Raw genomic sequence first — 72089 nt, 5'->3', positions numbered from 1 at the left:
ATACAATTTTAACGTAATTTTGGGTGTGCCCCCACTCCCCAAATTCCCTTTCCTCATCTGTCCCCAATTTTCCCCGACGGTCTCTCTTTCTTAATCCATTATTTACTTCCTTTGTCCCCACTTCCCAATTTTCCTTTCCTCCATCATTTATTGCTCCTCTGGTTTCCCATTTTCCCCCCAACAAAGCCACAAATCTATCCGCACCGAACTTTGCTCATAAGCACATCCCATCTGCCATCCCACACTGAATTGGATATTCTAAGTTAGATATTCTTGCACTTGACACTGAATTGGATACTTATATTAATGACTTGAAATTAGCTAAGGAATTTCTCGATTTAAGAAAAATCTCTTATCTAGCTCAAAGGTTGGTGGAGACTAAGAGAGATATTGTGTATCCATTGGTTTATATGCTCTTAAAGTTGGTTTTGATTTTGCATGTTGCTACAGTTACAGTAGAAAGGGCTTTTTTAGCTATAAATATAGTGAAGAATCGGTTACGAAATAAAATGGGAGACACTTGGATGAATGATTGTTTAGTTATTTATATTAAGAAAAATATACTTTGTGAAGTTCAAAATGAGAAAGTCGTAAACCGTTATTAAAATATAAAAACTCGTCGTGAACAATTGTAAATAGTTTAGTTTGTTTTTGAAATAAAATTATTATTATATTAATAACTTTGAGTTTGTCTTTTTATGTTTTTCATAAAATATATGTATCATTTGTACTTGGTGAAATTTTTTTTTTTTTTTTTTGCTTAAAAAACTAGAAAAAGAGCAGATAAAAAATTTTAGTGTTATTTTTGCCCCCACTGAGATATTTTTCTGGCTACGCCACTGCTTTTAGACTAATCACTTAATATTAGTTCCTAGTTATTATTTTCCATCATTTTGTTGCCAAATTTCCCATTTCACCACAATAAAGAAAGCTATCTTCCTCTTTCCTTTTCTTTTTCATCTTCGGCTAAACATTACTGTGATCTTCGGCTAAACATTACTGTGATGCACGTGAATACGATTTCCATGCCTATAATAAACATAATGCAGAGCCAACCAAACCATCAATATCATGCCTTTTTGCAGACACTGTCTTTCATGGCATTCTACAACAAAAAAAAAAAAAGTTTCACACTTTCATGGCTGTGGAACCAAAGAGGAATACGACCAAAACCACAGAAGATTTAACAACTAGAGATGGGCAGGGGCCGCGCGAACGCAGGCCCCCACTGCCACAAATTATGACGTTGGCTCTCCCACTTGGGGAGACCATAGGCACGCACCCCTCCCAAGTGCAATGGAGGTCACCAACCTAAGCCATGAGCCTTCTTGATCGCCCCTCGACCCCGTCCAGGTAAGTATGTTTTACGTTGTCAAACCATAGCATTTTATAAGAGTACTCGAGCCGCCTTGCCTATTTTTTCTTCGATGTGGGAACTTGGGAACGAGCATGTTTGATTATAGCCCCGTTGTCTTTGCCTATTGGGATTCGGTTTTATGGTGTTTCCTATCAAATTGCGAGATCTTCCTCTATATTAAAAAAAGACTCCAACCCGCAATAAAAAAACAAATGAATAAATAAATAATATTCCAATTTGATATGGTGGATTTTTTTATCTTTTTTTATTTTTGTTAGCCATTTTTAATAAGTAAATACAGTATTTCATTTTTTTTGTCGCCGGCAATTCTTTTTGTAGTTGCCCCGATAATGCGATTATTATTCCTAGCTGAGTTGGATGAATTTGCTTGGACATTGTAGAAATTAAATTTTTGGAGTTGTAATAGGTTCGTAGAATTGAGAGGAAACAATCTTATTGACAGACAAAGTATAAGCACCACATTAAAAATTGTTAAAACTTCTAAAATTTTATTGCAAACAATCCAATTATTTTCAAGCAACATTATATCAGTCATGTTAGTAGCAAAAAATGCAAATAATAATTCACTATATTTGTAAGATTGGTTGCGTAATTCAAATGTTGAATTCCAATAGGTAGGAACATCTCTTGATAATCTTTTGCGATTTTTTCCATTAGCCCTACAAAGAGTGCTCCATTCTTTTATTACTTGAGGGTGTGCCCACAAATAAGAAATTGCTTTTCAAATAGGTTTAATATGATTTTCAAGTGCTTTTAAACCATCTTGTACAGCTAAATTTAAAATATGACATGTGCATCTAATATGAGAAAATTTACACCTAATCTGGGTCGACAAAGATCTCATAACTCTCTAATAGAAGCGGAATTTGCAGATGCATTATCAAAGCCAATTGAAAAAAAAATTATTTTACATAGACCATGTTCTTCCAATATAATACTAATCATTTTAAAAATATGTAAAGCAGTGTGATAGTCATCAAAAATACAAAAAAGGTATCATTCTTTTTTGCATATTTCACTCATTATCAATCCAATGACAAGTTATGGCCATAAAAGAATGTGTTTGCCAAATGATCACTTCAAATATTGGAACATATGCATCTAAATATGCAAATAATTAAATTACTTATTTTTTTCCTCCATTACTAATATTTTTAAGCGTTCATCTAAGAATGGTTCTAAGAACAGATTTAAATTGAGGATTTAAAGCATTTTGACAATATTTCTTAAAACCCAACTTTTCACCAAAACTAAAGGATAAATGTTTAATAGCTACCATTTTTGCCATCTCATTCCTATTTCTTTCCTGACTATATCGAAATAAAGAAGGTTAGAAGTAGCAAACCTGGTAATTTGTGATTGTTTTTTGTCAATGCCATATTCTTGAGGATGACACTTTTCATATGCTTGTGATACTTTCCATAGCCATCTCCCATTTTGTATTGGTAACATTTTTTTTATAATAATTGTATTTTGCTTTAGTTTCATCAACTTTGACGAAGTGCTTCGTGAAGATCTGAGACTTACCACTTTCTCCACCAGTTTCAATTGTTTGCTCCTTGAAAATGGTCTCCATGTGTTAATTTTCTTGAGTTGGAATATCAACATCATCAATGTGAATATTTCATTTGGGCTAACATTGCAACAAATATTTTTGCCCTTGTTTGAAGATGAGCCACCACTAACAAAACTTGCCATTTGATAGCAAATAAGTAAAAATGAAAAAGCTTGCAAGTAATAGTCCAGTACATATAATTATAGACATTAATGAATTAAAAAACTAGCATAATATAGACAAATTGAAAGTGAGCAAATAAGAGCAAAAGTGGAGAAATTAGAAAGTAGATCAAAAGATTGAGAGTCTTAGATATGGAAGAGAGAAGATAAAATTTTGGTGTGAGAGAAAATGAAATTTGGAGAACTATTTATAGACAAAAAAAACTTGAAAAAAATAGTTTGCAACAGCTATATTAAAATAGTCGTTGTTAAAGCACGGTTTTATCTGAAACGGATAAAGTCGGCATCAAGTAGCTGCAAGCTAGCAACAGCTACTTCATGTCTCGAAGTCCAAGTGTCCATCCAACGGTCCAAGTCGAACTCTGTCTCTTATCTCTTTTTTTTTTTTAACGATTCTAACCAGGATTGAAACCGGAGGTTTGGATTCTGGTTCTATTTTTAGAGAATCAGAAGCAGAACCTTAAGGTTCCACTATAGTTCTGGTTCCGATTTTTGTCAGTTCCAATGTGGTTCGGTTCGATCTAGTTTTCGGTTCAAAATGGAATCGTGGCCATGTCTACTTAGAACCATCTTGAACTTGTTTGTTATATCTGATATGACTTATGAGATATGCCAATACAATTGTCAATTGGGCTTTTTGAGTTAGATTTTGACAAATCCAAACTTAATTCATTCAAAAACAATGACTAAAGTAATAGATTTTTGGCTTTAGACTTATCTTGTGAGGCACATATTCAGCTCACAAAAGCATTAGGGTTTCAGACCTATTTCAACCTTGGTTGAATCTCACAATTATCCCAATAATTTTATCTACACACAAATATAGATATCACATTGCATAATATTATCACATTATATCTTATTACTTTGATATATATAAATTACAAGGGAAAAGAGTCCCACTGGCCCTCCAACTCTTTTCCAGGTAAAGTTTTAGCCCTCCAACAATTAACGGTAAAAGTTTGGCCCTCAATCTAATAAAATAGCATATTTGTGGTTCTTCTGTCAAATCTAGCAATTAAAATTGACGGAAAGCATCATCTCGTGAGACGAGCGACCAAATATCAAGGGCATTATAGTCTCTAAAGCAGAACACAAATTGCTACTTACTCGGGAACTCCTGGGATGGCATATATCTTGCCCAATCTCTCCTCGACAATCATCCAATCCAAGGAAAAATCACTCCATCCCTCCTCCTCCTCTCCTCCACCTCCTCATCTGCGTCTACCCCAACCACCTCCGTGGTCGATTGAGAACCCCCTTGACCCTTTGGAGATGGCCGGCGCAGGAGACGAGAAGTACCAGCGTTAGCATTAGGGGACGTGGAAACTTATACTTGGCCAGTAGGATTTCAGAAGCAAAGCCGGAGGCCACGCGTCCTAAATAGGACCATATGCTTACTAGTGACACGAAAGTGGCAATGCTCTTCTTGGGATAGCCCAAGGATTTGCCAATTTGGCCCAAATTATCAATTGCCGTTAACGTCCCGCCCACCACAAATGTTGCCACGAACAGAATTAGCATATCGACGCTGCACACTACTTGCAGGATTGTGTGATCTTCTCCCCTTTTCGATGGCCTGAACACCTTGCCGAAGCAAGAAACGTGCGTCTCTTCTTGATTCGGTGGAGCGGCGAGAGGCGTCTCTGCTTTCGCTGCCTGTGGTGCAAACTCACTCGCCGGTGGTGGATCATATCAGTGGTGAAAATGTTGGAGGAAAAATGAGTGAAAATTGTTGGAGCGAAAATTAGTGGTGAAAATGCTTTTACTCTGTCCCAGGAAAGAGACTATAATGCCCTTGATATTTGGTCGCGCGTCTCACGAGATGATACTTTCTGTCAATTTTAACTGCTGGATTTGACAGAAGAACCACAAATATGCTATTTTATTAAATCGAGGGCCAAACTTTTATAGTTTATTGTTGGAGGGCTAAAACTTTACCTAAAAAAGAGTTAGAGGGCCATTGGGACTCTTTTCCCAAATTACAAACTATAATAACATGATTATTAATTATATACTTTATTATATATAATTATTCAGACTGAGCATTCATTGGGGCTAAATTTAATGAAATCCAAACTCATATTTAAATTGGGCCTCATATATATGCCCAATCTCTTCCTAGCCCATTAAACATATAAGGTCAACCAAAATTTTTAAACTGATCTCCAGCCAGCCTGCCCCGTTTACAATTCTACATGTCCATCTATTCATAGCACTATATGATTAGTTAATGGTAATCGACTCTTCAAGGACCTCAAGACCTACTAATTATAGGGAGATTCTAAAATCCATTTTGGATATCGTATCTTCAAGCTAAATCCACCTGTTAGATGGTGCAATAAGTATTCTTGACTATTAGACACCAACAAGTTTAAAAATGGTAAATCTAAACCAATATCATCATTGAGGGATGGTATCTTACCAAAGAATTTTTCTCTGAATACAACATAATGATGATGATGATGATGATGATAATAATAATAATAATAATAATAATAATAGTAATAGCAATTAATAATAGTAACAATAATAATCAACATAACAATAACAATAATAATGATGATGATGATGATCACAACAATAGTGATAATAAATTGATAAAGTAAGCTTCCAAGAAGCTCAACAAATGAGTTGAGAAATATGGCACTACACAAATTGCCTCAGTTTTTATAGTAGTTAAATTTTTTGCCTAAGATTGGGTCATATAATCTAATTTTTTAGCTATCTTTTTAGTACAAAAATAGTGAGATTTAAGAAATGGGAATGGGAACAAGAAAATTGAATTCCAAGACGTCTAATTTATCGGTCCTATAATGCAATTAACTCCTTAACAGTTAAACCATAGTATATAACACACTTGTTTTTAGAGGAGTAAATTCCAATCCGCAGCCTGAAACTTAATGCTTTATAAGGGATTATAAGTCAATTTTGTGTAATCCGTCTACAATTGAATCAAAGTATGACGTAGTAAAGAATTTACAGTGTTGTCCCAAGCCGAGTTTGGTCTGTCCTTTTAATCACTTTTAGACTAATTACTTAATATTATTTTTGTAGATACCAAATTTTTGTTTCTTTTATTTTAAAAAATGGGATGCGACAGCTTCCTAGTTATTATTTTCCATCATTTTGTTGCCAAATTTCCCATTCACCATAATAAAGAAAGCTATTTTCCTCTTTTTTCTTTTTTCATCTTCAGCTGAACATTACTGTGATGCACGTGAATATGATTTCCATGCCTATAAACATAATGCAGATCAAACTTGACCATCAATATTAAACCTTTATGCAGATATACGGTCTTTCATGGCATTCTACAAGAAAAAATATAGTTTCAGACTTTCATGCATGGCTGCGGAACCAAAGAGGACTAAGACCAAAGCCAGAGAAGATTAAGGAACTATATTAAACCTTTTACGGTCTTTAATGGCATTCTACAATATAAAGAATAGTTTCAGATTTTTATGGCTATGGAACCAAAGAGGAAAAAGACCAAAACCAGAAAAGATTTGGGAACTAGAGATGGGCAGGGGCCGCGCGAACGCAGGCCCCCGCTGCCACAAATTATGACGTTGGCTCTCCCACTTGGGGAGACCATATGCAGGCACCCCTCCCAAGTGCAATGGAGGTCACCAACCTAAGCCATGAGCCTTCTTGATCGCCCATCGACCCCGTCCAGGTAAGTATGTTTTCCGTTGTCAAAGCATAGCATATTATAAGAGTACTCAGCCGCCTTACCTCTTAGTTTCTTCGATGTGGGAAACAAGCATGTTTCATTATAGCTCTATTGCCTTTACCGATTGGGATTCAGTTTATGGTATTTCCTATTCAACTTGCGACATTCTCATCTATAGTAAAAAAGACTCCAACCTGCAACAAATGAATAAATAAATAGTATTGCAATTGTATATATATATTTTTTTTTGTCAAACGTATTGCAATTGTATATGGTGGACCATTTTTATTTATTTTTTTTGGCTATTTTTTAGCCATTTTTTAATGAAATAAAATACAATATTCTTATTTTTTGTTGCGAGCGGTCCTTTTTGTATTTGCCCTGATAATGCGATTATTATTGCTAGTTGAGTTGGATGAATTTGCTTGGACATTGTCAAACTAAATTTTTGGAGTTCTGATGGGATCGTAGAATTGAGAGAAGTTATCTTTGGCAGAGAGATTAAACAAGTCACAATGATGTAAATATTTCAAACAATATAAAACCTAAGACTCTATTAGATTCTCTAAGAAAAATATTCCAACAAGCGTTTTATATGTAGCCTACTAGACTTGTGAATAAATTAAACTATGCACTAAGTAGTAATTAATGTACATTTCCTAAAATAAGAAAAATATTAAGCATTTTGACGAGCGCCTCATTCCACAATCAAGTTTTATATTTATAAAATTCTAAATACTCCACACGTGATTTCTACAAGTATACAAGTCAAGATTAAGTATAGGGTTTTAGGGTCGAACTTACAAGGAAGAATGTCAATTATCGATAGTTTTCGAATTCCTTTCTTATTTAGACTATCACAAGTGCAAGAAATTAAATTTACACTATAAACAAGAAATAAAAGTGATAAAAATAACAATAAAAAACTCATTGAGGTATAGAATTCCTAACTACTCTTTCAAATGAAATTACCGGTTAATTGAATGTTATTATCTTTCAAACGGAATTACGTTTTCACTTCTGCGACTTTATTACCACTTTAACTGATGTTTTCTTTATGATGGAGGCTGAATTAACTCTTTTTCAAAACATGAAAGTTGTAGACCCTTGAGTTATCTTTCCAATACTTAAGAATCATCCAATTTGGAGCTCTATGGATCGAGAAATGATCAAAATACCCTTGACTGGTCAATCCCCTATTTCAGCTTTCAATAACAGAAATGACCAACTATGTTTCAACTTTTTGACAAGGAAAACTCATGAAATGGATTTTGATGCCTCATAATAAATGTAGAGCTATATGTTAGTTTCAAAATGACTCAAGAATCACCTCAATCCAATGCTTGTAGCTCAAGATATAGCCAAAATACCAACAAATGTCAAAACTATCAAACTTCTCCTCTTTTATTCTTGATTGCATTTCCTCTTTTGAGTATTTGGCACTTCATATTTTCTTTAAATCACTTCAAATCATCAAAAATCATCCAATTATATTTTCCATTCACACCATTTGATGATTGAATCATTAAACCTACAAAAATATGAAGTTTTCAATATTTTAATCCATAGAAATGCAATTTTTGACACTTAAACCACATAACTTCACTAGAAACCTAGTTCATTAGTTATAAAAGTGAATAAAACATACCAAAACTAGATAATAAAACACATTTAAATCACTCAAAATATGCACTTATCACATTTGATCCCAACAAAACTATTACAAATTAAATAGATAACCTAGGCTTGGTTTCCTTGTTCTAACAAAAAATGATGAGCTATAATGATAATTTGAAGAAGTAATTTGCAACAAATTCATCATTGTGCACTTTGTGGATTTAAGGCACGTTTTTCTTAAGCTTTAATCGGCAACAAAATTATCAACTAAAAGGGGAAAAAATTCTTAAAAATCAGGTAGAAAAAATCTCTCGGAACTTCATTGATTAAACAATTTTAATAGAGACTAGAATTTTTCTTTTGCCTTAGTATGGTTTTTTTTATTTATTACGAATTTATACAAATATAAATAATTTAAAATACAAAATTAACAGCAATCCTACATGCTCATCTATATTTATTTTAAAAAATATTAATGTATTCTAAATATTCAATTATTTATTAATTTTTAAAAATTTGTTTACAGACTTTTACTATAATATGATACTATACATCAAATAATGTACCCCATATCAAAAACTTGGTAGCTATTATTTTTTTACAAATATTCTTTTAAATAATTTAAATTTTTATAATAATCATAAATCTAGAACTGTATATTCATATTTACTTAAGTAGTAAAAATCCAGCAACATGATCAACTTTCTAAGAAAAAAATCTATCAGAACTTCATTGATTAAACAATTTTAATAGAGATTTGCCTTCCTAGGAACATGATCAACTTTCTACTATTCTCCAACCTCTAACCCACAAGTAACTTTGTGCAATTAAATCTGAAGTTTATTCTCTTAAGTTGATTGACTGAAGTATCGGTCACATGCAAGGACTACTAGACCTTCCAAGAATCAACCGCTTTTTAACACTAGGAAAAATTAAACAAACAGAGACGCAAAGATAAAAGATACTTTTCCACCAAAAATAAAATGGAAAAGAAAGAAAACGATCAACCACTTTTTTATCGTTTTACAAACACTATGTTGTTTTGTACGTAATAGGGACCAAAGGAATGGTTACTTTCCAATTATTGACGTAATTGGTGGTCTAAATTGGACTAGCAAAATTAAGAATTAAATCATGGAAGTGTCTTATTATGCATCACAATTAGGGCTGTCAACAAATCAAAACAAAGTTTGATCATAATAAGGGATAATTTCAGAAACCTCCCTTGAGGTTTCTAACTATTTCAGGAAGCTCCCCACTATTTTAAAAAATTACACTTATCTCCCCTATGATTAGCATTTCAGTAACAATATAGACCCAATATGCTAAATTTGTCCTAAAAAATCCTAAAATACCCCTTTGTTACTTAGAAGGAGAAAAAACTCACTAATAAATTTCTTACATGTTGCAACTATTGTAAATTACCTAACCACCAGTCTAATAAACTCAATAAACCACTTCAACTTAATCCCCATATTCTCACAATTTTGACAACCTACTAATTCCTTTCCCTCCCCCCCCCCCTTCAAAACTTTCCATGCAAATCAACTATGACAATTAAAGTTTGCATTCAACATAATCTCTAGTCTCATTTTTTTTTGCCTATATTCAATGTTTGAATTGACCAATGTCACTATCCAAATTCAATTTAAATGGATGCAACCATGTTGGTTTTAAAATAATCCAATCCACCAAGAATACTAACACGGAGCAACCAAAAGTAACACTAGAGACCATATCCCATGTCTCTAATTGCAATTTTTATATCCCAAAATTCTTTTTTTACACAATTGGCATAATAACGTAACCTTCCTCAATCCATGTTCTCTTTTTAGCTATTATTTTTATTTTCTTGTCTGTATCACTGCCATCCTTTTCACCTTCATTTAGTTTGACAACAAATTTGATTTGGTAACTTGTCATTTGACAATTTCAATTCAATAATACTTACAGAAAAAGGAAAACAAAAAAAGGGAGAGAGGATCTATTTCCATAATAATGAGGATTTGCGATGTATTAAATGGTTATGTAGATGGCAATTTACTGAAAAATAGTGGATTATAAGGTGTAGAAGAACGAAGATAGGAAAGAAAATCGGAGAGAGAGAATAAAAGTTTATTTTATGTGATAACCGTTGCTTTAGAATGAAAGACTAGTTATAGTTGTAGGGATTTTTTTTTGTAGAAATTATTTATAAGTGAAAGATATTAGAGACGTTTTACTACATGAAGGTAGGTTAGTGTAATTACTCAAATCTGACGATAGGTGAGTGAAATTATTAGAAATCTCAGGAGAGGTTTCTGAAATTATCCCTTATAATAAATAGATTGAAAAGTTTGATTTTTTGTAACAGAATAAATATGCGAAAGCTCAACATATTTGAGTCCGGCTCAAACTTGAGTTCAAACATAGGCGTGTACGTTAAAGGGTATGGGGTCAATAAAAATTTTAGGTCGTAAAATTTTTAAACAAGCTCAAACAAGCTTTGAACAAAACATGAAATACTCGGCCATTTTCTACCTACACAAACTGGGACAAAGTTGAACTTTTATAATATATCCTAAAATCTGACTGACTTTGCTCGTGCTGAGTTACAAAGACATGGATGGATCAACAAATTATCTGCCAATTTCCTTTGTGATGAGACATGGATCAACCCTATTTGGCAATTTCATTTAACCAAAAATATATCGCTGCCTCTCAGAAACAATTCAAAACAGCATAAATTGATCTTATACACAAATATTTACCATCAGAAACAATTCTACATGTGCTGCTGATATACTAAAGCTTTGTTCGATAGAGGATTGGGCAGGGCTCCGTGAACGCAGGCCTCCGCTGCAGCAAATTACAACGTTGGCTCTCCCACATGGGGAGGCCATAGGGAGGCACCCCTCCAAAGTGCAATGGATGATACCTACCTAAGCCATGAACCTTCTTGATCGCCCATCAACACCGTGCAGGTAATTATGTTTCTAGTTGCCAGAAGCTGAGTATCTATATGCCTTTGTGTGTCCCTCTTTCTCTTAACGCTAGCTTCTGATGCAGGACAAAAGAAGCCAGTCAGTAACCCGTCATTAGTCATCACCATTTCTGTCCATTTGTTATACGTTTAGAATAGAAAGTAGAATCCGAATAGGAAGTATAACCAAAAATGTTAGAGATAGACAAAAGGAATATACTTAACTTCAAACTCCTGTATAAGTGGAATTTTAGCTTCGTTTTTTTAGTTCTCGAATATACTAGAAACTTTGAAAAATGATATTAACTAATTATGTGGAATGGGAAAAACTTCTCTTGAATTGTGAATTTAGTTCAGACTCTTGACAATTTTTTTTTCTTCCTTTCTTATTAGGGGCTTTTGTTTAGGTCATTATCTTGTGCTTTTTCTGTCGTTTGCCTCTCATTTCACAATTTCATACATGTGCTGGAGAGGATGATTGATCTTTCCTTATTTATAAATGCATCTTTTACTAAAAACAAGAAAAAGGGTACACAACACACTAAAAAAATAATAAAAAAAAAGGCAAACTCGAGCATTGTCCTTTTTCCCTTTCTTCTTTTTTATATGATCACAAGTAATAACATTGGAGGGATCTATACTTATGGATTACAAACATAAAATGTAACAACTACTAACCACAAATAATCGAATGAAGACTAAACCAATGACTTCTATCATTTTACCGTTTTGAGTAACGACCCTGTTTGGCAATTAAGTTTTTTGTCAAGTTTGTCTGTTACAAATTTTTAAAAAATTTTAACTACAGTAACCTCAAAAAACCTCTTAAAGTTTTTAAATTATACACTTTAAAATATTCAAAAATTTACACACTTCAAAAATTTTTTTAAAAACTTCTACAATAAGTTATAGTAAAGTTTTAGACAAACATCCAAAAAATTCACTTGCCAAGCGGGACCATTTTCTGCAGAATAGATAGGGACTTAATGGATTTCTAGTTTCCAATAAATCGCATAATTATCCAAATTGGACAAGCAAATAATGAATTGAATATTCAGGGTTTTGATATAAATTTGGAAAAAAGCTCAAATGAAACAATTAGCCCGACTCACCCCCGCTCATTTACAAGCAGCTCTAATTGCAATCAGTATGTGCTGCGATTCAGTAAGTGTTGTATAAAATTGCTTGTGTATGTACAAAGCCCTAATGGCAAAGCATGTGTACAGAGGTTCAATGAATGTATATAAAACTTGCTTGTGTGCGTACAAAGCTTAAAAACAATTACCAGATAACCGTTGCAACTAGATGCTCGCAGACAGTGAAGGTTTTGTAAAAACGTATTTGGCGAATGAGTTGTTTAAAAAGCGAATTTAGTGGATGTGTGTTTAAGAAATAAATGCCTAGACAAATTAATTTAAAGCGTGTAATGTAAGTGTGTTTTTTATGGAAATATTGCTTCACTAAATGCACTTTTTACACTTCAGGAAGAGTACTGAAAATTACCATCCTTTGAGAATATTTTTAAAAAAGTCCCACTTTTTGGGAATTTATTCAAAAAATTGGAGGCTGTGTCTTTTAGATTACACAAACAATTTTAGGAATTTACTCGAAGATCACAACATGTGTCCTTTAGTTTACATTAGTTACTGCTTTTTCTTGTAAGGATATGATTTATGATTAAGTGTATATAGAGACGGAAATGAGTCGAGCAAAATCCAACACCCGAGGGTATTTGACCTAGTGGTTAACCCAAGTCGCTATTCGACCCAATGGTTAATCTGATTGTACAACTAATTGATTATCCATTAGGATTTGATCTTGATGAGAAGTTACCAACGGATAACCCGATAGAGTTTGTTAAAAGGATCCAAAAAATCCTATACCAGATCTCCATTACCTCATATATATATATATATATATATATATATATATATATATACACACACATATATTAGTGTAAGTGGGATATCTCGAACTTGAAATTTGTATATAAATGTTGCAATTTTATAATCCGATAACACGTTTCGTAATTTTATAACCCAATTAGATACAACTCTAACCTAACACAAAAGAAGACAATTATAATTAAAAACAGAAGAATATTAATTTAACCCTTAATTAAATGTTTGATTTTTTTCATTCAAGTTTGATGGCTTTACCTAAATTTAAAACTCAATATAATTTGTTAATTTAACATGCTGCATGCATTGGTTTTAGTTTTATAAAGGTTAATTTTCATTTTTCAAACTATTGAATTTAGTGGGTAGAGGATACTAGATGGGTAATCCAACCAACAAGTGAGAGGGTTTGGTAATAGGAATTAAAACTCGGTTTGATAATATACTTAGATGTGCAAGTTAGGGTTTGGAAAGAAAGATTTTCGAAAGTACATGACCCACTGCCATCCCTACAGTATACCTTCAATGACAAAATAATAAATTATTCCCATAAAAACACACGCTTGATACGGTTGAAAATTGTGAGGATTGTGTAAGGGCTATGTGCACACAGGCCCTTGTGAGCAAAATTATGACTGCCACTCCCGCTTGAGGAGACCATGGACTGGCGCTGCTTTGAGGTCACCAACCTAAGCCATCCTCATAATTGCCCATTGACTCCATTCAGATACGTATATTTTGCCCATACAGAGCTTTTTATAAGCACTTTGAACGGCCTTAAACCTGTTTGTTAGTTGTGGTGTGACTTATGAGATATGCCGGTAGAGTTGTCAATTGGGTTTTTTGAATTAGATTTTTTAGATTTTGACAAGTTCAAACTTAACTCATCCGAAAAAAAAAAAAAGGCTAAAGTAATACTTCCTCCGTCCCACTTTGATAGTCCTGTTTCTTTTGTCACACAGTTTAAGAAAAAGTAGTTAACTTTGTTGGAAAAGTAAATTTAGATTGCTATTTTCCTAAAATACCCTCACATTAAATAGAGTACAACTTTATGGGAACTTGAATTGATGGTAAAAAAAGAATCAACTCTCATTAAATGGGGTAGGTTTATAGCAACAACAACTTGTATTGAATAAGGGTATTTTAGGAAAATGAAAATACAACTACATTCTTCAATTGGAAAGTGGACTGCAATTTGGGACAGACAAAAAAGGAAAACAGGACTATCAAAGTGGAACGGAGGGAGTAGATTTCAGGCTTTGGACTTACCTTTTGGGGCACATCCTCAACTCACAAAAGTATTGGGGTTTTCGACCTATTAGCTCACAATTATCACACAATTTTGTCTACACACCGATAAAAATATCACATTATATAATGTGATACAATTATCACATTATATCTTATTACCTTGACACATATATATATTATAAACTAAACTTATATGATTATTAATTATATACTTTATTATATATAATTGTTTGGAACGAGCGTTAATTGGGGCTAAATTTAATGAAGTCAAAACTTGGCTAACATTTAAATTGGGCCTCATACATAAGCCCAATCTCTTCCCAGCCCATTAGACACATAAGCTTAGCCAAAATTTTTCATATTGATCTCCCCCATTTGCAATCCTACGTGCCTGTCTATTCACATCAGTATATCATAGTTATTGGTAATTGACTCTCAAAGGACCTTAAAACCTACTAATTATAGGGAGATTCTAACTTCCTTTTTGGATTTTGTGCCTTCAAGCTAAATCCACCATTAGATGGTGCAATAAGTACTCTTCACCGTTACATACTAATAAGTTTAAAAATGATAAATTTAGACCAATATCATCATTGAGGGATACTATTGAGAGAATAGTACGTAAAGAGACAAAAGAATTTTCACTAAATATAACTAGAGAGAAGTCCCACGCGAAGCGTGGGGATTGATACCTGTGGTGTGGTCAAATAACTTAACAGTGTTTGATAACTTGATATCAAGTGGAACACACTTATATGTTCCTTAAGCTTTCTATTGTCAGAATTAGCATTACATTTTTCTGGTGCTTGGCTAGATTCTTTTCTTGAGCAATAACGGCACAATTCCCTACTTTCCTTTTCCATGTCTAATACAAATGGAAACTCATGGTGTTATCATATGTATCATTTTCCCCCAAGTTTAATCTTTCAAACAAAATTAGGTTGTTCAATCAGGAATACTCACCATTGTTTTGTTTAATAGTTTTAACAAAATGAACATGAATTTTTAGTGCTTTACGCTTATTTTCTGTTGTTCCAATCGTACTTTATCTTTTTCTTCTATTGATAACAATACATATCTTTTTCTTGCCTTTTGATTCCCAAATTGCTTTTTAACATTAAGTTTTTCAATATTGTTGGTTTGATCCATCCTAAATTTCAACCCACAAGCCCTAAACTTAAACATAGAAAATTTATATATAGCATTTGTTTGCTTGACTACTACAACTAAGAACCATTATTTCGATCAATACATGCATCTACAAATAATTAGAGAGCAAATTAATTTTCCTCATTACAAACACTAACTTATATCAAACAATTATCAGGTCTACGAAATTCAATACAAAAATAAAAAAGCATGTAAATATAGCCGTTTATCTATTCAAATGGCAATTTCTATCCACACACAATAACTCAGTCACTTAACTATTGAACCAATAAATTGCATCAACTACAAGATAATTTTCAAAGTGGAACAATCATTCACACACTTGTTCATTTAAGCACATGATTCAAATGGATCAAGTATAATTGTAATAATATTTAATCAATAAATGACATGCATCAAGTGGGAATATAGAGTTACCTTGTACTTTCGGTAGTAAAGTACAATCTAAGAGCAAAATCTCTCCGCACTTCGCCCGCTTGCAATAGAAAGCACAAAGGCTTATTCAGGATTTTATACAATGGAAGCTATGCAACTCATAGACCAGAAAGCAAGAGCAAAATTGAGCATACCTCTACAAACCCAACTTTGGTATTGTGCAAACCTTCTTAATCCACAATTTTGTACCTTAACAATAGCCATTATTGTAACCTACGTTACAAATTGATGAGCAAATGTTGAAGAAAATGGGAGGTCCTGCATTACTCTTTTAACATTTATTCCAAATGATTCTTTACCTCTCACACTTTAATGGCCTCATCAATGTGCTACAGTTACTAATTCAAATAAGTGCCATTTGTTGCAAGAGTTGAATTAATGGTTCTTGAGCTTTAATGATGAAGAAGAGGAAACTTTCTACGGTTACAATTCAAGCATTCATTTTTAGCCTTATGCACCAATATTATCTTAAATGCATTTAATTTGCATAATCAATTCAGCTAAACATACTTGAGGGGAATTAATTACGCTTTTCTACCTACTTTGCTAAATTAATGGCAAAGTAGCCAAACCATTAGCCACTAAAGGATACAGTAGGTAAACCAGGCGAAATTAGGCAACAGAAACTTGTGCATTTTGCTTAATCAATACTGTTATATTTTTACCATTACCAAAACGCCCCTACAAATGTTAGATGAAAATCACCCAAGAGTCATACAACAACTCCTTTTTATATATATATAGGACAACATGATGACGACAATGATGATGACGACGATGACCACGATGACAATAGTAATAATGACAATAATAATAATTAATAATAGTAAGAATAATAATAATCACAATAATAATGATAATAAATTGATAAAATAAGTTTCCAAAAAGCTCAATAAATGAATTGACAAATATGGCACTGCACAAATTGCCTCAGTTCTTATAGTAGTTAAAATTTTCACCTAAAATCAGGTCATATAATCTTTTTTAAATTTTTTTATAAGAGATTTAAGAAACGAGAACAGGAATATAGAAATTTAAATCGAGGATCTCTAGTTTATCTGTCCTAACCGTTAAACCATAACATATATACACTAGTTTCCATGTCCCAAATTGAGTTAGGTATCTATCCTCTTAATCACTTTTAGACTACTTACGTAATACTATTTCCTAGTTATTATTTTCCATCATTTTGTTGCCAAATTTCCTATTTCACCATAACAAAGAAATCTATTTTCCTCTTCTTTTTTTTCCCCATCTTCAGCTGTACATTACTGTGATGCGAGTGAATATGACTTCCATGCCTATTAAAACATAATGCAATATCATACCCTATTGCAGACATACGGTCTTTCAGACTTTCAGGACTGTGGAACCAAAGAGGAATAATTCATGGCTGTGGAACCAAAGAGGAATAAGACCAAAACCCAGAGAAGATTTAACAACTAGAGATGGGCAGGGGCCGCGCGAACGCAGGCCCCCACTGCCACAAATTATGACGTTGGCTCTCCCACTTGGGGAGACCATAGGCAGGCACCCCTCCCAAGTGCAATGGAGGTCACCAACCTAAGCCATGAGCCTTTTTGATTGCCCATCGACCCCGTCCAGGTAAGTATGTTTTACGTCGTCAAGCCATAGCATTTTGTAAGAGTCCTCCAGCCGCCTTGCCTCTTTGTTTCTTCGATGTGGGAACGAGCATGTTTGATTATAGCTCTGTTGTCTTTGCCTCTGTTACTATAGTAAAAGGACTCCAACCTGCAATAAAATAAGCAAATGAATGAATAAATATATAATATTGCAATTTGATATGGTGCATTTTTTTTTATCTTTTTTAGTTTTGTATTTCTATTTTTTGTCGCCAGAAGTTCTTTTTGTAGTTGCCCTGATAATGCGATTATTATTGCTAGCTGAGTTGGATGAATTTGCTTGGACATTGTAGAAATTAAATTTTTGGTGTTGTAATAGGTTCGTAGAATTGAGAGGAAACAATCAACCAAAGTTATCTTTGGAGAGAGATTAAACAATTCGTAATAATGTAAACATCTACAATAAAATCGATGACCCTATTAGATTCTCTAAGAAAAATATTCCAAGAAGCAGGGGCATATTTAATGTGGGAGCACGGGCTCCCACTGCCTCCCTTAAATTCCTATAATACTTATACAATTTTGATATAATTTTAAGTGTGCCACCAGAGTTTTCTTAGAAAGGATGTGAAAGAATTACGTAATTTTTTAAATTAGTTCATAAACTAAAATTCTAAAAAGATACGTGGTGCACAAATTTCATTTAAAATAAGATAAAAAAAGTCTTTTTATTTCAATTAGCAAATACCAATCATATCATTCACTTTTTTTGGGTCCCACTCCCCGATTTCCCTTCCCTCCACTGGTCCCCCATTTTTCCTCCACAACCGAGAGCCATTCTTACTTCCACAACTAAGTTAGTTATCAAAATATAAAAACTCGCAGTGAGTAATTGTAAATAGTTTAGTTTTTTTTTGAAATAAAATTATTATTACATTAATAATTTTGAATTTATCTTTTTATATTTTTCATGGAATATATGCATCATTTGTACCTGTTGGTGAATTTTTATTTTTATTTTTTTTTGCTTTAAAAACTGGAAAAACAGTAGATAAAATATTTGAGTATTGCTTTTGCCCCTACTAAGAATTTTTTCTGGCTCCACCACTGCCAAGAAGTGTTGTATATGTAGCCTACTAGACTCAGATTTTGTTTGATAACTTAATTAATTCAGATCTTAACATGTTTAGACGTATTTGATAATAAAAAATAGAACAAATCTTAATTAATTAAGTGGATCTGAGCTATGTAAGTAAAACTTACTCCAAAAATTAAGTGATAAACTATTCATTTATCATTTAATGCAAAATGTGCTCAAATGTTAGAATTTTAGTATTTACAATTCAATAAATTAATTGATTTAGATTTCAAGTATTAGAGTTCAACTTTCAGATTTCAATTTTATCAAACGCACCTTAGTAAATAAATTAAACTACGCATTAAATAGTAATCAATATACCAATTTCTAAAATAAGAAAACTACTAAAAATAGTTGATCTCAACAAAACTACTACAAATAAAATAGATACTTCTTGACTTGGTTTCCTTGTTCTCAAAAATCAAGAGCTATAATGATATTTTGAAAAAGTAATTTGCAACAAATTCAGCAATGTGTACTTTGCGGATTTAGGGAAAGTTTTTCTTAAGCTTTGGTCCACAACAAAATTTTCTACTAGAATGAAAAAAATAAAGAAAAATCAAGAAGAAAAAGTGTCTCACGGAACTTCATTGGTTAAACAATAATAATAGGGATTTGCCTTCCTTGGAACATGATCAACTTTATGTTATTCTCCAACCTTTAATCCACAAGTAACTCTGTGCAATTAAATTTGAAGTTAATTCTGTCAAAGTTGATGGACTGAAATACCAGCCACATGCAAGGACCACTAGTCTCCAAGAATGAGCCGCTTTTTAACACCAGGTAAAGTTAAACAAATAGAGATGCAAAGATGAAAGGCAACCTGGTGCCTTTTATTTTAATGAAATTTCAATATCTTTCGGAGAAAAAAAAAAAAGATGAAATACAGTGTTCCACCAAAAATAAAATGGAAAGGAAAGAAAAAATCAACCACTTTGGAAAAATCCAATAACTTAAGTATTGTTTTACAAATGACTATATTGTTCTGTACGTAATAGGGACTAAAGGAATGGCTAATTTTCAATTACTAACGTAATTGATGGTCCAAATTGGCATAGAAAATTAAAAATTAAAACATGAAAATGTGCTACTACGCATCACAACTAGAGCTGTTAACATATCAAAACATGCAAGGACTACTAGGACTTCCAAGAATCAACCGCTTTTTAACACTAGGAAAACTTGAACAAATAGAGATGCAAAGATAAAAGATACTTTTCCACCAAAAATTAAATGGAAAAGAAAGAAAAAATCAACCACTTTTTTATCATTTTACAAACACTTTGTTGTTCTGTACTAAATAGGGACCAAAGGAATGGACACTCTCCAATTATTGACGTAATTGGTGGTCTAAATTAGACTAGCAAATTAAGAATTAAAACATGGAAGTGTCTTGTTATGCATCACAATTAGGGCTGTTAACAAATCAAAACAAAGATTGATTATAATAAATAGATTGAAAAGTTTGATTTTGTAACAGAATAAATATGCAAAAGCTCAACATATTTGAGTCCGGCTCAAACTTGAGTTCAAACATAGGCGTGTATATTAAAGGATATGAGGTCAAAACAAAATTTTAGGTCGTAAAATTTTCAAACAAGCTTTGAACAAAACATGAAATACTAATAAGTTGAACTTTTATAAGTTATCCTAATATCAGACTGACTTTTACTCTTGTTGAGTTACAAAGACGTGGATGGATCAACAAATTATCTGCCAATTTCCTTTGTTATGAGACATGGATCAACCCTATTTGGCAATTTCCTTTAACCAAAAATATATCTCTACCTCTCAGAAACAATTCAAAAGAGCATAAATTGATCTTATACACAAATATTTTCCACCAGACACATATTCTAGATGTGCTGCTGATATACTAAAGATTTGTTTCATGGAGGATTGGGCAGGGGCCGCTTGAACACAGGCCTCCGCTGCAACAAATTACGACGTTGCCTCTCCCACTTGGGGAGGCCATGGGGAGGCACCCCTCCAAAGTGCAATGGATGTCACCTACCTAAGCCATGAGCCTTCTTGATCGCCCATCAACCCCGTGCAGGCAAGTATGCTTCTAGTTGCCCGAAGCTGAGTATCTATATGCCTTTGTGTCCCCCTCTTTCTCTCAACGCTTCTGATGCGGGAAAAAAGAAGCCAGTAAGTAATCCGTCATTAGGCATCACCATTTCTGTCCATTTGCTATACGTTTAGAATAGAAAGTAGAATCCGAATAGGAAGTATAACCAAAAATGTTAGCGATAGAAAAAGGAATATACTAAACTTCAAACTCCTGTATAAGTGAAATTTTAGCTTCTTTCTTTTTTTTCAAGCTCTCGAATAAACTAGAAACTTTGAAAAACGATATTAACTAATTGTGTGGAATGGGAAAAACTTCTCTTGAATTGTCAATTTAGTTCAGACTCTTGACAACTTATTTTCTTCTTTTCTTATTTGGGGCTTTTGTTTAGGTCATTATCTTGTGCTTTTTCTGTCGTTTGCCTCTCATTTCAAAATTTCTTACGTGCGCTGGAGAGGATGATTGATCTTTCCTTATTTATTGGGTATCATCCATATTAAATGCATTTTTTATTAAAAACAAGAAAAGGGTACACAGCACACTAAACAAATAATTAAAAAAGGCAAATTCGAGCATTGTCTTTTTTTCCTTTCTTCTTTTTGATATGATCACAAGTAATAACATTGGAGGGATCTATACTTATGGATTACAAACATACAACGTTACAACTACTGACCACAAATAATGGAATGAAGACGAAACCAATGACTTCTATCATTTTACTGTTTTAAGTTGTTTTCTGCGGAATAGATAGGGACTTAATGGATTTCTACTTTCCAATAATTCGCATAATTATCTAAATTTGACTAGCAAATAATGAATTAAATATTCAGGGTTTTGATATGAATTTGGACAAAGCTCAAACGAAACAGTTAGCCCGACTCAACTCCGCTCATTACAAGCACTAATTCCAATCCAATCAGTTCGTGCTGCAATTCAGTAAGTGCTGTAACAAATTGCTTTGTGTATGTACAAAGCCCTAATGGCAATGAATGTGTACAAAACTTGCTTGTGTGCGTACAAAGCTTCAAATCACCAGATAACCCTTGCAACTAGACGCTCACAGATAGTGAACAGTTTTGAAAAAAAGAAAAACGTATTTGGCGAATAAGTTGTTTAAAAAACGAACTTAGTGGATGTGTGTCTAACAAATAAATGCCTAGACAAATTAAAAAAAAAAAAAGACGTAATGTAAGTGTGTATTTTATGGAAATATTGCTTCACTGAATGCACTTTTTACACTTCAGGAAGAGTACTAAAAAATACCACCCGTTGAGAATATTTTTTTAAAAAGTCCCACTTTTTGGGAATTTATTCAAAAAATTAGAGGCTGTGTCTTATAGATTACACAAACTTTTTTTGAAATTTACTCGACGATCACAACATGTGTCCTTTAGTTTACATTAGTTACCTGCTTTTTCTTGTAAAGATATGATTTATATCCACCTATATGTAGAGATGACAATGGGTCGGGTACAATCCAATACCCATGAGATGACAATGGGTCGGGTACAATCCAACACCCATGGGTATTCGACCTAGTGGTTAATCCAAGCCGTTATTCAACCCCATGGTTAATCTAATTGTACAACTAATTGATTATCCATTGGGATTTGGTCTTGATGAGAAGTTACTAACGAGTAACCCGATAGGATTTGTTAAAATGATCCTATATATATATATATATGTATGTATATATTAGTATAAGTGGGATATTTCGAATATGTGTAGGTTGCTGTAAACACCAAATAATTGTCAAATTTTAATGTTTTCCTAAATTTTTTTATTTAATGAATTATTTATCGTCTTGTATTTTAATGTGTTTTTTCTTCTCATTTTTGTAATTTTATAGAAAAAAAAAACAGAAAGAAAAGTCAAAATCAAAAACAAAAATAAAAAACCAAACTAAACTTACACATTTTCATCATTTTCCCTGCCAAAACAATTATTAACCCATTTCACACTCAATTGCCATGCACCTCTCTTTTCATTAGTTGAGAGAATCATCATTTTGGCCAACCTAACACACAAGACTCCACTCTGGTTCCCAATACAAGCTCTAATAAAATGCCACAATGAAAATATGAGTTAAGTTAATGAATCTTTTGTGTATTTTTCCATCAAAATTATAGCTGGTAATTATGCCCAAAACTCAACAATCCACCCAACCCATCCACTAATTTGAGAGTTTGGGTTGGATAATTTGGATGTTGGGTCAATATTAGGTTGGATAATAAAAATTCAAATATATTTTGGGCGGTTTGGGTATTTATATTGGACACCCATTACCCAATTTAAATTTAAAAAACAAATAAAGAAATTAAATTCAAGTAATACAACTCTTGTTTCCAGCAACTTCAATGAGCCCAAAACTTCTTGTCTTGTTTGGCAGCAAATAATATCAAAACGGCACTTGGTATAATCCCCTTGTCACATATCGATACCAGTCAAGAACCATGAATTTCTAAAAGCAGTTCCTGATGTAATAATCCCTTTGTCACGTAACAATAGTAGCTTTTTTTTTTTTGAAAAAACAATACTGGTTAAGAACAACGGATTCCATTATATGTTACGATTTAATATGTACCTATATCAATATTGCTATATTGAATGAAGTATCAATACGAAATTCTAAAGTTAGAATCCAAAGCTGAGTACTCGAAAAATAGAGAATGGTTATCAAGTGGATCATAGATTAACTTTTCCTCTATAATTATAAAGTAGGAGGCATTAGAATGTGCTTTATTGGTGACTGGTGGATGGTTGAGTTGTCATTGGACCTGTTTTAATGTTGTGTTAATTTTCCCAAAATTTTCAAATGAATTGGATAGTGATATTTGAACTAATTGGTTGAGAATTGTATCTCTCTCATCAAAATTTCAGTTTAATTAAGGCGTCATTGGATCTTTTATGATATTAGAAATATGTATGGTATGGCAAATGCTAAATCAAGTAACAAGACTTGGAAAATCGTATACTGGTATACCATTTTTTTTATGCTATATCCAACTTGGACCAAATTTATTTTAGTGTGAGAAAATGTGTTTATGTGTGCGAAAAAAAAATTTTGTATGTAAAAATGTATTTGAGAAAATTTATGTATCAAAATCTATTAATTAATATATTGGGTCATATTTAGGTTATGGGTTTGAAATGACCCAATATGACCCAACCCAAAATTAACCCAATTTAAAGTTGGACGGGTTGGGTATAACTCATTTATATAAAAGTCCAACATCAACCAGCCCAAAACTCGCTCAACCCGTCCAATTACCAGGTATAGTCAAAATAGATTATGGTAGCTGGCACAAGGTCCGAAAATGTTGCATTATCTAAAAATTTTGGATTTTTTGAGTCATAAAAGTATTGAAGGATTTTTTTAAAATTTTTAAGACTATTTTGATTTAATTTTTTCATATTTGTTACTGTTTTTATTGATTTCAGTTCATAGTTATGTTATAAAAATCACAAGGAGTGTTGTAGCATAAATTTTATGTTTTTTGGTGAAGATTTGAGGGTTTAAAAAATATAAAAAAACTGGAGTGACTTTTGCTATTTTGGCCACTTTCGAGTCATTTTTTATAAAAACTAACTTCAAAAACGAATTCTACGCGAAAATTTGAATGGGGGTGTATTTTGGCAATTTTTTAAGACCGGAGAGGTCGCTGGCAGCGAGCGGTGGTCCGGCAGCCATAGCCGCCAGCCAGAAGAGAGGTTTAGCTCCTCGGTAGAGAAGAAGGGGAGAAAGAAGAAAGAAAAAAAAAAAGGAAAAAAAAAAGTATTTGGGTTAATGTTTTATTTTCGGTTGGGCCAAGAGTTGCTTTTTGTGTTGGATTTCTATTGGACTTGTATTTGGGCTTGTGGTTCAAACCCAACCCCTTGTCACCAGGCTAAGCTTAGTAAATTTAGTAGGTTGGCCCGTTTCTTTTAACATTGGGTTTTTTATGGATCTGGTGGCCTTCGGCCCCAAAAAAAATAGAGGATGGCCCAGTGGCCTGTTTTCTTCAAAAGATGTGCTAACGAAATTGCAGATTGGTCCCTGTACTTTGGAATAATTTTATTGTATCCTTAAAATTGTAAATTTATTTCATTTAGGCCCTTACAACAATTGCGTTTTGGTCCCTAAACTTTGTCATTTATTTAATTTTAACCCCTAAATTTTGGAAAAATTATATTTTTGACCTCAAATGTTTTTAACTTTTTGCAATTTAGTCTCTAATGAATTTTGACTCTCTTTATTATAATTGTTTCTTTTTTTTTAGTAGCTAATTATGTTACTTTTGAGTGTATTTAACTTGTAATTTTAGATGTTCTTAAATTTCTTTACGTTTGACATATTAAGCTGAATTTAGTATTTTTATCATTATCATTATTTTTCAATTAAATTGGTGCCATGATTCTTTTGTTCATTTTTAGTATAAATAGGGCAATATAACTCCATTTAGTCACCACTTCAAAAGGGAGATACCTCTATTATTATTTCAATGTCAATTACGTGCTCTTATGTGCTCCTACATGTTCCTATGTGTTTATATTTTTTTTTCATTTTTTTATGCTTTATTTATTTGATTTAAATGTTCATTCAAATATTCTTATATTTGTTTAGTTAATTTTCATAATTATTTGAGAGGAATTAAAATACCTCAAGAATGTAATAGATAGGATAATTAGATTTGTTTTATTATATTTTCCCCTTTTAGATTATAATTAGGTCACTTATTATAATAGATAGTGTAGATAGGATTTTTATTTCCCCATTTTAGATTGTAGTTAAATTCTCACCATAATAGATAGGTTTTTGCGTGTTTATATGGCTTATGTGTTATGTGTTTTATCCGCTTTTCTTAGAATTTTTATATCTAGATATTATGCTTATGTGTTATGTGTTTCGTGCTCTTATGTGTTTATTTGTTTTACTATGTATTATTAATGTATGGTGTCACCACACTAGTCTAATGCTAGTTGTGGGTTGTCCCTCTGTATGCTTGCTAGTCCAACGCTAGTAAGATTCTTTAGAAATTGGCTAGTCCAACGCTAGACCCTTAGATCGTTCGTGCATTAGATTCATTTTGTGTGATATTTATTTTGTGTAATATTCATTACATTTTCATGCATATTTTTATTTTTAAGATCTTTTCTCATTTGCATAATATTTCTTATTATATAATTCACTACCTTCTATATGTGTTAATCATATCATTTAGAGTTGCATCTCATTTAAGAAATTGTAAAATAAGTTAGTTCATTTGCTTGTTCATGTTAGGAGAATTATTCTTCAAACTTGGGAAATGGGTGATTATAACTTTTTAGTTTAAATACCTCATTAATCCCTGTATAAGAAAATTATGTCACGAATTTTTACCTCCCATATCCATTATGTTGCATTCCCTATTCTTTGGCCACTTACACACACACACACATATATATATATATATATATATATATATATATATATATATATATATATATATATATATATATATATATATAATTTAATTTTCTTTTCTTTTTAATTTTATCATTCACATATTCGTGACCCTTGCAAGGAATTATTTTGGCTTTCGCAATTAATGCGATTAGTATCAATTAAACTCTTGAATGGAAATTTTGTCCTTTTCGATATTTTATAAATTTAGATTTGCATCCATGTAGGAAACATTCAAATGTGATAAATTTAAGGATTAGATTAAAAAAATTTTTGACTAAGCCTCGCAACTAGCTTAGACTAAGTTGAAAGAGTGCCTTAGGTTTCAGTTAATCGAACCTTTGTCTTCCTTTTCTTCAACCGTGAATCCCGAACTTATTTTTTCTTGTTTTTTAAAAACCTGGAGTTGTTAAAAAGGGTTTTATTTTATTTTATTTTTGTCAAAAAAAAAACACTTTTGGGTGATTTGGTACACCAAAACTCAATACCAAGTGGCGATTCCTATTTTTTCTTAAAAACCCTTTTTAGACTAAATTTTGGACTCAAACTATCGCATTTTTTAAAGTCTCATTTTAGGTCCTTTTTCACTTATTTTTAAACAAAATCACATTTTTTGTAAACCCCTCTTTTTCCATCGCAAAAAATGGGGTGCGACAGTTGCAATTTTAAAATTTGATAACACATTTCGTAATTTTATAACCCAATTAAATACAACTCTAACCTAACACAAATGAAGACATATATGATTAAAAATAGAAGAATATTGATTTGACCCTTCATTAAATGTTGGATTTTTTTCATACAAGTTTGATGTCTTTACCCAAATTTAAAACTCAATATAATGTGTTAATTTAACATGATGTATGCATTGATTTTAGTTTTATAAAGGTTAATTTTCATTTTTTGAACTATTGAGTTTAGTGGATAGAGGGTATTGGATGTGTAATCCAACCAACAAGTGAGACGGTTTGGTAATAGGAATTAAAACTCGGTTTGGTAATATACTTAGATATGCAAGTAGAGTTTGGAAAGAAAGATTTTTGAGAGTACTTGACCCACTAGCATCCCTACTATATACCTTCAATGACAAAATAATAAATTATTCCCATAAAAACACATGCTTGATATTATGAAAATCGTGAGGATTGTGCAAGGGCTATGTGCACGTAGGCCCTTGCGAGCAAAATTATGACTATGGCACTCCCACTTGAGGAGGCCATGGACTAGGAATGACAATTGGGACAGGTGTTTGCAAGGGCTAATGGGGCGGGGAAGGGGGAAATTTTTTCCTCCCGTTAAGAAATGAGGCGGGGGACCTAAGCTATTTAGGGGAAAAAGAAAGAAAAAACCCTTGGTATGGGTGCTGGTATCTTAGTCTCCTTTCCCTGACATTGGTAGTACGTACTTTCAATGAATCTTTACTTGCTTGGAAGTAGTTCAAAGCTTTCTTGAGATCCATGTCTTCGCTTCTTACGGCTGGAAGTCACACGGTCTCGGAGGGAGAGTATACCTCTGCCCCACCACCCAGTAGAATATATATATATATATATATATATATATATATATGTGTGTGTGTGTGTGTGTATTATTTTATTTAATTAGTTGCAAACTTATAATAATGATATTATTAGTTATAAGAATTATATAATGTATTTTAGTATATATAATATAATTGATATTATCAATTATACTAATAATTATACATATATACTAATAGAAATTATTAATTACTTCTACTAAATTTATTAATACATTTATACTAAATTCCTAATTACACTTAATGTAATAACACATTTTTTTCTCAAAAAAAATACAATAATGACTTAGTGATTGTATTTATTTCAAAAGTGAAACCTTGACTAATTTAGTTATATCTATTTTATCATGTTAGATTGTATTCAATAATTTTTATTTGATTATTTTTATGAGTTTCAATTGTGAAATTATAATGGATAATGATTTGGTAATGTATTTATATTTTAGTGCTTAATTATAAAATTTGACTACAATGAACTAAATGACGAATTTTGATTAACTCTGCGGGACACCCGCAAGAGAAGCGGGGTAGGGCGGGAGGAGCAAGAGACGTAGGGCGCTAGGGTTCCCCGCCCTAAACCCACCCCGTTGCCATTCCTACCATGGACTAGCGCTAATTTGTGGTCACCAACCTAAGCCATCTTCATAATCGCCCATTGACTCCATTCAAATAAGTATATTTTGCGCAGACATAGCTTTTTATAAGCACTTTGAACTGCCTTAAACCTATTTGTTAGTTGTGGTATGACTTATTAGGTATGCCGGTAAGGTTGTCAACTAGGTTTTTTGAGTTAGATTTTGTTAGGTTTTGACAAGTTCAAACTTAACTTATCCAAAAAAAAAAAAAGCTAAAGTAATAAATTTCGGGCTTTGGACTTACCTTGTGGGTCACACAGCTCACGAAACCTATTAGCTCACAATTATCACATTATTGTGTCTACATACTGATATAAATATCACATTATATCTTATTACCTTGATATATATATATATATATATTACAAACTATACTAATATGATTATTAATTATATTTTGACTGAGCGTTAATTGGGGCTAAATTTAATGAAGTCAAAACTTGGCTCACATTTAAATTGAGCATCATATATAAGCCTAATCTCTACCTAGCCCTGATATGGAATCTACCCAGCAATGAAGTAGTTCAAGTTGTTTGGACCGAGTTTGTGATCATCAGGTTGTTGATCATCAAGTCAAGTGTCGTTTCCTTTAGTTGTTAGTTTGGCTTAGCTTTACAATTGTTAGTGTCGTTATTTTGTTAGCTAATTTCCGATTAATCCGTGATTAGTTTGGGAATTAGTGAGTCATTAGTTGATGGAAATAAATGGCTTAAGGCCATGTTAACCATAGTAAGCCATATTAATGCCATGTTGGCCAAATTTTAAGAGTCCACTCTTAGTAGTTAATAATTAGTAAATTGAATTCTAGTTTGATTAGGAGTTGGGTCGTGTAAAATGCTATAAATATGCCTTAATTTTTTACGTTTGTAACAAGTGAATAATATTGAGAAAATTTTCAGATTCTTTCTTGTGAGAAAGAGCTCTCTTGGCTTGTGAAAGTCGTTCTTGAACATCTTAGAGTTGACCTAAGGTGTTTCGTCGACTTATCAATCAAGTATTCACCTTGATTGTGGCATTGTTCTACATGTGTTAATCTTTCTTAAGTGGTCCAAGATAGATTAAGACATCTATCCCCAAACATTATACCTTAATCTAGATTTAGAGCTTGTGATTCACGTTCTCAGTTCGTTTTGATGTACCGAGAATCGATCAAGCCCATTAGACACATAAGGTCAGTCGAAATTTTTCAGATTGATCTTTACAATCCTACATGCCTGTCTATTCACAGCACTATATCATAGTTATTGGTAATTGACTCTCAAAGGACCTTAAAACCTACTAATTATAGGGAGATTCTAATTTCCTTTTTGGATTTTGTGCCTTCAAGCTAAATCCCCCATTAGACGGTGCAATAAGTACTCTTCACCGTTAGATACTAATAAGTTTAAAAATGGTAAATTTAAACCAATATCATCATTGAGGGATACTATTGAGAGAATAGTACGTAAAGAAACAAAAGAATTTTCACTAAATATAACATCATGATGACGACGATGCTGACGACCACGATGACAATAGTAATAATGACAATAATAATAATTAATAATAGTAACAATAATAATAATCACAATAATAATGATAATAAATTGATAAAATAAGTTTCCAAAAAGCTCAATAAATGAATTGACAAATATGACACTGCACAAATTGCCTGGGTAAATTCTTAAATTGTGATGAAAAAATAAAGTTATTTTGCAAGAGGGATAATTTTTGAAGTTAATTCCAAAAGTGTGATCTTCGCATCTGTGGTACGCGAGTTCAGATACTTCGCATTTCACAAATGCGAGGTCAGTCTTTTACGAAAAAAAAAGTAAGCTCGCATTCGCTACTCAATCTGAGCACAAAGCCAGAGCTCCCAATCGCCATTCAAATCTGTCTCACTCTCTCTTCACTCTCTCCATCCAGCTCACTCCTCACTCTCTCCTCTTTTGTTGAGCTTCCATCTTTCTCGTCAGGCGAAATCTTGGTCACAGCTTTGTCATCGGAATCTCGCGGCTTTCTCGTCGGAAGCTCTTCTCTTTTGTAGAGCTGTAGCCGTTCTCATCAGGCGAAATCTGGGCACAGCTTTCTCGTCGGAAGCGTCGGAAGATCTCGGCCACTGTAGAGCTTGGACCCCTCTTCGGAACCCATCTCTGCTAGCCAGCTGCGCCTCTCTCCCCCCTCCCAATTTTCCACTTTTACAACCACAACAGGACTCCCCAACCAATTTTGTGTCCCATTTGCACTGCACATTTTCTTTTTTGGCAAATGGCTTTCAAATTCGTGGCTGTGCTCTGTTGCTTAGAAACAGCATAAGGGTTTGAATTTCTTTTTTTTTTCTGATTTTCTTTTTTTTTTCTGGGGTTTTTCTTTTCTGAATTGAATTGGCTTTTCTGATTTGGCAATTTATTGGGCGTTGTTGTTGTTTCGGCTTGTTGTATTTGCTTTTCTGATTTGGCAATTTTTCGGTTTGTCTCTTATTCGTGGCCGTTGGTGTAATTTGTTGATGCATTTGGTCTCCTGTTTGAGGACTGTTGCGGTTGCATCCACATACTTTTTCTTTTATTTTGATTAATTTTCCTGGAGGTTAGCAGTTAGCTATTACTTTCATGTGGAGGCAGCATGGGATTAACGTGGATCAATATTGTATTGCAGAAACATGAAAGAGAAAAAAAGGAAAAGCAGCAATCAATATTGCATTGCAGAAACATGAAAGAGAAAAAAAAGGAAAAGCAGCAATCTAAGAACCATAGCTAGTTAATGCCAAGTTCTAAGTAGCTAGCTAGCCTACCAAAAAAATAAAATCTTTAAGAAGCCATGCCGAAGCTGCAAAGAAACTTTGTCCTGGCTTTCTTAGTTTTTAGTCTAAAACATCCTGCCTCAAAGATATTAGTTGTCGCATGTGGTGATTGCAGTATATGTTAGGACTGTTGATATGTGTATATTGCTTAATTGGTTTATAGGTTTGGACTTAGTTAAAGTTTTCCTTAAGCATTTGGTCTGATAGGCTTCATGAAGTTGCCCAGTTTTTTTTACAGAAATGGAGCAGAGGATCTGCCTAGTTGCTGGGCTATCATGCTATGACAATGTCTACACATTTGACTGCTATGTGTTTTATCATAGTCTACGGTATCTGAGTAGCTTCTAGTATAATTTCTACTTTTACTGCTACTAGGGGCATCTGTACTTGGAAGTACTGGCACCCTCATGCTATCCATGCTTGCTTTAGGATCCATCACACTTTCCTGCAAACTCTGATATGTATGTATTAAATGGTAAAAAGGATTCTCTTAAACATGTTAAGGGCTGGGGCTGGAATTCAACTGCATGAACCATGGAAATCAATGCATCTGCTCTTGTTGAATGTGAGCGGGTTATGATATTAAAGAACAATGTTCGAGATCATCTCATGCTGGTCTGATAGAGGTATTATTTCATTCTAGAGTAGTTCTACTTGTTTCTCATTTTCATTGACTCAGATGTTGCAATTATTGGTTTTTTTGTGGAGTATGGCTAATTTTGAAAATGGTAGTTCTATTTGTACCATAGTCTTGTGCTACTAATTTTAATTTATTTTTCCAGTTGCAGATGATGGACACTCGCTTGACACGTATAGAGGATCATTTAAGCATTACTCCACCTCAGGGTGGAGCTGCAGATGAAGATGACGATTGAAGCTGCACCATTAGGATCACTATATTATTTGTGCATGGATTTGCTTCCATTTTGTTCTTAATCTGTGGAATGTTGGATGTTTAACTTGATTTTACTTTTTCTGTTTTTTAATTTACTAAAGACTTGTGCTTTTGCAGTGGTTTGTGATTATTGGCTGACAAGTTGTTGGAAATATTGCTTGGATTAAATGTTGTCTATTTTGGGTTTGCTGACAGGGAGTTTAGTCCATTTTTAAGGGGAGACTCTATCAAAATTTTTTCAAAAAAAATTTATATATATATTTAATCATAATAAATTACAATAAAGAAATAAAATGTTTTTCAAGTATCCTAGTGAGATAAATATATGTGGTTTGGGAATTTTTTCTCATTTAATTTGAAAATGATTATTATGTGATTATAATTTTTATATTTATAGGAAAGTATATCTTTTAATCTATAAGATAAATAATCACATAATAATCATTTGATAAATAATCATTTCGCAAATGTGAGGACCTCAATTTGAATACAAAGCCAAAGCTTGTTTCCAACCGTATAAAGAACTATACATGTATAGTTATTTCTTTATAAAATTATTTAATAATAAAATTAGGTGTTTCCAACAATATAATTATCAAATCTTTTAATCTATAAGAAATATAACTTTTTTGTTATTTATATACAAAGAATTACTAGTACATAAAATTTTGTGTTGAGACGTCACATTTGTTAACTTCTAACTCGTGTGAGTTTTAAAATAAAAAAGAATTTATTTCTCTATGATAAATGTCAATGCAAAAACAAAAATTTGAGGTTTGATGAATTTACAGCCTTAAGTAGTAAAATTTGTAGAGATTTTCATTGCAAATTGTAAATCACTTTATAATTTGCAGTGAAATCATAAAGCAAGAGAAGGCTTGCATTGGAACTGAGCAAAAAGAAAAATCATGGCAAAATCTAGATTCATGTTCTTGAAAATAATTTGAAGATGGTAAATAGTGAATTTTGGCTCCAATTTCATCACTCGCATGATGAAACATACACGGCTTCTAACTTATGTCAATTGTTTGAGCAGTCTTTTTATGTAAAATTGCAGCTTGCTCACGCTCACTGGACCAGGGGCTTCTTTCGTCACAATGCTCGCTAAGTGCGAGCTGAGTTACCTGGGCGTGGACCTCGCATTTGTTAATTGCGAGGTATATGACCTCGCATTTGATATACCTCGCAATTAACAAATGCGAGGTCTGTTTTTCTTTTTCTTTTTTTTTTTTTTGATTTGGATGCTAGGAAAATTCAGGAGACCTCGCATTCAGCAAATGCGAGTTCCTTGAGCTCGCATTTGCTGAATGCGAAGATCCCTGGACGGAATTTTATACAAAAAATGTTTCATTTGTAGAATTTTTTTAAAAATCATCATAATTTTAGAAATTTTTCCAAATTGCCTCAGTTCTTATAGTAGTTAAAATTTTTGCCTAAAATCAGGTCATATAATCTTTTTTTTTTTAAACTTTTGAGAAGAGATTTAAGAAACGAGGACAGGAATATAGAAATTTAAATCCAGGACCTCTAGTTTATCTGTCCTAACCATTAAAACATAATATATATACACTAGTTTCTATGTCCCAAATCGAATTAGGTACCTGTCCTCTTAATACTATTTCCTAGTTATTATTTTCCATCATTTTGTTGCCAAATTTCCTATTTCACGATAATAAAGAAATCTATTTTCCTCTTTCTTTTTTTTTTTCCCATCTTCAGCTGTACATTACTGTGATGCAAGTGAATATGACTTCCAACTTGACCATCAATATCATACCTTTTTGCAGACATACGGTCTTTCATGGCATTCTACAACAAAAACAATGGTTTCGGGCTTTCATGGCTGTGGAACCAAAGAGGAATAATTCATGGCTGTGGAACCAAAGAGGAATAAGACCAAAACCCAGAGAAGATTTAACAACTAGAGATGGGCAGAGGCCGCGCGAACGCAGGCCCCCACTGCCACAAATTATGACGTTGGCTCTCCCACTTGGGGAGACCATAGGCAGGCACCCCTCCCAAGTGCAATGGAGGTCACCAACCTAAGCCATGAGCCTTCTTGATCGCCCATCGACCCCGTCCAGGTAAGTATGTTTCAAGTTTCATGAAGTTGAGTATTTATACAAATTCTGGTGGCATTTTTCTCTGATGCTTTCGATGTGGGACAAAAGAGGCGAGCAAGTAATAACCAGTCATTAGTCAATGCCCGTTGGAAATTGGAATCCCCTAAATATTCTGTCCGTTTGTTATACGTTCAGAATAGAATGTAGAATCCCAATAGGAGGTATAATAGAAAAATGTTAGAATCCTGTATAAGTGAAATTTTAGCCTTTTTTTTTTTTAGTTATCGAATATACTAGAAACTTAAAACATGATATTAACTAATTATGTGGGCTGCAGAGGATGGTTGATCTTTCCTTATTCAACTATAACCATACAACATTACAACAACTAACCACAAATAACCGAATGAAGGCTAAACCAATGACTTATCATTTTGGTGTTTCAGTATGTACACCGATTCTGTAAGTGTTTGTATATAATTGCTTGTGTATGTAGTGCCCTAATTGCAATGAGCGTGTATAAAACTTGCTTGTGCACGTACAAAGCTTCGAAACGGATATCCGAAAACGGTTGGAGCCACTAATCTGCGAGGTAATTTCCAAATATTAGTAGATTTTGAAAGACGCTCTCAGATAGTGAGGGTTTTGAAAAACCATAGTTAGCAAATGAGTTGTTTAAGAAACGAATTTAGTGAATGCGTTGGTCAAGAAATAAATGCTTAGACAAATAAAATAACACTGATAAGTGCATATTTTGAGTGTTTTAAGCGTGTTTTATTATTTAGTTTTGGTGTGCTTTAACAACTTTTATAGTTAATTAGTTAGGATTCTAGTGGAAATATGTATTTTGTGGTTTAAGTGATAGAAAATGTATTTCTATGGATTTTAATGGTGAAAATTTTATGTTTTTATAGGTTTAATGATTCAATCATCAAATGGAGTGAGTTGAGAAAATACTTGGATGATTGATGATTATTTGAAGTGATAAAAAGAGAATATGAAGTGTAAAAGATGAAATGCAATCAAGTTCTAAGGAATCAAGTTTCATAGCTTTGACACCTTATAGTATTTCGGTTATATCTTGAGTTACAAATATTAGATGGAGGTGATTCTTAAGCCATCTTGAAGCTAAGAGACAGATTTACATTTGGTATGAAGACATCGAAGTCCCGTTCAGTCGGTTTCCTTGTCAAAATGTTGAAATACAGAAGTACATTTTTATTGTCGAAAGCTCAAAATAGAGTTCTGACCGATCTAGGGTAATTTGGTCATTTCTCTGTCCACAGAGCTCTAAATGGGATGATTTTTGACGCATTGGAAAGTTAACTCAAAGAGTTACAACTTTCATGTTTTACACAAGAGTTAGTTCAGCCTCTATCATCAAGAAAATATCAGTTAAAGGTGGATAAAAAATAGAGTAAGTAAATCCGAGTTCAGATCTGTACTAAACCCGACCTCGGATAAACTTTTGTAATCAGAAGGCTACATCCGAGGGGAGGATCCGAGCTCGGATCCCCATGTTACAAGCCTCGGATCCTAATGTGTAGTGAAGATAAAAATGAAGAAAAATGAGATCCGAGAGGTATTTTGAGCGATCCGACCTCAGATCCCCAATTGTGGCTCTACAACTTGCTTTGCAACTTGTGCTCTGTTCACACAAGTTTTTTGACCAATTTATCTGCAAGAAATCTGGCTGAAACTAAGCAAGCAAACATAGAGAATTCAAGAAGCATCTTTTGGTGATTCCAAGGAACAATTTATATCAAACAACTTGAGACTATATCATACCTTTCTACAACAAAAACAAAAGTTTCAGACTTTCATTGCTGTGGAACCAAAGAGGAATAAGACCAAAACCAGATAAGATTTAACAACTAGAGATGGGCAGGGGCCGCGCGAACGCAGGCCCCCACTGCCACAAATTATGACGTTGGCTCTCCCACTTAGGGAGACCATAGGCAGGCACCCCTCCCAAGTGCAATGGAGGTCACCAACCTAAGCCATGAGCCTTCCTGATCGCCCATCGACCTCGTCCAGGTAAGTATGTTTTACGTTGTCAAACCACAACATTTTATAGGAGTACTCGAGCCGCCTTGCCTATTTGTTTCTTCGATGTGGGAACTTGGGAACGAGCATGTTTGATTATAGCTCAGTCGTCTTTGCCTATTGGGATTCGGTTTTATGGTGTTTCCTATCAAATTGCGAGATCTTCCCCTATAGTAAAAAAAGACTCCAACCCGCAATAAAAAAACAAATGAATAAATAAATAATATTGCAATTTGATATGGTGGATTTTTTTTAATCTTTTTTAGTTTTGTAGCCATTTTTTAATAAGTAAATATGGTATTTCTATTTTTTGTCGCCAGAAGTTCTTTTTGTAGTTGCCCTGATTATTATTGCTAGCTGAGTTGGATGAATTTGCTTGGACATTGTAGAAATAAATTTTTGGTGTTGTAATAGGTTCGTAGAATTGAGAGGAAACAATCAACCAAAGTTATCTTTGGAGAGAGATTAAACAATTCGTAATAATGTAAACATCTAAAATAATATAAAATCGAAGACCCTATTAGACTCTAAGAAAAATATTCCAAGAAGTGTTGTATATGTAGCCTGCTAGACTCAGATTCTGTTTGATAACTTAATTTATCATTTAAACTTAATTAATTCAGATCTTAACATGTTTAGACGTATTTGATAATAAAAAATAGAACAAATCTTAATTAATTAAGTGGATCTGAGCTATGTAAGTAAAACTTACTCCAAAAATTAAGTGATAAACTATTCATTTATCATTTAATACAAAATGTGCTCAAATGTTAGAATTTTAGTAATTACAATTCAATAAATTAATTGATTTAGATTTCAAGTATTAGAGTTCAGATTTTAGATTTCAATTTTATCAAACGCACCTTAGTAAATAAATTAAACTACGCATTAAATAGTAATCAATATACCAATTCCTAAAATAAGAAAACTACTAAAAACAGTTGATCTCAACAAAACTGTTACAAATTAAATAGATACTTCTTGACTTGGTTTCCTTGTTCTCAAAAATCAAGAGCTATAATGATATTTTGAAAATGTAAATTGCAACAAATTCAGCAATGTGTACTTTGAGGATTTAGGGCAAGTTTTTCTTAAGCTTTGGTCCACAACAAAATTTTCTACTAAAATGAACAAATTAAAGAAAAATCAAGAAGAAAAAGAGTCTCTCGAAACTTTCATTGATTAATAGGGTGTTTGCCTTCATAGGAACAAGTTAAGTTTGAGGGAGTTTTTGTAGTTATCTGGTGCCTCTTGTTTTAATGAAATCTCAATATCTTTCGGGGGAAAAAAAGATGAAAGACACTGTTCCACCAAAAATAAAATGGAAAGGAAAGAAAAAATTAACCACTCTGGAAAAATCCAATAACTTAAGTATCGTTTTACAAAGACTATATATTGTTCTGTACAGAATAGGAATCAAAGGAATGGCTAATTTTCAATTACTGACATAATTGATGGTCTAAATTGGTATAGCAAATTAAGAATTAAAGCATGAAAATGTGTTACTACGCATCACAACTAGAGCTGTTAACATATCCAAACAAAGCTTGACTACAATAAATAGGTTGAAAAGTAAAGTTTTATTTTGTAACCGAGTAAATATGCTAATTTGAGCTCCACATATTTGAGCCAAGTTCAAACTTAGAGCTTGAGCTTTATGCATTTGTTACAGGAAATGAGATTCAACTTTTGCAAATGTGCTATGAATCTAATGACGATGATATATATACTAAATGTAACATGAATCTAACGGCGGTGGTGTATATACTAAATGTGCGACGGTGATATTGCATATGTTATCGGTGTATTCAAAAATTTTAGGCCGTAAAATTCAAAACATGAAATATCGTTGTCTACCTACACAAACTCGGACAAAACTGAACTTCTATGGATTTATCCTAGCATTAGACTGAGTTTTCTGATTGATGTCTGAGTATAAACGCTTGACATCTTGAGTTAAAGAGACATAGGATCAATAAATTATCTGGTAATTTCCTTTTAACAAAAAATATATCTCAGACTCTCAGAAACTGTTCAACAGAAAATAAATTGTTCATAAAGATTTGTATCATGAGGATCGGGCAGGAACCGCGCGAACGCAGGCTCCCACTGCAACAAATTATGATGTTGGCAGGCGCCCCTCCAAGGCGCAATGGAGGCCACCTACCTAAGCCATGAGCCTTCTTGATCGCCCATCGACCCCATCCAGGTAAGCAAGTATAAAGTTATTCTTTTGGCTCTGATTTGTATAAATTTCTTCAATGGCCTGCACAGGATGGTTTATTTTTCTTAATTTATTGGCTATTGTCCATATTACTTCCTTTCTTATCCCCAAAAGAACAATGTACAGAAGAAATAAAAATTTGAAGATTTTTGTCTTGGAAGGCCTAGAAGGACCTCACATAGCACATGAAACAAAAAAATGAATGGGCAAATTGGAGCATTGATACATTTTCTTTATCCGAGAGTTTACAAATTAACACATGGGAAGACTACGACTTACTGTATAATGCAGAAAAATTTTTCTGATCAGGTTATCTAATCTTTAGCTCTTTCCGCTTCCATTCCCTAAACAATTGAATCGTAGTAGTTTCATCTTCAAGTCCTAGACAACAGCTAATTCACAGAAATATATGCAGTCAAACCACAAAGGCATTAGGGAAGAAAAGAAGCAAGAAAATTTGTGCCCAAAAGAATCTGATACACCGAAAATTGCATCATGTACAGGCTATAATACACATTCAAAGTTGTCTGTAAGAGTTCATTGCCTCCGAAAATGTACTACATATTCACAAATTTCCTCCAAACAATCTTCAATGACACCGTGCCGAACTTCTCGAAGGGCAGCTGAGAATGGATCTGATTGTATCTTATTTTTAGTCCTCTACCCTTTTCTCCCCCAACTCGGACAAAAAGAAACAAGACAAGGAGAAGTAAGGATAGCATTCTTCTCTAAAAGGTCTAAAACAGCGCATCATGCTGCATTTCCTAACTGAACAAACAACAATGCAAAAGATGCATCTGCAATAAGTTTCATCTGCAACATGTTCTCTAACTGTACAAAGCAGAACAGCTCATCTTAAGCGGTAGTTCTTGCCTGCAGTGAGTCTAATTCTTTAAATCAGTAGGTGCAAATCTTAGAATACAGTTCTTTTGCTGTCCATGTTACTTCTGTGAGGCTTTGAAGAGAAGCAGCAATGTCCTCAGCCATTGTCATCAATAAAAGCCTGCATTCTGGAACCCAAAAACATGAACCATATTAATAAGAGATATTACGAAGTTCAGATACATGCATACTTGGTACTTGTAGCATGCGATTTTCAACTAGAGATCAAATCCAAGAAGTTCTAACTCCAAGAAATGAGATTAAATAGTAATGCTTATTGCAAAGATTATCAGAATAATAAAAAAGTAATAGTAAAAAGCAAGCAGGGCTTATCTATTGAAGGTGTTGTCTCTCAAACATTTTCTGCCATGAATGTCATCAAGATTACTACAAAAAGGAAAGTAACTTGGAGAAGTATTTAAAACACTCTTGTAGAAAACTAAACTCGTGAATCTATCAGGGAAGTTACTTGTTACAGGTGCTTCACGTGTCACGTCTGTATCAAGCAAGCTTCCGTGTACCTTATTCAACTTTTTGGATTTTAATATAGAGATATAAAGAAATCCAATAAATCCATGAAGGATCCAAGGCTATATTAGTCAAAACAGAAAAATCTTTCTCAAAACTATTTTTGTGCAGCTATATTACTGATAAGAACTTTCTGTACAAGAAAACTGACCTGGAAACTTGCTGAAATTAAGCAGAGACATAGAAGCAAGAATCTTGTGCTCAACCAGCTCATTCTCGAGGCAACCTTTAAGCCCAGTGATGAGAGCAGAAAAGGCAGATAGCTGAAACTCAGCTTCAGATAATGAAACAAGAGCTGAGCTCAACCATGCCACTGTGGTCAGACACACTCTCACCAGATCAGAGTTTTCAGAAACTAAACACCTGGCTGTAGCTGCCAAAAAGGATTTGTGCCCATCTCCAAGAAGTGAAGCTGACAAATTCATCAACCATTTCTCCCGGGATTTTTCTTCATCAGCATCCTCCATCTGCTGATTTAATTTCAAGGAGGGTTATTGTTACTTTGCAATACAACGAAATTTGCTAACAATTATTCTAGCAAACAATAGTGGTCAACTTCCCCATTCTTCATTCTATTCTGCTTAACAGTGATGGCAGTAGGAGGCAAGACATCAAGATGGATGATAAAGAGAAGGAAAGTATCAAAGGTCAAAATCATCATCCCAATCAATCAAAAAGGTGTAGCACTTTGAAATAAGTAAAATTTGTTGAAACTGTGGTTGACTTAAAAATCATACAAGAAGACACAAAACTAAGCAGATTAATTATAAAGAGATACTTGATGTTCTCCGCAATTTGTTCCAAAAATGCCAAATTTCTATACTTTTTAAGGCACCTCCAAAAAGAAATAAGCAAACGAGTGTATTATCACATGTTGCAAGCTTAAATGTGGAAACTTCACTCCAAAGAGACTATACTCAATGGATAGACAGAACACCAATGTAAACAAGAAGCTTATCTTTGCTATTTCTAAGCTTCTGTTAGGATATAAGACGGTAGAGGAAGAAAATAAGGGATAAATATACAGCGATAGACCAACATACCATCATAATACTTTCATCAACAAGTATATTGTTTTCATTGTCAGGAGAATCATACACTGGTCCATCGAGAAATCCAGCTTGCTTAAGTATCCAATCCTCTGTCATGACCTTCCCACCAAACGAAAAGTGTCCTCCCAAGATAAGGAGTGCTCTACAACACTTCATTCGAACCTTTTCATCAGTCAAGCTGCTTTCAAGGGCCACTGTAATGGCATCCACAGCCTCCTCTCTGTATGCACTATATTCTTGAGGTTCTACCTGCAGGTAGATATGAACCTTCAGTTTCAACTGAAAAGCACTGCAAATACTTGTTTATGCCTTCAGACAATTACAATAAAACATAAGAAGAGTCTTCTATCCCATTGGGGTTCCATACAGTGAAGAAGCTATGTAAGTGCAATTATTAATTACGACCTATGAATCTTTTAGAAAATCAAAATGTAAGTAAAGCTTAATAACTGTATTAAGTCCCTCAATGTTGACCAAAACTGCAGACCATTGAAGCTTATATTTTCCTTAATACAGCAAGTACATGGTAAATAGCTAAAGGGAATGCAACAAACTCATTTCCTTTCAAAATAAAATATACGGTCGAATGTAATCCTAGAGAAAGACAAGCAGAAAAGACATCTTATACTTCCATGTTCAATCGTTATTATTTTTAGCAATACATACAATTTTCATGCAATTCAGGGTGCACGTGAAAATTTCCATCCTGATTTAGAGAACTAAAACTGACGATTTTAAGCCTCTGACCAAAAAATACCAGTTATTGAATAACCTCCTCACTTAGTAAAGCATACATGACTTTTTGTAGCATATTTGTCTAGACTCCTGAGCACAATGTACAGCAAATTAGTTTCAGATGACTGAATTAATTGAGTTTTCTGTTGTCTGCTAAATCCATGAAGAAAGAATTATTTAAGAGCCTAAGCAGATCACAAGATGCCCTTTCTATTCATCCTATCTTAAAGTCCCTTTTGGCAGCTAATTTAGGACAAGAGTGGTATATATTTTTTGTATTGATCAATGCAGACTTTGAGTACTACCATTTAATTTCAGTCATTCGTTCTTACAATTTCCTATCATCTGACAGCGTAACTTTTGTGCGGGTGGATGAGTTATCAGACTGTTTTAGATCTTACACGGGTGGATGAGTTATCAGACTTTTAGATCTTACACAGACTAAGTGCAGAATTATATTGGTATTATATTTACCATCTAATCAACAGAACTTTAACTCCCAAAGATGTTAGTAATGACTCATAGAATATCACTTGAACACATGCAGTAAAGTTGTAGATTCAGGAAAATGTAGCTGTGATACTTTACTTCATAGATCATTAAATGCTTTAATAACTGCATGTTCAATGTACAATGAGAAATTGGATCTGATAGAACCTCCTGACGCAAATTTATTACACGGACTTACCATAAGATCCAAGTGTAAGAGCAGCACTGCAACAAGAGGTCTTTCTTCAAATAGACAACTTTGGAGATACACTAGCAAAACATGCAAAGCGTCCTTTGTCTCTTCCTTCTGTAAGCCCTCTAAGAAACACTTTGCATCTTTCCTCCTGAAATTTTATTGTTCAAAAATAATCATTAAAAACATCATGGAGTGCTGCAACAAAAACAGCAAATAAGTTCATGTGGCAATAATTTTGACTTGAACAAGAATTTTGTTAAACTTTGCCTTGCCAGTTTCTTGTGCAGAGATCTAGGGCATCTGAAAAAGATAATCATCTAAATATAATTTTCGGTTCTCTTTCCATTTTGACATATCAACTTCAAATATTCATGATTGATGAATTGAGAAAGGAAAGTTTCATGTACAAGAATGAGACCAAACAAAGGAGGAATCATTTCAGCATGCATTGTAAACCCTGGAATGAGAAGACACTGACATGAGTGATGTGATTATTTACCCACATTAGTTGGAGCCAGCCTCATTGTGAAGTTAAGCATATATTGAGCAAATCTTAACATTAAATTCAAGTTCCAGAAAAAACATTTAGATCATAGCCAAGCATCAAGCCAACGCCCCAGGGGACCTGATCTTTTCAACCATTACAGAGCGAATGAAACATACAAAATTATGATATCAACAAGCTAAGAAACTAAAGCATACCTCCCTTGCCCTGTAAAACACATACGATTATGTCCTTGCTGGGAAAAAAAAAGAAAGTTGTTTATAACAGTCCCCTTTTGTGCCTGTACTGCATGGACAAAAGATGAATTGAAAGAGTTGGTATACTTTGTTCCTATCATTTTTAATCTTGGAACGGAAATGACGTTGTGTATAGTTTATCCTTGTCTTTGGTTAACCTACTGTTATGGAAACTTTTAAATGCATGTCTCCACAGTGGTTCCTAAATTATACAAACAAAAATTCAAAAAGAAAAACCACAAGTTTCATCTGCTGGAGTTGAGAAAATTTAATGCCAAGTTGTATCTTTCCGGTCAAATCAACTGAATGGTTTACCATCTCTGAAAAATTTTCAAGTGCTCTAAGTCCTTGGAAAATTCAGGCTTTATGTTCAGTATAACCATTTCTGATGTGCCTTGTTACTTAGAATAACCAGTAAACAATGTATAAGTATCCAAGGAGATGCACAAACAGGAACAACAGACAGACACTCTTGGTTGTTGGAATGTAAAGAACAGCAGTTTTGTATCCATATATACGACCTATTTTAGCAACAATTGCATATAACTTGTTAAAGCATTGTGTTTTATTTCTAAGTGGAATTCCTTCTTGACTGATTATGTATTACCCCCAAAATTCTATCCTATCTCAACTGGAGTTATTTATGCCATAATTTTACCTTGTGGACCAGATTTACCAAAATCACACAAAATGTCAAGACTTCTTCATCTATCACATACCTGTTCAGGCAAATTAATTGAGTTAGCAATGATACGGCATTTCTTTTTGACTTCAGCTGTCTGGAGTGAAGTAGCTCAAGCAAAGATAATTTGTCAATGTTTCTAGCTACATGATTTCTGTAATCAGGGTCTGCTAGAATGCAAATTAACAGCAATGCTGAGACACGTGTCCTCTCCTCGAGGTCACCACACTGAAACCTTCGGATGAGGAACTGCAAGCCTCCAAGAGATATAAGTTGTTTTGTACTTCTTATTCCGTCCTCTTGGCTGGAAGCAGCAACAAGCTGCTCCAGTATGAATACGGCAATTTCATCTTTTGACTCCACACTTTCACCTATTTGAGAGGCCAAATCTAGGAGATTCCTGCTATGCTCTTTCTTCCAATTAACAATAACACGCTTTAAAATGAAGTTTGTCAGAGGTACAGCTCGATATTCCAATATTTTCCCAGTTACTGGACAAGTTGTATTGCCTTTTCCAAACCAATCTATAATGGCTGACCTCTCAAACGTTTGTCCAGTCTCTAGGGTTACAGGTTCGTCAAATAACATCTCTGTCAAAGGGCAAATAAAGTCCTGGGGAATGCTTAAGAAAGAAGTCCCTCCAATGAAATATCCACAGTTTTCCTCTAATCCTGCACTATAGCATGTAACTTATTAGAGCGGCATTCAAATTTCAAATAGAAAACCACTTTAAAGGTCTTTCATTCCCCACCTTCAACAGCAGACCCTGAATTAGTCAGCTGCACAAAGAGATGAGATTATTAAAACAAATTTAGTACATTGACACTCAAACGATAAGGCACTTTAGCATACAGCAAATTACCAAGAAATCAGAATGCAGAACATCTTTGTTGTATGTCAAAAAAGTACCAGCACCAACAGCATTAATAGGATTCTCAGCCTGTTGCTGTTCAAAAACTGCTTTCGCTACTGTACTGACTATCAATTGATTGTAATTATGAGCTGGTGGTGTAGTACATATATGCACACTCTTTGAAGTTTTTAGGTTGATGTCGTGGCTGCCAACTTCCTCATTAGGATGTCTTTCTGAAGAATTATCCCTGCCCCATCTATGAGCTCCCACGACTCTTAATGCACCATTCTGCAAGTTTGTAGAGAATCCTTCAGTACAAGTCAACCAGAATAGAAGAAAAATGCAGTTGAACATGAAACACATTGCCAGAAAGCAAAGCCTTAACGCCGCTGGCAACATCCAATGACCAACTAAAGTAATTTGGATCATCTTATCAGGTGGCCTATCAATCTCCATCTTCAGACAGCTGAAGGTTGAAGAACTACTAATTTTATGCAGTTTAATACACAACCGGTATAACAAACAACTGTAAAAATGACGACACTTAGCTAATACTAATTAGTACCACCACTGAACTATCTACAAATTCAAAAGATTTACAAAACTTAATCTCTTTTCCAATGCACCAAGAAGCGTTGGTAAAATAAATGTACATAGCCAACCTGGTTTGTTCTTTCTTTTCTCTTCTTCTTATACTTTATGAGGGAAACAATGTGATTTGAAAAGTTGATTTCAGGTCAGAAATGTAGGTCAAAATCCTAATAGAACTAATAATGAAATAGAGCACTCCCAAAGCCTCTAAAATCTTACAACGAATTAGGTCTGATTGGAGCATTTTACTAATGAACAACAGCTCCTCAAAGCTTGCAAGAAAACTACTTTGGCAAAAATCACTTACCAGGTATGAGGCTGCATCATCTCGAACTGTGCGTTTGACAATTTCAGAAGGGGAGTTCTCTTCAACAGCAGCATCATGTGAGCTTCGTGCACTGATATCAAAACTTTCTTCCTCACAACCAGCCACTTCAGGTGCTGGCTTAACTGAATGCCTGAACACTGAGTCATATAGCGTCTTACTGACCATTGTTTGAGGTAAGAAAGTACTAGCTGGACTACTAGCATCAGGAGACTGATTGTCAAGGTCTGCCTTCTCAACCAAATGAAAAGGTATAGATGGTATCTGGATTGAAGGAAGCAGAGGAGCTTCAACTCCCTCAGTTAGCCAATCTTTGTAATAAACTGCAAACTGGTAAGTGCCTGAATCCAAAATTTCATTATATACTTTCTCAAGCAGCTTAAGTTTCCTCGTCTTAGTTGGTGAATTGAGCAGAAAATTAGCTTCATTGCCGTACCAAACTTTCAACTCTGAAAGATGAGGGAGAAATATGTGTTCCCACAGATCAGGCAAAAGAACATTTCGTGCCTGGAAGGGTGAATCAACAAACACTTGAAGAAGATGTTTTGCTGCTATCCTATCTTTCTTCTGTAGCTTATACACTACACTAAGGTAGAAATGAGCACAAGCAGATAGCTCGTTGTTAGGGATTCCAGACGTAAAGCCATCTTTTAAGTCATTTGAATTCAAACCTGCAATAACACTGAGTTGCAACGAGGCCTTTTTCAACGCTTTTGCAGTTGCGCGCTCCTCAGCAGCTCTTTCAACTGTTTCAATAGCTTCTTCAAGATTTGCTATAACTTTGCCTTCTGTTTGAAAGCCTTCTAGCTGTCCAATAGTGTCTACGGAGGCAAAGCTACGTTGACGATGCAAGGCCCTGAAATCCTCGTCTCTTATAAAGCATTTGACATAACCATTCAAGATAGAAATCAAAGCCTGGACTGCTGCTACATCAAGTGCAGGAGTAGCTATACTCTGCTCAATATCAGGCTTCCTTCGGCTTTTACTGTCTTCCAAGCTTTTGCTCTGTTGTGAACTTCTATTCGATCTGCCAGAGGATGTCTCGGATTTTTTTCTGCTTTTCCGAGAAGTCTCATTGAGGCTCTTATGAACAGTTGAAGTTTTGTTAGAATTGTGTCCTTTTTTCTTATCTACTCTTTTATTCTTCTCTATAATCTGTCTGGGGCTCTCCATTTTCTCACTTCTGGCTCCATACTTTTTATCCCTTTCCTCAGGGCTGTAAACGTCATTTGAATGTATATCATCATATTTCCTAATCCCTCCGACCTCAATTATCTCATTACTCCGTGCAGTACTACTGATTTCAGAGCCAGGCAAATCATCACTTGAGCCATTGCTGAATTTCTTAACATGCCTTAGCTCTTGAGAGCCCCTTCTTTCATGTTTCGGCCCCTTTCCCTTCTTCGATCCTTTATCCTGTCTAACATGAATGTCTCTTGACTTCTGATCACCAAGTTCGTCATCTGCTAGAAATTCACCTCTGAAATGATAACGAGGTATATCCGATCTTGTTCTCTGTGTCTTTCTTACACCTGAAGGACCAGGCTTGTGCCGATCATCGAGTGGGTAAAATGGCATACCTATCGCTTCTAATCCAAAGGATGCTCGGGGCATCATCTTTGCTTTGTGCCTCCTAAACCCTTCTTCTGCCAAAAGCTCCTCCAATGACGTTGCCATGTCACTTGAATTGATGACAACCTCAGAAGCAGAGCCTAATTCAGGAAAACAAACACTGATAAACATCATAATTCTTAGCATGTTCCCAGAAAAACAGAAAAAGAATCGCATCCAAGAAAGACAAGGAAGAGAAATTCCAGGAATCCCCGCAAAATGAAGATCAATAAAGATCAGAATCTCAATCATCTACTCAAGGAAATTTGAACAATAAAGATCAAATTCACACACAAGTTGTCTACAGTTTCAAAACATTTATACCATATGCATGAAAACATCAAAAGCTTCAGACCTATAATTAGGTAAAATTACCATATTAATACCATTTTTACCCATTTTTCCAACCAAAACTCCAAAAATTCAAAAGACTATATCAGTCTTACCTGTTTGAACCTTCAAGCTAATACATCAGCAGATACGTATGAATCCAGTTATCCGCCCAACTAATACGTTTCTTCTCATTCTTTCTAGGATTTGCCCCCTAAAGGCTCTAAAATACACACTGATCTTAAATGCTTCAATCTGTCTAATCAACAGCATAGCCAGATATTCCTCACATCCATACATTTTCTTCTGCAAATAAACTACCCGTTTTCCAGAGAACACCTGAACAAACAATCTGGCAAAAATATCCATATTCCAGAATGACGAAACAACTATTTTTGTCTGGGTAATCCATAATAATACCAAATTGACCAAGAACACTTACTAGACAGTCAATTCATTTGTAGTTTGCATAACTAGTAAAAATAACAACTGAGCACCAAACTATACATAAACCATCAAGCACAGATGATATATCAAGAAAAATCCACATACCCTATAGCTGCTTTCTTGAAAAATGTTCATGCAACTGAAATAGCAAGAAGCCCACAAAGATTTCCTTGGATAGTGTAACAAAGCTATTTATTTTCACTTGAGTTGATTTTTTAATGAAAGACATGACAAGAAAATTGAAGCAAAGACTAAATGCTTTTGAAAAGTTCTTCAAATACTCTATAACCGGATGACAATTGGGGTACTGGGCGTGCAAGAGACAACACATTGGATTTGTTAATGGATTGTTGACATTCTGATATAATTATATTTAAATCAGAATAGAAGAAAATACAAACAAATAAATGGTATCAGTTAAAAGATTCAGCAAGAAAGGTGAAGAATGGCTACAACAGGCACCAATGCAGGGAGCGATTGAGGAGAATGACAGAGAGAAAATGACAAATCTGAAAGTTACTAAATCAAACATTGCTTTCTGGGTTCTATGTCCTTAATGAACTTTATTATTTGCAGGCCATGCAAATGTTTTATGATTTGATTTAAACCGTTTCAACTGCCGCCTTTTCACCTACACAACATTACTTGTTTGCGAATTGGTCAATCATCATTCTTCAAGATAATTCTAGTTACCTTGACTAAGATGTATAGAAAAAGTCTTAGTTACATGTCACATATTATATGATCATGGAAAATTTTATGTGTAACCAAACCATTAACTCAAGATACACAATCAAGCGATAAAGTGAGACCATCAAATTTTTTTTCCTAATATTATTGGACTGATTGCACACACACACATAAATTAAGAGTTCTGTTCACAAGTAAGTCTTAAATTCATGACATAAAAGTTGCAATTCACATTTTGAAATCTTCATTTCATACATTGTAGTGTCCATTAAAACCTACTAATAAAAGAAACTTTAATATTGGGGATAATTTCAGAAACCTCCCTTGAGGCATCTGACAACTTCACCCGACTCCCCTTGAATTTAAAAAATTACACTTACCTCCATCAGCATTCTAAAATATCTATAATGTCCTCCACTTGGTAGAATTAAATTTAAAAAACCCAGAAAAAATCTATTTTTCTGCCTCTTGTCTATTTTCGCTCCTTTCTTTTCTAGTTAACATAACCCCATTTTGTTATTTTCAGTTTTGTGGATATTAGCAAATTGAAATTACAAAATCAACAGAGGGAGCAAAATTATGTGTCAAACTAGAAGGAAATGAAGAGACTCATTGTAATAGAGAAATAAATAATGAAATTGATGATTGAAATAGGAAGAGGAACTAAGATGTGAAATTTGTCATATTTTATTTGTTGTCTAGAAAATTTTTTATAAAATATCAATAATTATATAAGGATTTCTTTCATTAGATTAGAAATTTTTTATTATGATTTTATTGTAGAGGTAGAATTTATTTTCTCCTTTTGAGATATTAATATTTTTAAGGCCATAGGAGGGTTGTAATGGTGGTTCTATGTCAGATTAACTTATATTGAAAAGCTATTTAAGCATTGATATTTAATTTTGGGGTATAAAATTGGTTGTCAATGGGATTTGTGTGTGTGTGTGTGTGTGTGTGTTTTTTTTTTTTTTGCGTGACAAGTATTGATATCGCAGATGCAATTTGGGATCTTTTGCATGATTACTTAGTTTTAGAACTTATATTTGAATGGTTATTAGGGATTAGACTTGTTAATTTGTGCAAAGTATGGAAGAAAATGATTGAATATACTATATTTTTCTTTCTTAGTTCTATACAAGAGGACAATTTAGGAATTTTGTGAAAAAATCTATCTTGTTAGACCTATGTTGTTACTAAACAGTAAAAGTTATGGTAGGTATATGTAATTTTTAAAACGTGAGAGAAGTTCTTTGTAATTGTTAAAAACCTCAAGGGAGATTTGTGAAATTATCCCTTAATATTGTCAATTCTTAGTTTATACATAGTTGACTATGTTGTGTTATACGTTACATTTACTCTAATACCTTCTTAGTGCTGTTAAGAATATTCGTCGAGAAAATGTTACATGCTGTGGAGGTGACAAATCATGTCCTTTTTGTTGCGATTGACGTTCATAATATCTCTTGTGCAATGGGGGACTAGGAGTAGGACGAATCATTGGTCCAAGAGTTGATGGCCTAGATGGTGACATATTTAGAATTTTAATAGTTTTTCTATTTAAGGACTTAAAGTCTCATACCTGTAGTTGAGGAAAATTAATTTGTCAATGAAATACTACTTCAATTCCTCCTCTGCCTGTTGCGTTTGTGGTTAATCAATCAGTGGCTTTATTCTTATAACCTAGCCGATTCCTTGCCTATACTAAATTAACGCATGTGAAAGCCAGGCCCATTCTAAACGGACAATGTAAACGTTCATATAAAACTTGCTTATTAGTTGCATTATAAGGAGTATAATACTTCTCGAAAACTAAAAGTCGTGAAATCGTTAATGTTAGGATCATTAGTATGAAGATTAATCCAATAGAACGAGCTTTCTGGTTTATTCATCAACACCATTGGCTGAAAGAAATTCTAGACTTCAACGGATTAATTTTTTTAAAAAAAAAAATGCTCAAATCTTGGTATTCAAACTAAAACAACAGCATAATTTAGGTCAAAAGATCAAATTTCTTGGTCTACATTCTAAAAAATTCAGACTTTTCTAGGAAAAACCAACTACTTCTAAAATAGTTGGCTACCAAGGAGAGATTTTAAATCTCTACTTGGGTGTTGATCCCTAGCCTGCATTCTAAACAATATAGACTTTTCTGGAAAAATTTCGCCAGTTCCCCTCAGTATAGAATAGAAGTGTAGAATAAAATCTATCGTATCCAAAAAAAAAAAAAAAACTAAAAACAATAGCACCAAAAAGTCCAAACTTGATTTTTCTTTCCTTTTTCACTTCAAAAGAAGATTCCAAACCTTAGCAGAGGGAAAAGAGAAAGAAAAGAGAGTCAAATTAGAGGCGTCATTGTCATCAAAATAATAAACCAAACAGTTAACCCAACATGTAGTCCTCGTTTTCTCAAGTCTCTTCGTGGTGTACGAGCTGCCGAATAGTGAATTAAATAGCTTCATGTATAGGCAAAGAAGGTCAAAATAGCATCTCATCTCTATTTGCATTTGGTGATGGTATATTGATTTCTCCGTTCTTGTTATCTCATCTCTGCGTGCGCGTGATGCTAGAATGCATTTTGTGATGGTATACTCGGTTTACTTAAACTATCCACCAATACCAAGTTTAAGAGTTAAGAATGATATTGAATGACAACGAACGTGTATTTTTAGAGTTGGAACTATGAAAATACATTTTAAAAAATATAAAATGATAATTTATTTGTAGAGTTGAACTAGAATATCACTTCACCAATTATATTCTATATATTTAATTTCCTCATCCATATAGGTTTTACAAAAATCTAAGAGATATATCGAAAATTATGTTGAAATTGCTCTTTCATTTACATGTACCCAAAGTCAATATTGGGAAACATAAATTAACCTCAAAATGTTTGCTTATTACAATAAATTCAACAAAAATATCTGTTGGTGGATTCAAATTTTCATGCTCTATGTGCTTTGCTTTAGTGAATATTTTCTTGTTTTCGGTTGTTTGTTTCATCACTGCACAAGAAAAGTATGGCTTGTCTTGGATTTTTCTTGGTTTCAGAAACCTGTAATAGCTGCTACCTTGCAACCAGGTTATATTATCAGTCGAGAGGATCCTTAATGATGCCACTGGCGTGTAGGAGTTTGCTTGCTGCTGTTGAAAAATGACTTGTATTTTGTCCTCTTATAAAAAATACCTCTATATATCAGTAAATGCGCGGGTATTTGACACGTGTGGTTAAAGAGGAATTTTTAGGTGCCTATGATTAGCAAGTAAATGAAGATAAAAATAAGATAACAGCACATATTAAGTAAAATTAAGAAAATATAGCTTTTGCTAAAAACTATTATGAAATGCTGAGTGTAAAAGCTGAAAAAATAATGCAGTCCCGGAAGCCAAAAGGAGAAAACCAAAGATGTGAAGGAGGAAGAATTGAAAGAGCCATAATTGATGCTCAGACAATAACTTAATAGTATACCCATATTATGTTTAATTAGGATGTAAATAGTGTTTTATTGTTGGTAGAGAAGCTATTTTAAACGGTTGAGATTCAGACATAGGAAAGTAGGGGTTGATATAATTATGAGTGTTTCAAACAATTGAAATGGAGTTTTACTGCAATTACTGGGGTTATCAGCAACGTGGCTTTATTTTAATTACATAATAATCCCATTTCAATAATTGCACAAAAACACATGCTTATATGAATTGGGCCAAATGCATAAATGATTGCCAAATAAGCCCACATTTCACAAATATCCAGATGTGTCTATAAATACAAACTTTAAATGTACAAACATAGGGGTTTTAATGTAAAAACACCCAAACACATGCTTCAATCAGTTGTATCAAAAACTTGAAAAAAAAGCAACACATTTTTTAAATTTCCAAAATGCGCCTGCCCATGCGGTTGAAATTCAACTCCCTCTTTGACCAAAACTCAATCTTATATGGTATAAGGATACTTGACGTTTCATATTAATTGCTACTTCACTAGAAACAACGGTCACATTAGCAACATCCAGATTGGACTTGATATAATCAAGGGTAAAATACCAAAAAACTTCCTGTAATTTGACAAATATTCAATTTAATTCCCTCTGGTTTGGAAACCTACACTATAACTTCATGTGGTTTTGACTAAATTGAAAATTGGACAGAAAGTATAAAATCTAACGGTTGTCTGTGAAATGTCAATATTTCCCCTACCATATGTGAGATGCTTTTTATTCAATTTTCAATTTAGTTGAAACCGTAGGGAGTCCTAATATAATTTTGCAAACCAAAGAGAGTTCAATTGAACATTCGACAAATCATAGGGAGTTCATTTATATAGGGACAATATTGACATTTCACATATAATCGTTAGATTAAATACTTTCCATCCAATTTTCAATTTAGTTAAAATCATGGGGAGTTATAGTGTAAATTTTCAACTCAGATGGAGTTAAATTGAACATTTAACAAACTATAAGGAGATTTTTGGTATTTTACCCGATAATCAAATAATTACTTGGCTAGTTGTCATATGCATCAGTATCCCATTCAGTATTCAGAACAAATTTTTGTTACTCAGAACAACTTAAACTAATCATAGAAGACAAAACTCCTCAAAGTTAACGCCCAAAAAACTATAAGCCAGTTCCGGTGGATATGAACCATCGAAACAAAACTTATTGCATTCACATGCAGGAGGATGGAATCATTACGTGATTCAAAAATTGATCAAATTATATGGTAGAATTAAGTAAATCTTATATATACTGAGAGTGTATACACTTTCACTGTTAAATTTATAATATCTATGTAAAAATTGAATTTCAAATTTAATTTTTTTATAATTATCATTTATCTAATGATGACAGTATATACGCTATTGGCGTGGAAAGATTAATTCGGAAGAGTTTGTTTCCATTTACATAGTTGATGAATTGTCCTCGTTTGTTCCTTAAGGTGAGCAGTTGTCCCAAGAAACAAAAGTAATTGACGTGTGATATTTGACGTTTTGAACTTTGCTCCAAGTATTTCGTCCTACTTAAACTGAAGATACGTTATTCTTTGGATTAATTAGATTTGTTTCCGGTTTTTCTTTTATCAAATTAGTCTCCCTCAGATTCAGAAGAGCCAATTTGACTTGAGAGTCAACAATTATTAACCCCATGCAATTACATTGGAACAGCTGTTAATCCAATACAGAGCCAAAAAGTGGTTATTCAATTTTTTTAGTTATATTTCAAGATTAAATGACACGAATCCAATAAAATGGTCAGAAAAAATAGAAAGCAAACCTAGTTCCAGAAGAAGATAAATAAACGTTCCCATTCTAGATGGCAATCGTAGCATCTTATTTTGCGTCACTATAGCAATTGGCACAACAAACCAACGCAGTTGGGCTGAGTTGGCTACCACGAATAGACTTAAAACTCTTCTTGGATGTAGGTCAAGAAATCAAATTTCTTGAATCTCCGGAATTTCCGAAAAGTGTCACCAGGGGGTGCATAAGCACCCATTTGCACCGGTAGCGATTCCGTCCTTTTTAGGTTCTCCATTGACCTCTTTAGATCCACCGCTTCTGCATAATGTAGAATTGGAGTAAAATTGGCTCAACAACTTATGTCTGATTTTTAATCCCTAATCACATGAACATTTGAGAGTTGAGAGCACTAATTCCAGTTAAGGCATTATCTCAGCAATAAGGAGCCAAGTATTTAAAGTGAATCTCCCCTAGATTAATGATGAGTTATAATAGGAACTCACAATTTTCTAGCAAATGCGGCTCTTTTGATAGGAACTCACAATTTTCAGTCTGTGCTTTATAAATTGATTCAACATAAAATAAAAAATGAGATCTCCATTGGATAATGGTTGGGAGTTGCGTTGCCTTTTTAGAGGAGATATATAGTTACGTTGATACATAAAAATAAATAAATATTGAGATCTTATGATATGATACGAGCCTTTCAAAAGTTGAACAGGTATTAGAAGTGCATTTGGTTGATTCAATACTGATGAAGGAAGTCACTAAAAACAAATTTATTAGATTGCTATAATGAGGAATAGCCCAAGATTAGCAAGGAAGACTTTGAACAATATCAGAGTCAAAAGCGTGGCAGCAAAATATATTAGAAACTAAACCTAGCAGGTTCGATTTATATTTAGAAATCTCAATGTATTTAAAAACATTAGACCTGGCAATTATGCCCAAAACCCAACAACCCACCCACTAATTTGAGAGGTTGGATTGGGTAAGTTGGATATTGGGTCAAATTTTGAGTTGGGTAATAAAAACCCACATATATTTTGGGCGATTTGGGTATTTGTGTTAAGCACCCAATACCCAACTTAAATTAAAAAAAACAAATAAACAAATTACAAGGGATGAGATATGGGATACAAAAACATTTCATTGTTCATGAAACAGCATGAGACATGAGCCAAAGCAGGGCCTCCATGTATGGATACTTAACAAAATTATATGAGCTACTTAGCTATAATACCTATGTGCATGCGTCGACGTTTTATTATTTTCCTATATTCAGAGTATTCCACTCCTTTTACTTCCATAATATTTTTGGTCACTTCTTCTTTTGTCATGCAATCAAATATAAGCCCATTTGGATTGTTATTTTTTGAAAATTTTATAAAAAAAAATATACTCTAACAATTTAATATATAATAACAAAATAATTAAAAAATACGTTCAATAAAACATAAAAAAAATTTTGGGAAAACATAACAATCCAAGAACGTTTGCAACACCATATCATATGTGTGCCTTTCCCACTTCTTGTTTTACTAGTACGCCATTCCCATTCTCAGTTCTGGTAGACAAGCGCAGAGTTGGACATTAAAGAGATCTTAATTGATCAAGGCAACTACCCTTGCTTTCATAACACGATTCCTTCTTTATTTTACTGCAAAATACACACTACGCTAAATCCATTTCTGACACCACTAACCCACGCCAAAACCCCCTATCTCCTCCCATATCATACATGTGTATTTTAGTGTGTCTATATGTGTAAAAATAAAGTATTTCAAAAGAGCTTAAAAAGTGAGTGTGCGTTTGTATCTGTAAGTGTTTTAGTGTGTGAAAATATATCTATCTATGTGAAAATGTGTTTATTGTGTGAATTTTTTTTTTTGTATGTGAAAATATATTTGAGAGAGTTTATTTATCAAAATCTATTAATTAATATATTGGGTCATGGGTTTGAAATGACCCAATATGATCCAACCCAAAATTAATTCAATCTAAAGTTGGACGAGTTAAATGTAACCCATTTAAATGAAAACCCAATATTAACCCGCCCAATTGCTAGGTATAAGAAACATATTATCATTTTCACACTACATCACTTGATAGATAATTTTTTTAAAATAAAAAATCATACTTTGATTAAACCTGCATTAATGGCAGAAATTACATCACACATGCACAGATACAATATATTTGAAGAACCCCAGCAAATACTATAAATCTACAGAATTAATAAAATTACACTAAATCTCTAACAATACTAAAAAAATCAGTTTTATAAAGATAACACTTATAACCGCCACAACTGTGCATGTTTGAACTGTCAGATCTACTGATTAACTGTTTCAAATTCACATTCATGATAGATACTTTTTACTAAATGTTATTTGGCAAGGCCAAGCATTTCTTTTCAAGAATTTGCATCAACATCCTATTACGTAACTTTGATGGAAGACAACTTCTAGATGTATATTAGAGTACAATTAAGCATGCCGTAACTGCTATAAGCATCCAAATAGACACACCACATGGAAATTGATAAACATGTGATTAAGGAACCATAATTGGCCTGTGTCTCTTTCTCATACATGATAATTGCCCTCATTTGTTTGGATTGAAGAGGGCAAACCTTCCGAAAGAACTGAAGTCTGTCATGTTAGATGTTGAGACATTAAACTTCACTCATTTTGTTGTTTGCTGCAAGCATTGAGGGAATTGAAGCTTTCGGCCGTTTTAAGAGTATAAACGACATTATCAACTTTTGCATTAGTTTTTGTCGTTTCTTTTGTACCAAGGGAAAAACTGATATCTTTTGCATAATTCCTCCTCCCACATGCATTTAAATAAACTTTTAGAATCGCCAAACCCAATTTTGACACTGAAACGTAAACTTCTTGTTAACATATGACTTCATTATGTGATCCAATTTTAAGTAGATCACCCAATGGACCAGCAAGCATATGATTATCCTATACTAGTAAATCAATAAAAAATAAATAAACAAAAGAACCCATCCTGAAGACAATTCAATGCCATGTAGCCAGTAACGAGTGATATTTAGTGTATTCTGCATTGTAATCATGCAAATTTGGGCACAATTAGCCGTCCACAAGACTTGAGGAAATGCCTTAAAAAATGAAACCCAAACCCATCTTATAGCTCATTTCATCATTTTTCATCATCTTGAATAACCATACCGTCCAAGCTATAAAGGCTACCATTTGGTTGGCAACAAGAAGATGAAGCTTATTATGTTATTAGACATTTTCCCTTGCATGAAGCCCTTGAAATGGCCAATCAATCACTCAAGCGGCCACAAGAAGTTGAAAACTTGAAGCATGCATGTTTACTGAAACACACTCTTTGTTAGTAGCCCCAAAATGGACAATGCTAACCCGGCACATACAGAGATAAATTTCATCTTAAGATATTCAAGGACATATGGATCAATCAAATTTCTGTAGCTCAAAAAACTAAAAAAAAAAAAAAAAAAAATTTGATAACAATTCATACAGCTAAATTAGCAAATGGATAACTGAGATCAATTATATTAGCCGTTTGGAATCCAGAGGACATCCAAAAGGGCTAAACTCTTGAGCTGCCCAAGCACCCCCTTAAGTAATCCAACAAAATATATCCATAAAGCATCCTTCTCCAGTTCCAAACTAAACCTAGCACCATATCAATGATGCAGTTCCCAAGGGTAGAAACTAGAAAGGTTAAAGGATGAAAGCACCGACCATAACCGCATAAACACAAATAATTTTCAAGAGGAAGCTGATAACACTAAGGCATTTTATGGGACATTCTGCAAGGAAAACAAAGGATCAAATTCAACTCAATCCAATTTTACATAGCAGATCCCGCCAAAATCTTATATCTAAAGAGTTTGGCAGGCTAAAAACAGAGAGTAGCACATATGCATCAACAAACACAGAGTTCCTCATTCTTCAGCAGCACTGGCAGCACTTAGATCCACATTGAGGTCAAGAACCTGATTAGCAGACAATTACTTAGTCATTAGTATCTACAAGCTACAAACAGCAACATGGTTCCAACTGCCAGGTAGTAAAAGGCCTTGTTGGAACAACTTAACAAGACACATAAGCCAACTCATATCCTTAGCCAGCAAAACAAGGGGGAAAATACCACAAAAAAAAAAGGTTTCATTTGAAATTCTGCAACAAATATGTTGAAGGGAGCCATAATGAAGGGTAAAAAGAGAAGAATAAGATGGCAGAAATAAAGAATAGCTCGCACAAAAAATGAACTGAATATTGATTTCAGAAATATCAACTTAAGGACTGCTTAAGAGCATGCAGAATTAACAAAGTAACATGCTTGTGGCCAACATTTTTAATAGTCATTACACTATAATATTGATATTTCTAGAACAACCACCCTCAATGTTTATTCAATTCTCACGCTCTCCTTTTCAAATTCATTTCCTTTCTTGACTTTTCTTTTGATTTTTTACTTCCTCCTTCGCTTCCCTTCTCCTCCTCCCTACCAATCCACCACCTCCCAGCTCCTTTCTTCCCATCACCCATTAAAATTTAAAAAAAAAATAAAAATTTGTCCATCAGACCTTGGCACCAACCCCAAGCCCACACACACTTGCAAGTTTGAAAATAAAAAAATAAAAAATAATAAAAAAAAAAAACTATCAAGTATTCATCGCTAGAGATTAGTCTGAATATCAGGGAGTATTGGGTGACTGCCAAACTATTTTTTGCCATTGGGGTTTGGTACGCTAGGAAACAAGGTGGATATGCTGCCCCCCTTTTTTTGTGGTAAAAAAGGTCTGCATTACATCAGTGAGGGATGAAGGCAAGGACAGGAAAAAGAAAAAGCCAAGGGAATTAAAAAAAGTACATAAATTCCAATGGCTTTTTATCCAGAAACATGAATTTTGGAGATGGGTGACTAGAAAAAAAGTTCTCAGAGATGTAGATTAATCAACCTCAAGAATGTAATAAGCAACCTCAAATAAGAAATGTCAAGCCATAACTGAATGCTGCTCCAAAAATCAAATGTGATGTTTCAACTTACAACTTAGTAGTCATCTTCCCTCAATGAGAACAGTATAGCTGGCTATGCATTAAAGCAAGGTCTACTTCACATAAATCAGACATTGTCTTTTGTTCATTCGGTCGTCGGGAATGGACTCTGTTTTGCATTTATTTATTATCTTATGGACTATTTGTTAAAGGAAAAACCAATTTGCATGCAAAGTCTCCACAAAAATGTCGGAATTCCCTATACGCATCTCATTCAACTCCACAGACACATCATATATTAACATGTACAACATGAATTAGAACAGATAATCAATCTACTGTACAACCTAAGCATTAGGCCATCTTAAATATGTTTATCCTGATTTGTTTTAACAGTTATCTTAGCACCACCTTCCACAGTAAGAGGAACACACAATCAGTACTTCACCATAAACAAATCCTATTCGTTGTGTAGACCAAAGACATTTATACTCATCAATCAAACTTGCAAGTTCAACTAAAAAATTTTCTAGATACCTATAACATATACTATCATGCAAAGCAGGGTAACTGTCACTACTAATGATTGAATGATCTAAAAGTATACTCAGACAGAGTCACTACTCGGGGCAATTTTGAACAAAATTTTGAAGATCTCTTAGGTGTGAGCCCTGACTTCTCTTCTCTCCTCCCTCTTCTCCTTCTTGCCTAATTTCTGCAAATCTGCTAATTTTTTACTTAGTTTTGAATTCATATGTAACAGCCTGTAGCAAGCTATGTTCCCAATCAGCATCAATATCTATAAACATCATCCAAGTATGATAAAATTCAGCTCACAATGAGCTGCAAATCTCAGAGGTTTTAAAACTCCCTAAGTCTACTAAAACTAAGCCTATATCAGTGTGCTGATTAAATATCCTGAGTCAACGTATAACTGAAGAATGTAAATCTAGTGGTTAAAATGTTAAACCAAGTTCCGGTAAAGATTTATCAATGGATTGACTAGATAGAAGGAACCAGCAGTGAGCGTGCATAGAAGCATCAGACAAACAAAAATTAATCCACAACCAGAACATGCAGTTAAAAACGACATGTACAAATATCTGTACTCCAAAACTCAAGCACTTTCATCCCTACCTTTCCAGTGATCATGGTATACATATTGAGCACATCCACAACAGTTGACTCAAAATGTGTTGTCGGATCATAACTCTGTTTCATTGAACAAAAGGTACGCCATGTGAGAGAAGTTTCATAATGAAGCAGTCTCATGAAAATGACAGTCAAGAGACACTCACTGTTGATATGAAACAATTGTCAAGAGAAGGCTCATTGACTGGTTCATATCTGTCATAAATATCAAAGAATATCTCGTCCACAGGCCCAAGAAGATCAATCCCCGGCTTAAGTTCAGTCTCAGGGTGATCAGTCTCAGCTTCTGTTGAGACAAATGCAATGAACTTTCCTTTTGGTGCAACATTGTGAGAGTAAGAAGAACAGAATACATACCTACAAAACCAACAGTTCCAATAAGTCAGACAAATTAGTTGGCACCTTTGAATGTCAAATGCTATAAATTTACTTGTTACCGATAAAAACAATTACAGAACAAGACAAAACCAATTGTACCATCAACACGATCAAGCAGTTTCTTCAGACCCTTCCTTTCAAGAAGGCAATGAAATTCAAAATAATAGAGTTGCATGAAGAATGATGAGAAATGACCATGCCACAGAGCAGAAGCAACTACTATTATTTTATTAATCTCCGCATAAGCTTCTCCTTCAGATCGCTTTTGCTTCGTCATAACACTCATACAAAACTTAATGCAGGAACAAACTGACCAAAACATGGTTTTCTGAGTGACATGAGGGAGAACTCATTTTGCCAAACTACCATTTTAACAAGTGAAGTATGCCCTGGGAAAATATCATTCCAGCATTTCTTCTGATACAAATTGTCTGTATTAAACTCAAGAATATTTTACAACAAAAAAGAAGATGATCATAAAAGAGGTTATTTTCAAGACATCAGACATATACTCACATGTCTGAGCGGCGACCCAACTGTTTCTGAGGGAGAATAATCTGCACTGAATGAGAATCATTGGTGTTTGGAATGGGATGGCTCATAATTGCAATTGCTCGAGCAACTTTTCCAACTTTCCTAACCTGGAAAAATACACATTTTAGGCTGTACAAACAACACCTGGACACTTGTATAGGAGATTTAAGATATCCCTGCTTCTAGCATACTGGCTGATAAAGAAAGACAAAAGTAAACATTAACTTTATCCTTGGCATAAAGTTAGAACAGCTACAAAGCCCGGATCTTGAAAGCTCAAGGAACCTTTTTACAGAAAGAAACTGCAGTATGAGGTAAAGTACCTTGTTGGTCAAGTAGGAAGGATCACAAACAACTTTCTTGCACTTAGCTGTTTCCCCTTCGGATGTGACACCCATGACTTTTCCTTCCTCATCGAACTCTACCTGGAAATTGAGTGCAACTCCATGTCACGTGTTGATCTTTTACACAGATGCGTAATCATCCTAGTATTCTGTCCTCTTTGTCCCTTAGTTTGTTACTTCTCTTAGAAGTTTGGGAAATAGTAAAGGAGCCATGACAATACGTACCTTGCACTCAGGTTTGTTCAACATATAGGTCCCACCATAGACAGCACTTAAACGGGCGAATGCCTAAATGTCAATGAAAAATATCAAGTACATAAGAGTGTTCAATGAGAAATTTAACAGACAGTTATAGCTGACATATAATCGAAGTAACAACAGAAGATTAAGAAGAGATAAAAGAGCATGGCGCATACACGCCAGAGTCTACTTCAAAGAGCAGCAGGAAGAACAGTAATAGGCAAACCTGAGGAAGCTCCCCCAACCCATACAGAGGGTAAATGTATGGTGAACCTCCTCCAAAACGAGCTAGAGACTCCTCATACAACTGTCAGATTATTAAGAGAATTTAGACAAGTGCAGCAAAAATTCACTCATCATTAATCAAAGCCTCGAAAGCAATATACAACCAGTGCCTCAAAATATGTTCTTACTTTTACTCTCTTAACAGTGTCCAATGCAGGCTCATCCAAGTAGTGATCATCTCTATAGAGTGCCAATGCATGGCCAATAAAGTCCATAGTGTTGTCATCAAGACCAAATTTTCTGTCAATAGGCAGAATCCAAGTTAGTCCACATTCTTTTACTGAGAAAGTAGATTCTGGTTCACAAACCAGATAACTTGAAAAATTCTTAACACAGTACACAAACTACAGAGACCATTCCCAACATTGGACTTCAAAACTTTTTTGATACATGCTTAGAGCAAGTGTTTTAAGGCTAATGACATACGCAATGAACTCCCTAGTAGTCACTCGTGTCAGATCCATCCCTTCATGTGTTTTTGGATCATTCTCATTATAAGCCTGGACATATATGAAGAACTTGCGAGCACGACGCTTTTCAAAAATACCCATCAAAGGAGATTTAAGGGCCTCCATGTCAGTTGCAGGAACCTTGTGAACCTGTTGCAGTACAGAACTTGAAACTTAAGATGATGACTTGAACAATTCATAGTTGGCAGATACAGGGATTCTTTATTTCAAAGGATATTATTATACCTTGCCCTTGCTATAGACATAGCTACCATCAACAGCCTTGAAGTACAAGTATTTAGTTACATCAGTATGAATGAGGACCCTTACAAGAGCACCATTTGCCATTATAAACTGAAAAGAAAAACTAGTTAGTCAGAATGATAATCAGTATCAAAGACAAACAAAATGTTCTTAAGAGTGTAAATCAAAACCTTCAAAAAAAAAAAGAAAAAAGAAGAAAAACCTTTGGCATCATGTCAACATTGTAATCCCGGCTAGAACCGAGGTTTGATGGAGGATTATCACTTCCTCTGAACTTCTTCCATAGCTGCAATGAATCATGCCACAGAAAATGTCAAAAAGTTCAAAGGTTGCATCTACAGCCCTTCAAACATCCAGGATATATACCTGAACAAGATTAAGTGAAGTAGATTCTCCTCCATAATAGTCATTTCTATCCATATGCAGAACCTATTCAAAAAAAAATGAAGCATCACAACAACTTCAGACCGAGGGCTAAGAAAATAAATAGCCAAGGAAATTTATAAAAACTCTGAATCGTAGTTTTGGTAATTACTAAAGCCTAATAAAGAAACAACACATTTGTATTCTGGAAAGAAAGGAAAAGCAATAGTAATACTTTTTACAACTAAAGAAGTTTCATTACTATCATTTCCATGCAATACAAATACTTTACCAAAACAAAAGAAGTTTCATTAATTTCATTTCCATATCCAATTCCCACAAAAATGAAATTCCAAATTCTGTAAGATTAATTCATTTCTTTCCCTTTATCTCCACAATCGCAAACCAACCCAAATCAGAAGACCAAAATGCTCATTTTCTCCAAGAGCTTATTGCTTCAATTCAAGAAACTGTAGACATGCCCTAAATCAATGTTTTCTTCTTCAGAAGTTTACAACTATTCAACCACGGTACAGTATGTATATATATATTAAGATGGATTTTCCACATTATACCACAAATCATACACAATTAGATCCATTCTCGCCTTTAAATCAGTATTTCTAATTAAGCCCAACCATGTTTCCCCAAATGACAGATACTATAAGCTGCATTTACAGACCAAATTGTAAACAATCTTGCATAGATCATCCAGCCAAGAAAAAATTCTCTTGCAACTTTCTTAATAACAAGCAAACTCACACTAGCACAAAACACAGATTAGAAACATTTACTCTTTCAATGATTACCCATGTTAGTACAAGCTAAACACTAAAAATATACAATTTTGCACTTCCATCTAATAATTTATTTGACTAAACATAAACAATACGAATCCTTCGACCTCCACACTCTGTCAACCCGAATAGCAAGCCACAGCAACTTAACAACTTTCCCGGCTAAAGTACAACTAATTTTATGGTACCCATCGATCTCAAAACCTCGAATTTACTGCCTACAGAATAAAACCAAAAACGGTGAACGAAACATCAAATCCACAATTTGGGAATTGATTGAGCTGAAAATGAAAACTTCAATCAAAAACGGATTGGAAAAAAATGGAATTATGCATAAAGAAAGGACAAAAAGTTGAAAAGAAACCTTAAGGCCATCGACGGAGAGGAGACCACTGAGGATGCACTCCTTGAGACCGGTTCCAAGCACAATCACATCGTATTCTTCATCCATATTTTCAGATCGATCAGATCAGGGACTGAAACTCGACAGAGAAAAGGAAAAATTGAAGACTCGATTTCTAGGGTTTTTCGAATTAGGGCAAATGAGTCCGACTCTATGATTGGGATGATTATATATGTATCTATATTTTTTTTTGCATCTAATGGCGAGAAAGAGAGAGAGAATCCGACATAATAGTTTAATTGTAATAGCAAATGGGAAAGAATATGCTTTGCTGAGGGGAGGAAGCAATGAAAAGTGGTTTCATGATTATTTGGTCCTCCAAAATGCATAAATATGTGAATTGAGCTTCTCTTTCACTTTATTTTGCCTTTTTTAAGTGGTCAATTGAGCTGGTTCGTTTCACACATTAAACTTGTATTTATGAGAAAAAGAAAAGCAATATGTTTGAATTGTTTCAAATCCTTAGTCCTAAAGTAATTGCACAATAACTTAGCCAATTAGGTGTGAGATTGTGTAATAGAAAACCCCTAACAAGAATTGCATTTGAACGTAATTAAATCGTTAGGAATAAGAGTGGCAATCGGGACAAGGGCTATGGGTGGGGGTTGCGGCGGGGGTGGGGCTGGGTTGGGGAAAAATTTTTCCCCCTATTAAGAAACGACCCCACCACTCGCTAATATATATATATATATATATATATATATATATATATATATATTTGTGTGTGTATATATATATGTTTATATATATATAATTTTTAATTTAATTAGTTACAAACTTATAATAGTAATATTATTAATTATAAGTATCATACAATGTATATTAGTATATGTAATACAATGTATATTAGTATATGTAATATAATTGATATTATCAATTATACTAATAATTATACATGTCTATTAATAAAAATTATTAATTAGTTATACTAAATTTATTTATATATTTATACTAAATTTCTAATTACACTTAACATAATAACATTTTTTCTCGAAAAAATACAATAATGACTTAATGATTGTATTTATTTCAAAAGTGAAATTTTGACTATTTTAGTTGTATTTATTCATCATGTTGAATTGTGTTCAAATAGTTTTGTTTGATTTTTTTATGGATTTCAATTATGAAATTACAATGGATAATAATTGGTGATGTGTTAATATTTTAGTACTTAATTATTTGCTGAATTTGATTATAATTAAATTATTTGACAAATTTTTATTAATTCCATCAGTAACCTCGCGGGGGAAGCAACGCGAGGCGAGAGCGGAGGGAAATAGTAGGCAACGAGGCGAGGGCAAGGGACCCCTTCTCCACTCCAAACCCGCCTTGTTGCCGTTCTTAGTTAGGAACCATAAATACATATCTCCTATTTACTTGGAGGTCCTATCTGCTTTTGCTCATGTACGTTTTAAACTTGTGCCTTCTGTAGCAATTTTTTGTTAAGTTTTTGTTTCAAGTTTTTTAACAACTTTAACTACAAAATCTCAAAAAATTCCCCAATTTTTTAACATATACACCTCAAAATACCCAAAAGCGCACAAAATTTTTTTCCTTTCTTCTTATTCCTTTCCACACTTTAATCCACCACCATCTCCACCGCCGGCCGTCGGCAACCTCCTTTTTTCCCCTCATCCTCCTCTCACTCTTCTCTTCTACTCGATCAAAAGCCGTAGTAGGAAAGGAAGGGTGGCAAGCAGAAAGGAGGAGAGTGGAGGAGGAGAGAGAGGAAGAAGGAAGGAAAAGAGAGGGGAAAAGTAGAGGAGGAGGGAGAATGGAAAAAAAAAAAAAAAAAGAGGACTGTCAATATTAGCTGGTGACGACAACGTTGCAAAGCGACAGTGGGAAGGAAGGGAGAAGGAAGAACAAAGTTGGAGTAGAGGAGGAGGAGAAGAAGAGAGGAAAGAAAATGAAAGAGAAAGAAAAGAAAAAAAAATTACGCACCTTAAAAAGTTTTTCTACAAATTTTACAATAATTTATAGTAAAATCTTATACAACATCCAAAAAATTTATTTGCCAAACAGGTCCTTGTTTTTATAAGTGAAGTCTGTAGACACCAGATTTTTCTTAATCTTAAGTTTACCATTTTTTATTTTTTTGCTTATTTTCAATAAAAATTGCTTAAGTAATCATTAAAATTTTATTTTGTAGGTTTGTTCAAGAAAGAAAAGAAATCAAGGAAAATAACTCATTTTTCTTTAAACCCCAAACCCAATTCTTAAACCCCTAAAATAAACCCACTCAAAACCCAAATAAAGTCCAAACCAAAAAAAATCCATGCAAAAAAAAAAACGTTAAAGTAAAGAGGCCTGCCGGTCCATTTCTTTCCTTTCCCAAAAAAAAAAAGAAGAAGATTACCACAACATGCGCATGTTTCTTCTTTTTCATTGTTGCTGTTACATGTTTTGTACTGGAAATTTCATGGCACAATTTCTTCTTTGTTTTATTCTTTCTTTCTTTTTCTTTCTTTTCTCCCGAAGTTTGTTAGTACAAATACAACTCATCTCGTTGAAATCTTATTCTGTAACACCTAATAAAATTTATCAAAGGGTTAGGAAAAAAATACAACACCATTTTCTTGAAATTTCATCCAAATCCTTAGTTTTAGAGTTTTGTTTCTTTGCATGGGTTTATATAAATATGTTAATAAGGGATGCTTTAGGGTCTAGGAAGGGATTTTCATTAGTTTCATTCATTAGAGAGAGATTTAGGGAGAGAAAAGAGAGATTCAAAAGGAAAAATTCCAAAAACTAGAAAAATAGGGTTGACTAACCAGCCCTGTTCGAATACAATTTCCTCCTTCATTTTAACTTCTTTTCGATCGATTCTTTTTTTTTTCTACATATTCTATAGATGTAGTAGAAGAACTTTTATTTTAAAAATTTCATGAAATAGCCACTTTAAAGTCACCAAATTTGACGTCAAAGTTAGGGAGAAATCAACCCTAGTACTCAAAACTCTAAGAACTTGGAGTCGAATCTATAGGTTCAAAATCCATTTGTTTTGGATCATTTTCGACTAATACATCCAGGTAGATGCTCTCAAAATTTGGTCCCTTTATTCTTTTCATTCGGATGCATGTTGGAGATTTTCTTTTTCATGTTTTGCCTTTTTAGTGGTCAAGAATGATGAAAACTCTTTTAGATGATCAAGACCTTAATTTTTTCTTGATATTTTAACCCTTGAACGTGAGAAGAATCTGTGGATGTCTTGTTTATACATTTAGATAGAGTTCTAAGCATGAAACATGAGTTGCATAAAATATTTTGTCTTGAAACTTGGTGTGGGAATGTTATGTTGGCTAATGAAGATGTAAATAGGGTTTTGCTTGGTTTTGATTTAGATTTAGGTTGGGCCTGTATGGGTTTTAAGAAGTTAAGTTTGTAGAATTTTGGCTAGGCTTATTTGATTTATTTTGTTTGGGTTTGTTATGGCTTATAAGAGTTGAATTGTGTAAGTTTATTAAAAGGGCAATCATGTTGCATTTTCATCTAGGCCAAAGTAGGGTTGCCCAGATAGTTAGAATACTGGATACTTGAATTTGGACCTAATCTGTCAAATACATTTGTGGAAAATTGTCCCAAACCTTTGATTTTTCTCCTTTTATCTTAAATTGAGTAGTTTAATTACTTTTGATGCATTCTTTGATAATTTTCTGGTTTATTGTAAATTCATTATTCTAATTATTTGTCTGATCTAACATGGGAGTTTCTAAAAAAAATAATAATAATAAAATATTTACTATTTGGCCCCTAAGTTTTGCATAATCATGGTAAGGCCTAAAAATTGACAAAATGGATAAATTTCTTCCTTTAGAGTCTCAATCTCTTTTTTTGATGCCTTATGCATGTTTTAGTGAATTAATTTTGGTTTTTCAAATATAAATAGGGTTTAAATAAATTTGTTAAATTTAAATTTTCAATTTAGCAACTTTAGAGACTTATGTAAATAGTTTTTGATTTGATAGCTTAAAGTTATTTTTGGTGATTGAATTAGGCTAGTTTTGAGTAGATTATGAATAATTGACTGGTAAAAACTGATTTTTACAAAATTTACATTTTGGCCTTAAAATTTTTGCCTCCACAACTTTTATTTTCTCACTTTAGACCCTAAGAATCTTTGTTCATGTACGGAATGTTAGTTTATTGTTTGTTTTATGCCATTAGTAAGCTTCTTGTTAAAGGAATTAAGTTTTATCTCTAACAATTAATTATCAATTAAATTGGTGTCTTAATGCATTTGTTAATCTTGAATAATAGATAACCTTGTCCTTCAAAAGAGAAGTGCCCCTATTATCCTTTAAATTGTTATTATATGCTCTTATGTGCTTCTACGTATTTATATGTTTTTTTGTTTTTCTTTTATTTATTTATTTTAAACTTTTATCCATTTCTATGTTTGTTGATTTAATTTAAGCCTTGTAATTATTTGGAGGATACTCAAATACCCAAGATGTAATAGATAGGTTATATCTTTTTGTGCAAGAACTGTAATTAGATAGGTTCGAGTTTGTTTGGATAGGAGTTTATTTGGATGATTTATTTGAGATAATTACTGTAGCACTTTTTGTGATGTGATGTATGTGAGATAAAAAGGTGACTGGGAAAATAAAAAGGTGATTGAAATTTGTGAAGCAAATTATTTTATCTCAAATCATCTCTTCCCAAACACACCCTCTATTTTTACAAAAAAAAAAAATGTAATTAGAGAGCCAAATGTAATAAATAGGTTAAATAGGCTTATACTTTTCATTTTAAATTGTAGTTAGGGTCCCAATATAATAGTTAGGATATGTGTGCTTGTGTGTTTTTGTGCTTGTGTGTTTATGTTCGTGTGTGTTTATGAGTTTTATTCATTTTTTTAGGGTTTTGTATCTATATTATGCTTATGTGTCATGTGTTCTACGTGCTCTATGTGTTTATTTGTTTTGGTTATGCTTTATATGTTTTATTATTAAGCAAATTATTTTATCTCAAATCATCTCTTCCCAAACACACCCTCTATTTTTACAAAAAAAAAAAATGTAATTAGAGAGCCAAATGTAATAAATAGGTTAAATAGGCTTATACTTTTCATTTTAAATTGTAGTTAGGGTCCCAATATAATAGTTAGGATATGTGTGCTTGTGTGTTTTTGTGCTTGTGTGTTTATGTTCGTGTGTGTTTATGAGTTTTATTCATTTTTTTAGGGTTTTGTATCTATATTATGCTTATGTGTCATGTGTTCTACGTGCTCTATGTGTTTATTTGTTTTGGTTATGCTTTATATGTTTTATTATTAATAATAAATAATGAATGCATGATATTGCCACACTAGTCCAATGCTAGTTGCAATTTTTCTCTTCGTATTTTTACTAGTCCAATGCTAATGATAAGTCGTAGAAATGGGGTAGTCCAATAATAGACCTTTAGGCCATTCACACACTAGATTCATACTTTGTACGACATTTATTACATTTTCATGTATTTTTCTATTTTAATTATTTTTTCCATTTTGCATAATATGTCCTCTTATATTATTCCCTTACCCCTATATTTGTGAACAATATCATTTAGACTTGCATATCACGTAAAAAATTAAAAAATAGATTAGTTCATTTGCTTACCTAAACTAGAAAAATCACCATTCGAATATGAAAAATGGGTGAGTATGGCTTCTTAATCTTAGCACATTATTACCTCTCTATAAGAAGAAAAATTGTGTCACGAATTTTAGTTTTTCGTACTCATTATATTGCATTCAACTTTTTTTAAGTTATATATATTTATCTATGTATCATAATTTTATTCTTCTCAAATCTCATCTTTTATAACTAGTTGCAATTTTTCTCTTCGTATTTTTACTAGTCCAATGCTAATGATAAGTCGTAGAAATGGGGTAGTCCAATAATAGACCTTTAGGCCATTCACACACTAGATTCATACTTTGTACGACATTTATTACATTTTCATGTATTTTTCTATTTTAATTATTTTTTCCATTTTGCATAATATGTCCTCTTATATTATTCCCTTACCCCTATATTTGTGAACAATATCATTTAGACTTGCATATCACGTAAAAAATTAAAAAATAGATTAGTTCATTTGCTTACCTAAACTAGAAAAATCACCATTCGAATATGAAAAATGGGTGAGTATGGCTTCTTAATCTTAGCACATTATTACCTCTCTATAAGAAGAAAAATTGTGTCACGAATTTTAGTTTTTCGTACTCATTATATTGCATTCAACTTTTTTTAAGTTATATATATTTATCTATGTATCATAATTTTATTCTTCTCAAATCTCATCTTTTATATTTTCGTGACCTTTTCAATGATTATCGTGGGTTTCGTAATTAATACAATTGGTACCAATCAAATCTTGAAGAAACATTCTATTCCTCCTGATATGTTCTAGGTTTATGTTTGCAACCATGTAGAAACATTCAAATGTGATAAGTTCAAAAGTTAGATTAGGAAAATTTTGACTAAATCTCGCAATTAGCTTTGGCTAGGTTGAAAGTATACCTTAGTTTGGAATCAATCAAATCTTTGCCTTCCCTTTTTTCAATCATAACTACTAAACCTTTTTCTCTCGTTTTTCAAAAACTTAGAATCATCTAAAGTATTTTATTCATTTTTATTTTTTTAAAAATATTTTTAGATAATTTGGTACACCTAAACTCAATATTAAGTGGTGACTTTTTTTTTTTTCTAAAAAACCCTTTTAGACTATCATTTTGGGTCCAAACCGTCACATTTCTAAGTCCCATTTTAGGCTCTTCTTTTTTATTTTTTTTAAATTGAAAACATTTTTTACATTTTTTCTTTTTATTTCAAAAAAGTGGACTCGATAATAAGATTTTGTATTTTTCTTTAATAATTGATAATATTATAGAAAATTTGATAAAGATAAATGGCATCTAAGGTTTATAGGAGGCATGGCAAAGATGTGTCGACTACTCAATTTTTGACTTGGCATGCTTTTAATGATAAGGAACCTACTGAGGAGTTAGATTGAGTGCTATCGAGTTTATAATGGATTATAGTACACCATAAAGTCTTTTTTTTCTCTTCTCACCTTTTCTTAGTCATAGATTTCGGCTGGATTAAGGGTTAATTAAGGGATGATTAGATGAAACAAAAACAAGAAGATTAGCATAAGAAAGTATTGGTCAAGTGGTGTACTCAACTGGTAACAAACGGCGCACATCGGTTCAAACCTATTTCCTTAAATCTCTTGTACTTTTGTTTTAACTTATGATTCACTAACTTATTATTGGCACTTCTAATCACATACTTCCTTTTATTTAATACTCGCTCTTATCCACCATATTTAGTACACACAGCTCACCAACTAATCACATTACCAAAATACGTAAAAACCTTAGTTTACCTTAACTATAAAAGTAAAAGTAAAAGTAAAACTTTCGATTTTATGATGTATTACAACTATTGAGAGAGTAAATTAGTAGTAAAGAAATTATAAATTAACTTATTCAAAATAAAAGAGAATTATAAGAAAAATATACCTGAATTTTCAAGTTCTCACACTCTCTCCTTCTTAAGAGAATTTTGATCTCGAAATTCATACACTTATTCGTAAATAGCTCAGGATATTTTTTCTTGAATGGCCGTCTCTAACTCGCAGGTCTCACGATTAACCAAAATTTTAGCCAGACAATGGAAAACATGAATCATACCTTCTACCACTTTAAACGGGTTAAGCAGTGGCTGGTAGTTTAAGTTATGCACTCTGATAGCCACTCTGGATCCATTCCCTAATACATTTGGTTGTTTAGGACTTGACCTATCAAACTGTTGAATCTCACCGAAGAGGGAACATGTTGTAATTTGGTGCTCAACACTACTACACCATAAATATTTTCGTATCTTTCGCCAACAATTATCCTCAGTATGATTTTTCTTTCCACAATATCCAAAAAGAATTGATGTTTGATCTTCTTGTG

General features: G+C 33.4%; 2 protein-coding genes, 2 long non-coding RNA genes, 7 other non-coding genes and 1 pseudogene across 14 annotated transcripts; 2 read left to right on the top strand and 10 right to left on the bottom strand.

The window, feature by feature from the left end:
* Window positions 1-1200: 1200 nt before the first annotated feature.
* Window positions 1201-1361, bottom strand: LOC113687319 (U1 spliceosomal RNA). The gene has a single exon (XR_003447739.2). It is a non-coding gene; the product is annotated as a U1 spliceosomal RNA (small nuclear RNA).
* A 5280-nt stretch (window positions 1362-6641) lies between these two features.
* On the bottom strand, window positions 6642-6802 carry LOC113687305 (U1 spliceosomal RNA). Its single transcript, XR_003447737.2, has one exon. It is a non-coding gene; the product is annotated as a U1 spliceosomal RNA (small nuclear RNA).
* Window positions 6803-11218: 4416 nt separating this feature from the next.
* Window positions 11219-11379, bottom strand: LOC113687346 (U1 spliceosomal RNA). The gene has a single exon (XR_003447743.1). It is a non-coding gene; the product is annotated as a U1 spliceosomal RNA (small nuclear RNA).
* Window positions 11380-17576: 6197 nt separating this feature from the next.
* On the bottom strand, window positions 17577-17737 carry LOC113743946 (U1 spliceosomal RNA). The gene has a single exon (XR_003461242.1). It is a non-coding gene; the product is annotated as a U1 spliceosomal RNA (small nuclear RNA).
* A 3011-nt stretch (window positions 17738-20748) lies between these two features.
* On the bottom strand, window positions 20749-20909 carry LOC113687352 (U1 spliceosomal RNA). The gene has a single exon (XR_003447744.1). It is a non-coding gene; the product is annotated as a U1 spliceosomal RNA (small nuclear RNA).
* Window positions 20910-30280: 9371 nt separating this feature from the next.
* On the top strand, window positions 30281-32317 carry LOC113706381 (uncharacterized). Its single transcript, XR_011816119.1, has 2 exons — window positions 30281-31918; window positions 32075-32317. It is a non-coding gene; the product is annotated as an uncharacterized lncRNA (long non-coding RNA).
* Window positions 32318-34118: 1801 nt separating this feature from the next.
* Window positions 34119-34279, bottom strand: LOC113687289 (U1 spliceosomal RNA). Its single transcript, XR_003447734.2, has one exon. It is a non-coding gene; the product is annotated as a U1 spliceosomal RNA (small nuclear RNA).
* Window positions 34280-36134: 1855 nt separating this feature from the next.
* On the bottom strand, window positions 36135-36295 carry LOC113687312 (U1 spliceosomal RNA). The gene has a single exon (XR_003447738.2). It is a non-coding gene; the product is annotated as a U1 spliceosomal RNA (small nuclear RNA).
* Window positions 36296-37067: 772 nt separating this feature from the next.
* On the top strand, window positions 37068-40500 carry LOC140008619 (uncharacterized). The gene is made up of 2 exons (XR_011816116.1): window positions 37068-38505; window positions 40107-40500. It is a non-coding gene; the product is annotated as an uncharacterized lncRNA (long non-coding RNA).
* On the bottom strand, window positions 38378-38513 carry LOC113687361 (U1 spliceosomal RNA; annotated as a pseudogene).
* Window positions 38967-48539, bottom strand: LOC113736816 (putative E3 ubiquitin-protein ligase LIN-1). 4 transcript variants are annotated; one of them, XM_072053418.1, is made up of 9 exons: window positions 48088-48539; window positions 45577-47306; window positions 44688-44966; window positions 44577-44604; window positions 43863-44496; window positions 42406-42550; window positions 40974-41231; window positions 40082-40400; window positions 38967-39789 (listed from the first exon to the last, which is right to left on the bottom strand). In XM_072053418.1, exons 2-9 carry the CDS (start codon window positions 47269-47271, stop codon window positions 39755-39757), a joined length of 3393 nt encoding a protein of 1130 aa, XP_071909519.1. In that variant the 5' UTR covers window positions 47272-47306; window positions 48088-48539; the 3' UTR covers window positions 38967-39754. The 4 variants fall into 4 exon arrangements, with proteins under 4 accessions (XP_071909519.1, XP_071909421.1, XP_071909481.1 ...); XM_072053320.1 differs by having other exon boundaries at window positions 38967-39530; XM_072053380.1 differs by having other exon boundaries at window positions 38967-39530; window positions 40082-40397.
* A 9150-nt stretch (window positions 48540-57689) lies between these two features.
* Window positions 57690-64464, bottom strand: LOC113706445 (guanosine nucleotide diphosphate dissociation inhibitor 1). The gene is made up of 13 exons (XM_072053279.1): window positions 64097-64464; window positions 62939-63001; window positions 62775-62858; window positions 62555-62662; window positions 62286-62458; window positions 61988-62099; window positions 61801-61881; window positions 61560-61622; window positions 61314-61415; window positions 60973-61097; window positions 60225-60435; window positions 60064-60138; window positions 57690-57920 (listed from the first exon to the last, which is right to left on the bottom strand). Exons 1-13 carry the CDS (start codon window positions 64181-64183, stop codon window positions 57870-57872), a joined length of 1335 nt encoding a protein of 444 aa, XP_071909380.1. The 5' UTR covers window positions 64184-64464; the 3' UTR covers window positions 57690-57869.
* Between the last annotated feature and the right edge of the window lie 7625 nt (window positions 64465-72089).

Source organism: Coffea arabica, chromosome 1c, assembly GCF_036785885.1.
Source record: "Coffea arabica cultivar ET-39 chromosome 1c, Coffea Arabica ET-39 HiFi, whole genome shotgun sequence".
Classification (NCBI taxonomy): domain Eukaryota; kingdom Viridiplantae; phylum Streptophyta; class Magnoliopsida; order Gentianales; family Rubiaceae; genus Coffea; species Coffea arabica.
This window is presented reverse-complemented; position numbering and strand designations above follow the sequence as displayed.

Coding starts and splice junctions, on each gene's coding strand:
- LOC113736816 (XM_072053320.1), bottom strand. CDS start 47,271: ATGGCAACGTCATTGGAGGAGCTTTTGGCAGAAGAAGGGTTTAGGAGG. Junction 44,967..45,576: donor ATGATGCAGCCTCATACCTG/GTAAGTGATTTT, acceptor ACAAACTTGCAG/AATGGTGCATTAAGAGTCGT. Junction 44,605..44,687: donor TTCTGCATTCTGATTTCTTG/GTAATTTGCTGT, acceptor CTCTTTGTGCAG/CTGACTAATTCAGGGTCTGC.
- LOC113706445 (XM_072053279.1), bottom strand. CDS start 64,183: ATGGATGAAGAATACGATGTGATTGTGCTTGGAACCGGTCTCAAGGAG. Junction 62,459..62,554: donor ATGTCTATAGCAAGGGCAAG/GTATAATAATAT, acceptor GTACTGCAACAG/GTTCACAAGGTTCCTGCAAC. Junction 61,623..61,800: donor GGTTGGGGGAGCTTCCTCAG/GTTTGCCTATTA, acceptor ATTGACATTTAG/GCATTCGCCCGTTTAAGTGC.